General features: G+C 48.7%; 4 protein-coding genes across 7 annotated transcripts in view; 1 reads left to right on the top strand and 3 right to left on the bottom strand.

Moving 5' to 3' along the window:
- The first annotated feature begins 263 nt into the window (after positions 1-263).
- maptb (microtubule-associated protein tau b) lies at positions 264-7,339 on the top strand. The gene is made up of 9 exons (XM_075454614.1): positions 264-287; positions 1,208-1,248; positions 1,811-1,868; positions 1,963-2,042; positions 2,255-2,404; positions 2,878-2,959; positions 4,074-4,183; positions 5,146-5,316; positions 5,388-7,339. The coding sequence occupies exons 3-9, from the start codon at positions 1,847-1,849 to the stop codon at positions 5,418-5,420; spliced, it is 648 nt and encodes a 215-aa protein (XP_075310729.1). The 5' UTR covers positions 264-287; positions 1,208-1,248; positions 1,811-1,846; the 3' UTR covers positions 5,421-7,339.
- A 4,045-nt stretch (positions 7,340-11,384) lies between these two features.
- Positions 11,385-35,225, bottom strand: cdc27 (cell division cycle 27). Of its 2 annotated transcripts, XM_075454184.1 has the most exons (20): positions 35,056-35,225; positions 26,420-26,495; positions 26,177-26,324; positions 25,958-26,083; positions 25,784-25,881; positions 25,559-25,704; positions 24,420-24,640; positions 24,242-24,341; positions 22,136-22,245; positions 21,730-21,829; positions 21,135-21,315; positions 20,805-20,977; positions 17,848-18,000; positions 17,694-17,774; positions 17,011-17,138; positions 16,792-16,909; positions 16,265-16,393; positions 14,234-14,308; positions 12,394-12,523; positions 11,385-11,755 (listed from the first exon to the last, which is right to left on the bottom strand). In XM_075454184.1, the coding sequence occupies exons 1-20, from the start codon at positions 35,080-35,082 to the stop codon at positions 11,664-11,666; spliced, it is 2,412 nt and encodes an 803-aa protein (XP_075310299.1). In that variant the 5' UTR covers positions 35,083-35,225; the 3' UTR covers positions 11,385-11,663. The 2 variants fall into 2 exon arrangements, with proteins under 2 accessions (XP_075310299.1, XP_075310300.1); XM_075454185.1 differs by lacking the exons at positions 21,730-21,829; positions 22,136-22,245; positions 24,242-24,341; ... (5 more) ...; positions 26,420-26,495; positions 35,056-35,225 and adding an exon at positions 21,483-21,505.
- Positions 35,226-38,583: 3,358 nt separating this feature from the next.
- gh1 (growth hormone 1) lies at positions 38,584-44,861 on the bottom strand. The gene is made up of 6 exons (XM_075453583.1): positions 44,751-44,861; positions 42,748-42,881; positions 42,554-42,670; positions 40,974-41,117; positions 38,913-39,059; positions 38,584-38,824 (listed from the first exon to the last, which is right to left on the bottom strand). Exons 1-6 carry the CDS (start codon positions 44,758-44,760, stop codon positions 38,762-38,764), a joined length of 615 nt encoding a protein of 204 aa, XP_075309698.1. The 5' UTR covers positions 44,761-44,861; the 3' UTR covers positions 38,584-38,761.
- Positions 44,862-48,164: 3,303 nt separating this feature from the next.
- scn4ab (sodium channel, voltage-gated, type IV, alpha, b) overlaps positions 48,165-70,420 on the bottom strand; it is a 75,831-nt gene continuing 53,575 nt past the window's right edge. For 2 of the 3 annotated variants that reach the window (XM_075453580.1, XM_075453581.1), the window contains exons 11-31: positions 69,748-69,948; positions 69,581-69,674; positions 68,001-68,239; positions 67,345-67,416; positions 67,158-67,259; positions 66,719-67,075; positions 63,896-64,094; positions 63,547-63,827; positions 63,297-63,393; positions 58,325-58,479; positions 56,880-57,053; positions 55,244-55,366; positions 54,877-55,161; positions 54,525-54,578; positions 53,957-54,094; positions 53,770-53,874; positions 52,337-52,607; positions 51,520-52,141; positions 51,300-51,444; positions 50,483-50,560; positions 48,165-50,282 (exon numbers count right to left, since the gene is read on the bottom strand). In XM_075453580.1, coding sequence (XP_075309695.1) covers positions 49,812-50,282; positions 50,483-50,560; positions 51,300-51,444; positions 51,520-52,141; positions 52,337-52,607; positions 53,770-53,874; positions 53,957-54,094; positions 54,525-54,578; positions 54,877-55,161; positions 55,244-55,366; positions 56,880-57,053; positions 58,325-58,479; positions 63,297-63,393; positions 63,547-63,827; positions 63,896-64,094; positions 66,719-67,075; positions 67,158-67,259; positions 67,345-67,416; positions 68,001-68,239; positions 69,581-69,674; positions 69,748-69,948 — 4,263 coding nt within the window. In that variant the 3' untranslated portion in view covers positions 48,165-49,811. The remainder of the gene's footprint in view (positions 50,283-50,482; positions 50,561-51,299; positions 51,445-51,519; positions 52,142-52,336; positions 52,608-53,769; positions 53,875-53,956; positions 54,095-54,524; positions 54,579-54,876; positions 55,162-55,243; positions 55,367-56,879; positions 57,054-58,324; positions 58,480-63,296; positions 63,394-63,546; positions 63,828-63,895; positions 64,095-66,718; positions 67,076-67,157; positions 67,260-67,344; positions 67,417-68,000; positions 68,240-69,580; positions 69,675-69,747; positions 69,949-70,420) is intronic. The other variant, XM_075453582.1, reaches the window with a different exon arrangement.

Raw genomic sequence — 70,420 nt, forward strand, 5'->3', positions numbered from 1 at the left:
TCCACCTGTTCTCCTCCTCTCCCTCCACCTGTTCTCCTCTCCCTCCTCCACCTGTTCTCCTCCTCTTCCTCCACCTGTTCTCCTCCTCTCCATCCACCTGTTCTCCTCCTCCTCCTCCACATGTTCTCCTCCTCTTCCTCCACCTGTTCTCCTCCTCACCCTCCACCTGTTCTCCTTTTCCTCCACCTGTTCTCCACCCCCTCCCTTTAATGTAGGAGCCATGATGGATGGACACTCCGCACCTGTCAGAGATGACTCTGCCCAGGAGGAACAAAGGATTGTGGGAGGTTTGTTTGTCCTGTCAATCAATCCCTGATCTATGAAAAAGTCAATAATCAATCTGATGAAGGTTTGAAGAGAATCTGATCTGAACAGATTTCAGACTCCTCCCACTCAGACTCCTCCTCTCACCATGACTCCTCCCACTCAGACTCCTCCTCTCACCATGACTCCTCCCACTCAGACTCCTCCTCGCACTATGACTCCTCCCACTCAGACTCCTCCTCGCACTATGACTCCTCCCACTCAGACTCCTCCTCTCACTATGACTCCTCCCACTCAGACTCCTCCTCGCACTATGACTCCTCTCACTCAGACTCCTCCTCGCACTATGACTCCTCCCACTCAGACTCCTCCTCTCTCCATGACTCCTCCCACTCAGACTCCTCCTCTCACCATGACTCCTCCCACTCAGACTCCTCCTCTCACCATGACTCCTCCCACTCAGACTCCTCCTCTCACCATGACTCCTCTCACTCAAACTCCTCCTCGCACTATGACTCCTCTCACCATGACTCCTCCTTTCACCATGACTCCTCCCACTCAGACTCCTCCTCTCACCATGACTCCTCCCACTCAGACTCCTCCTCGCACCATGACTCCTCTCACCATGACTCCTCCTCCCACTATGACTCCTCTCACCATGACTCCTCCTCTCACCATGACTCCTCCTCTCACCATGACTCCTCCTCTCACCATGACTCCTCCTCCCACCATGACTCCTCCCACCATGACTCCTCCTCCCACCTTGACTCCTCCTCCACCTCCTGCTGAAAGTGACACAGATCAGACACTTCCTGCTTCACCTCCTGATTGTCGTGGAAACAGGCCATTGATCTGATCTCTAATGAATCAGAATCCCTGGCAGCTGTACTGTCTGTGATTGGTTATTAATCCTGATGTCATCAGTGTGCTCCTCCCCCCACAGATAAAGCAGCTGAGAGGGAGCCTGCTGTGGAACCCGTGAAGGTAAACATGATGAACAACCTCAGTTAGCATGTTAAAGGTTAAAGGTCACCCCAAGGTCAGAAACCCAAGAGCTACATCTCAGACTCTGCGGGCCTCAGTTAGCATGTTAAAGGTTAAAGGTCACCCCAAGGTCAGAAACCCAAGAGCTACATCTCAGACTCTGCGGGCCTCAGTTAGCATGTTAAAGGTTAAAGGTCACCCCAAGGTCAGAAACCCAAGAGCTACATCTTAGACTCTGCAGGCCTCAGTTAGCATGTTAAAGGTTAAAGGTCACCCCAAGATCAGAAACCCAAGAGCTACATCTCAGACTCTGCAGGCCTCAGTTAGCATGTTAAAGGTTAAAGGTCATGACAGCACAGTTAGAAACAGCCTCTTCTCCCTACAAAGAACATGGCAGTACAGCTTAGGTTCAAGCACGGTGGTGGAGGGCTGATGATCTGGGAGGGAGGGTCCTCTGATCACATGGTTGGAGTAAACACTGAACCTTGACCTGCTCCTGGTGGAAGCTCCGCCTCCACAGGTGTGACACCTGAAGCTAACATTGATCCACACCCTGTTTCAGGCCTCCAGGACAGCAGGAGGCGCCAGAGCTGCAAAGATGATCTCAGCCAAGAGTACAGGTACACCATTTCATAAAAACCCGATCCAGACCAGTACAGACCAGTTCCAACCGACTCCCCAGGTAACCCACCTTTATATCCGTCTGTCCATCAGAGTCAGTGGACGGCGTTGGCAGTCCAGGAAGTCGCTCACCTGCCAGCAGACCGTCCACTCCCAACAGAGATGTGAAGAAGGTCTGTAAAATGTTAAATTACTGAACCGGTTCTTAGTTTTAAGATCAGAACCAGTCGGCTCTATCAGTTTTTTTTACTGGATTTTCCATAGTTTGGTTCAGCATTCATGATGAACTGGTTTTACTGGAGCTGAATGATCTCTAAAAGTTTTAGTGGTTCTGTTTTTGTGGTCTGGTGCTGCTGGCGGTTTAACTGCTGGTGCGGTCCTCCAGGTGGCAGTGGTCCGGACCCCCCCCAGGTCTCCTAGTTCTGCCCGGGGACGGACACCGCCTCTTCCTTCCCACCCGATGCCTGACCTCAGTAATGTAAAGTCCAAGGTGGGATCTAACGAGAACCTCAAACACGCACCTGGAGGGGGCAAGGTAAGACCAGTCCGTCCCGTAGTCCAGTCTGTGGTCCAGTCCCGTGGTCCAGTCCCGTAGTCCGTCTTGTAGTCCGTCCAGTAGTCCAGTCTGTGGTCCAGTCCCGTAGTCCAGTCTGTGGTCCCGTCCCGTAGTCCGTCCTGTAGTCCAGTCCCGTAGTCCAGTCTGTGGTCCCGTCCCGTAGACCGTCCTGTGGTCCAGTCCCGTAGTCCGTCCTGTAGTCCGTCCCGTAGTCCATCTTGTAGTCCATCTTGTAGTCCATCCTGTAGTCCGTCCTGTAGTCCGTCTTGTAGTCCATCTTGTAGTCCGTCCTGTAGTCCATCTTGTAGTCCGTCCTGTAGTCCATCTTGTAGTCCGTCCTGTAGTCCGTCCTGTAGTACAGTCCTGTAGTCCAGTCTGTGGTCCAGTCCTGTAGTCCATCCTGTAGTCCAGAGGAATGTTACTGGAGGATCTGACCCTCTTTGCACCTGCAGGTTCAGATCGTTCACAAGAAGCTGGACCTTACCAATGTGACATCAAAGTGCGGCTCCAAAGACAACATCCACCACAAACCAGGTAAAGGCTGAGTTATACCTCTTTTAACTGCCCTTGCGCTTGCGTTAATGGCTCGAGATGTTTATGCTTCATTTTGCTTTGTCGGCGACGCTGCGTGGCGATTCACCACCAGGACAGTAGGTGGAGCAGCGGGGTTTTTCAATGACAAGCCTACTACGATGAAAGGAAATTCACCGCCAGGACCTCTTCGGCAAGTCTCTCTTCGAGTGGATTCATGCTTCTTCTTCGCTTTCTACCTTGGCGTTTGAAAACAGTTTATATGGGGATGAAACCGGAAGATGAACACGCCGCCGGATGTGATGTAGATAGTGGCTTGCGCTCGCATCTTGCGTGAAGTTTAGAAAATTGAGGTGACACACAACCGCGCAAGGGCTTGCGTTGCGTCTTGCGTCACCGACTATAAATCAGGCTTAACACGTCTGTTAGGGTGTGACCTGCCGGTTCTGTAAGAGAGCAACACGTTCTCCCAGGTTCTGTTTAGGTTCAGACTCCAGCTAAGACACTGAGTGGTCTGAAGACCAGTGAAGTGGTGTTTCTGTCCTGCAGGTCCTGGGGATCCTTGCTGCTTCAGTTCAGGGTAACTTGGCTGGTGCCCTGGTCCATCTGAAAGTGCTTATCAGAACTGACTGCTGTGGAGTTTCAGGTTTTTAAACTGTTGTTGGGTCACATGTGTTTCACTGACCCACCTTACCACCCATACCTGCCCAACCTGGTTCTGTTTGAAGTCTCAAACCATCTATGATGTGGACATCAAAAAGTGTCTCTTTGAGATGTAGGTAAACAGTAGGGTTCCCTCTCTGTGTTTGATACTCTAAACAGAGGACGTGGCCTCAGGTGTCGCCCACAGAACCCTTGAGCTTCTGAACCTGAAACTCACAACAGTCAGCGTCTTTGTTTCCCTGTGCAGTGACGGAGCTCCACCCACAGTGATGGAGCTCCACCCGCAGTAACGGAGCTCCACCCGCAGTGACGGAGCTCCACCCGCAGTGACGGAGCTCCACCTGCAGTGACGGAGCTCCACCCGCAGTGACAGAGCTCCACCTGCAGTAACGGAGCTCCAGGAGGGGAAATGACTGAATGTATGAGTAAATGTTGCCTTTGTTCCGCCCCTCAGGTGGAGGGAAGGTGGGGATCAAGTCTGAGAAGGTGGAGTTCAAAACCGTTCACTCAAAGATCGGTTCTCTGGAGAACGTCACTCATGTTGCAGGAGGAGGGAAGAAGAAGGTGCATACAAACACCGCCCTAACACCACCCTAATACTACACCAACACCACCCTAATACCTACAAACACAGCCATAAGACCACCCTAATACTACACAAACACGGCACTAACACCACCCTAATACTACACCAACGCCACCCTAATACCTACAAACACCCCCCTAACACCACCCTAATACCTACAAACACAACCCTAACACTACGCTAACACCACCCTAATACCTACAAACACAGCCCTAACACCACCCTAACACTACGCTAACACCACCCTAATAATACACTAACACCACCCTAACACTACGCTAACACCACCCTAATACCTACAAACACAGCCCTAACACCACCCTAACACTACGCTAACACCACCCTAATACTACGCCAACACCACCCTAACACTACGCTAACACCACCCTAATACTACACTAACACCACCTAACACTACGCTAACACCACCCTAAGACTACACTAACACCACCCTAATACCTACAAACACAGCCCTAACGTCGCCCTAACACCACCCTAACATCGCATTAACACCACCCTAACACAGCACTAACACCACCCTAACACAGCACTAACACCACCCTAACACAGCACTAACACCACCCGAACATCGCCCTAATACCACCCGAACATCGCCCTAATACCACCCTAACACCTCCCTAACACAGCACTAACACCACCCTAACACCACCCTAGCTGGATTAGATGCTGTGCAGGAACATTTAGTCTTCACCGCTCTGGTCCAGCACAGATCAGACACATTCATGTATTCATGACAGTTTGTGTTTTTATGTTTCGTAATATTCTGTTTTACATACAACCGAGTTCAGATTGATTTTGTTCACTTTCTGTTTTACGTAGTCGGGGCATAAAGGAGACTTTCTGGAGTCGGGACAGGAAGAAAGAAAACAACAAAAGTGTTAAAGTTAAAATAACTCCAACAACAAACATCTGTTCACAGATCGAGGCCCACAGGCTGACCTTCAGAGAGAACGCCAAAGCTAAAACCGACCACGGCGCTGACATCATTGTCCAGGCCGACTCGTCCCCGCCTCCTCGCCTCAGCAACGCTTCCTCCCACGGAAGCCTGGACGGTGCTGAGGCTCCGCCCCTCGACCTCCTGGCAGACCAGGTAATTCACCTGTTTGCCACAAAAACACACAAAATCAACACACTTCCATTAACGACCTCCTTTCCCGTCAGGTGTCGGCCTCCCTTGCCAAACAAGGCCTGTGATTGGACCAACCCTGTGCCTGTAGACCCCGCCCCTTCCGGTTACCAAGGAAACTACTGAAGGAAGAAAGAAAATAAAAGATAAAGATTCTGCCTTTTTCTTCATTACACTCATAAAATCCCACGATTGGAGAGATTTTATGATTCAAGGTGAACGCATCCACAGGTGAGATCCACAGGTGAGATCCACAGGTGAGAGCCACAGGTGAGTTTAACCTGCTGCATCACTACAGGAACTGGTGCTGGTTTCAGGTTAAACGTGCAAACAGGTTCTGGTTCTGTAACGGATGATAAAATGTGCTCAGAACCTCTGCCATCAGAGTTGTTCTAACCCAGGGTGTCCACATCCGGTCCTGGGGGGCCCCGGTCCTGCAGGTTTTAGATGTTGCCCTGATTCAGATCAGTGCATCATCAGCAGACTTGTGCAGAACGTAAAAATCTTTTTTATTTTTTGGGGCTTTTTTGCCTTCAATGGGCAGAACAGTTCAAGAGAGATAGGAAGCAGAGAGAGGGGGAAAGACATGCAGCAAAGGGCCGACCGATGCGGGACTCGAACCGGAGCCGACTGCAGCGTGGACTGTAGCCTCTGTACATGGGGCGCCTGCTCCACCCACTGCACCACCCTGTGAACGTAACCATTTAATCTGAGTCAGGTGTGCTGAAGCATCTTAAACCTGCAGCGGCCCTCCAGGAGCCACTTGGGACATCCCTGTTCTAACCAGAACTCAGCCACGTGGTTCATCATTTCATCTGTGAACCAGTTGGGAACCTGAACCAAGAATAAGAACTTTGGACCAGAACTCAGAGTTCTCCATGAAACCTAGGGGCTGAAGGTTCTGACCCCAAAGAATGTTCAAGTTCTGTATATCAGACAATATTCAGGAGTTTGTCTGATCTGATTTCCTGGTTATTCTGGGACAGAGTCAGAGCTGAGGCTCCCTCTGAGGGTGGAGTTAGGGTTTCAGACATGAACAGCAGCAGAACTCTCTGCTTCACACGTCTCCAACAGGCAGCTGATCGATGTGTCACACGATGCACAGAGCCTGAAAACCTGGGTTGACAAAGATCAGAACCAGTGTGGTAGATCCCGTTATCTCTGGGAGAAGCTTCAGGTTCTGATGCCCAGAGAACACAAAGAGAGTTACCCTAACCTGGGAATCTGAACACCTCTTTGGGTTCAACATGACAGTCACAGCCAGGTCGGTCCATAAGGCCTCAGACGGACTCTAGTTGTGGTGCCTCCTACTGGAGTCCTCTGGTATTAAGCGCTGGATGCGCAGTGGAACCAGTCAGAACCGGTCGGAACCAACCAGAACCAGCCAGAACCGTCCAGAACCGGCCAGAACCAGCTAGAACCGGTCAGAACCGGTCAGAACCAGCTAGAACCGGCCATAACCAGTCAGAACCGGTCAGAACCAGCCAGAACCAGTCAGAACCAGCCAGAACCGGTCATTCAGTGATGTTTGAACCTGGGTGTTTCTGGGTACTCTGTTCCCAGAATAAGAAGCTTGAGGGCCCAATCTGAAGTTCTTGGTGGATCCTTCTGAGACCTTCAGATGAATTCTTTGGGTTCAGATGAATCTTTAAGGAACTTTCAGGGTGATGGCAGACTGACAAGTGAGTGTCACATGACTCTGGAGGAAACTTTAGTGCTGACATCATATGCTAATTGATGCTAGCATGGATTAGCCTGTTCCCTTTGTTGATAAAATCCCTCCAATCACAGAAAGCATCTCTCTGATGCCATCCCCATCTCATCTTTCTCTGAATGCTGATGTGCTGTAGGCTCCTGTGAAGATCCCCACCCCTCCGACATAAAAAAATTACCCAGAATGCCATTGGATACCAGGTGCCAAACCCATGCTGTCTCTGCCTGTGGGCTGTGAAATGCTTTGTACCAATAAAGTTTCTCTTGGCTCAGACCTGTTGTTGTTTACTGACACATGCAGCATCAATCTTCGTCTCTTATACATGATAGGTCTTTGATTCAATTCAGTTTTATTTATGAAGTGCCAACCCACAACAAATAATAATAATAATAATAATAATAATAATAATAATAATGGTGATGAGAGGGCCCAGAGAGGTGGAGGGAGGGGGTACCGGTGATGATGGGGGCTGCAGAGTTTGGGACCAGTTGGAGCTGCTGGAGGACGGGGGTGATATGGTGGAAGGAGGGGGTACCGGGGGACCAACATTGCTCACAAGCTTTTACAATAATAAAAGCCTGTGAGCAACAGACTTTTACAATAATAAAAACTGCGTTAATGCGCGATAAAATATTTATCGGCATTAAATTATTAACAAGTTAACGCGATAATAACGAGTTAACTCGCCCAGCCCTATTATAAATATAAACAAAAAGCGCTGCTAAGCTGGAACACTGAAAAAAGTAACCACCAAACTAAGAAAATAACATAACCAGAATGAAATACTTACGGGAGCATAAACAAGGACTGACGAGGAAAAGCATGGAAACAACGATGGAAGAATCCCGGGAAGAAGAATGGGACAGTTTGTAAGATTGGGAATCTGACGGAGGATCTGAAAAGGAGTGGTGGAACTAGAATGATACATACACTGAGGAGGTAGATTACTGAACAAGGAACAGGTGGCTGATTACTGACAGGATGCAGGTGTGAGGGAAGAGGGCAGAAGACAGACTGAGGAGAGAAAGAGATGCACACCAACTAAGAAAATGGATCTAAGGCAAAGGGAAAACACACTAGAATCATAACGGAGAAACAGAGCTATGGTTAAACTAAACTAAGAGCACCGAATAAAACCAATAACTAAGAAAACTAAACAGATAAACACAAAAATACAACCTGGAACATGACACATATTAAATATTTCCATTGTAGACTCAATCATTCCAACGCATCATAGAAAAAATACAGACAAAAAGCGGATTACTTTCTTGGAGAAGTAATCAGTAATCAGTAACTAATTACTATTTCCAAGTAACTTGATCAACACTGGTGGCGAGGCATTAAATCAACCATTAAATGTCCTCTCAACTCCAGGCCTCACTGCACCCTGTCCTCCCAACTCCAGGCCTCACTGCACCCTGTCCTCCCAACTCCAGGCCTCACTGCACCCTGTCCTCCCAACTCCAGGCCTTACTGCACCCTGTCCTCCCAACTCCAGGCCTTGCTGCACCCTGTCCTCCCAACTCCAGGCCTCAGTGCACCCTGTCCTCCCAACTCCAGGCCTCGCTGCACCCTGTCCTCTCAACTCCAGGCCTTACTGCACCCTGTCCTCCCAACTCCAGGCCTCACTGCACCCTGTCCTCTCAACTCCAGGCCTCAGTGCAACCTGTCCTCCCAACTCCAGGCCTCTGTGCACCCTGTCCTCTCAACTCGAGGCCTCACTGCACCCTGTCCTCCCAACTCCAGGCCTCAGTGCACCCTGTCCTCCCAACTCCAGGCCTCAGTGCACCCTGTCCTCCCAACTCCAGGCCTCACTGCACCCTGTCCTCTCAACTCCAGGCCTTACTGCACCCTGTCCTCCCAACTCCAGGCCTTACTGCACCCTGTCCTCCCAACTCCAGGCCTCGCTGCACCCTGTCCTCCCAACTCCAGGCCTCGCTGCACCCTGTCCTCTCAACTCCAGGCCTTACTGCACCCTGTCCTCCCAACTCCAGGCCTCACTGCACCCTGTCCTCTCAACTCCAGGCCTCACTGCACCCTGTCCTCTCAACTCCAGGCCTCACTGCACCCTGTCCTCCCAACTCCAGGCCTCAGTGCAACCTGTCCTCCCAACTCCAGGCCTCACTGCACCCTGTCCTCCCAACTCCAGGCCTCACTGCACCCTGTCCTCCCAACTCCAGGCCTCACTGCACCCTGTCCTCCCAACTCCAGGCCTCACTGCACCCTGTCCTCCCAACTCCAGGCCTTACTGCACCCTGTCCTCCCAACTCCAGGCCTTACTGCACCCTGTCCTCCCAACTCCAGGCCTTACTGCACCCTGTCCTCTCAACTCCAGGCCTCAGTGCAACCTGTCCTCCCAACTCCAGGCCTCACTGCACCCTGTCCTCCCAACTCCAGGCCTCACTGCATCCTGTCCTCCCAACTCCTGGCCTTACTGCACCATGTCCTCTCAACTCCAGGCCTTACTGCACCCTGTCCTCTCAACTCCAGGCCTTACTGCACCCTGTCCTCTCAACTCCAGCCCTCACTGCACCCTGTCCTCTCAACTCCAGGCCTCACTGCACCCTGTCCTCTCAACTCCAGGCCTCAGTGCAATCTGTCCTCTCAACTCCCGGCCTCACTGCACCCTGTCCTCTCAACTCCAGGCCTTACTGCACCCTGTCCTCCCAACTCCAGGCCTCAGTGCAACCTGTCCTCTCAACTCCAGGCCTCAGTGCAACCTGTCCTCCCAACTCCAGGCCTCAGTGCAACCTGTCCTCCCAACTCCAGGCCTTAGTGCACCCTGTCCTCCCAACTCCAGGCCTTACTGCACCCTGTCCTCTCAACTCCAGGCCTTACTGCACCCTATCCTCCCAACTCCAGGCCTTACTGCACCCTGTCCTCTCAACTCCAGGCCTCAGTGCACCCTGTCCTCCCAACTCCAGGCCTCAGTGCACCCTGTCCTCCCAACTCCAGGCCTCAGTGCACCCTGTCCTCCCAACTCCAGGCCTTACTGCACCCTGTCCTCTCAACTCCAGGCCTTACTGCACCCTGTCCTCTCAACTCCAGGCCTTACTGCACCCTGTCCTCCCAACTCCAGGCCTCAGTGCACCCTGTCCTCCCAACTCCAGGCCTTAGTGCACCCTGTCCTCCCAACTCCAGGCCTTACTGCACCCTGTCCTCTCAACTCCAGGCCTTACTGCACCCTGTCCTCTCAACTCCAGGCCTTACTGCACCCTGTCCTCCCAACTCCAGGCCTCAGTGCACCCTGTCCTCCCAACTCCAGGCCTTACTGCACCCTGTCCTCCCAACTCCAGGCTTTACTGCACCCTGTCCTCTCAACTCCAGGCCTCAGTGCACCCTGTCCTCCCAACTCCAGGCCTTACTGCACCCTGTCCTCCCAACTCCAGGCCTTACTGCACCCTGTCCTCCCAACTCCTGGCCTTACTGCACCCTGTCCTCTCAACTCCAGGCCTCAGTGCACCCTGTCCTCCCAACTCCAGGCCTCAGTGCACCCTGTCCTCCCAACTCCAGGCCTTACTGCACCCTGTCCTCTCAACTCCAGGCCTTACTGCACCCTGTCCTCCCAACTCCAGGCCTTACTTCACCCTGTCCTCTCAACTCCAGGCCTCAGTGCACCCTGTCCTCCCAACTCCAGGCCTCAGTGCACCCTGTCCTCCCAACTCCAGGCCTTATTGCACCCTGTCCTCCCAACTCCAGGCTTTACTGCACCCTGTCCTCTCAACTCCAGGCCTCAGTGCACCCTGTCCTCCCAACTCCAGGCCTTACTGCACCCTGTCCTCCCAACTCCAGGCCTTACTGCACCCTGTCCTCCCAACTCCTGGCCTTACTGCACCCTGTCCTCTCAACTCCAGGCCTCAGTGCACCCTGTCCTCCCAACTCCAGGCCTTACTGCACCCTGTCCTCCCAACTCCAGGCCTTACTGCACCCTGTCCTCCCAACTCCAGGCCTTACTGCACCCTGTCCTCCCAACTCCTGGCCTTACTGCACCCTGTCCTCCCAACTCCAGGCCTTACTGCACCCTGTCCTCTCAACTCCAGGCCTTACTGCACCCTGTCCTCCCAACTCCAGGCCTTACTGCACCCTGTCCTCCCAACTCCAGGCCTTACTGCACCCTGTCCTCCCAACTCCTGGCCTTACTGCACCCTGTCCTCCCAACTCCAGGCCTTACTGCACCCTGTCCTCCCAACTCCTGGCCTTACTGCACCCTGTCCTCCCAACTCCAGGCCTTAGTGCACCCTGTCCTCCCAACTTCAGGCCTTACTGCACCCTGTCCTCCCAACTCAGAAACAGGAAGCAGACAGACAGTGGTGGGCGGGGTTTAAAGGTTTTTATTGGTTTATTTCCATCAGGATGATAAAAAGAACATAAAAAAACTGTGATGTCAAAGAACGAGCTCGATGACACGTGGGGGAGGTACAGGATGAAGGGGCGGGGCTTAGGGTCAGCAGCAGTCTGTTTCAGCCAGTGGACAGAAGGGAGGGCGGAGCTAAACCGAAGATCTGTCAGAACGTTGCCTAGCAACAGCGCTTCTCCAGCCAACCGAGGAGAGGGCAGGAACGAGCGAAGATGGGGGCAAATAGAAGAGGCGGGGTTAAAGAACGTCGTCACTTTCAGCTGTGTGGAGCTGCGTGTCATCGGCGTCCGTCATGATGCTGCTGTCCTGACTGTCGTCCACTTCCACGGCTGAGGAGAGAGAGGGGAGACAGGTGAGAGGGGTGAGACAGGTGAGACAAGGTGAGAGACAGACAGGTGAGAGGCAGAGACAAGGTGAGAGACAGACAGGTGAGACAGGTGAGAGGCAGAGACAAGGTGAGAGACAGACAGGTGAGACAGGTGAGAGGGGTTAGACAGGTGAGAGGCAGAGACAGGTGAGAGACAGACAGGTGAGACAGGTGAGAGGGGTTAGACAGGTGAGAGGCAGACAGGTGAGAGGCAGAGACAAGGTGAGAGACAGACAGGTGAGACAGGTGAGAGGGGTTAGACAGGTGAGAGGCAGACAGGTGAGAGGCAGAGACAGGTGAGAGACAGACAGGTGAGAGGCAGAGACAGGTGAGAGACAGACAGGTGAGAGGCAGACAGGTGAGAGGCAGAGACAGGTGAGAGACAGACAGGTGAGAGACAGACAGGTGAGAGACAGACAGGTGAGACACAGACAGGTGAGAGACAGACAAGTGAGAGGCAGACAGGTGAGAGGCAGACAGGTGAGAGGCAGACAGGTGAGACAGGTAGTTTAGATAAAAACTAAACTCGTTTCTAACCGAGTCCCAGTCAGAGTAAACATGTGACCTGCCACCATGGCTGTAATTGGTCGGCTGTAGTACCTTCGTCCTCTGGGAGGTAGCGCTTATCGATGGCTTCTTTGATCTGGTTGTTGGCTCCTTTGGGATCCAGATCCATCGCCCAGCTGAAGTTCATCAGAGCCAGGTGGGTCTGACCCAGCTTCTTATACACCTGGGGGAAGGTGGAGGAAAGGTAGAGGACAGGTGGAGGAGAGGGGGAGGAAAGATGGAGGATATGTGGAGGACAGGTGGCGGAAAGATGGACAGATGGATGACAGGTGGAGGAAGGGTGGAGGACAGGTGGAGGAAAGGGGGGACAGGTGGAAGATAGGTGGAGGAAAGATGAGGAGAGGTGGAGGAAAGGTGGAGGAGAGGTGGAGGAAAGATGAGGAGAGGTGGAGGAAATGTGGAGGACAAGTGGATGGAAGGGAGGATGGGTGGGTGACAGGTGGAGGAAAGATGGAGGATAGATGGAGGAGATATGGAGGACAGGTGGAGGAAATGTGGATGAGAGATGGAGGACAGGTGGATGAGAGATGGAGGACAGGTGGAGGGAAGGTGGAGGACAGGTGGAGGAAAGATGGAGGACAGGTGGAGGAAAGATGGGGGACAGATGGAGGAAAGATGGAGGAGATATGAAGGACAGGTGGAGGAAATGTGGATGAGAGATGGAGGACAGATGGAGGACAGGTGGATGAGAGGTGGAGGACAGGTGGATGAGAGGTGGAGGACAGGTGGATGAGATGGATGAGAGGTGGAGGACAGGTGGATGAGAGATGGAGGACAGGTGGAGGAAATGTGGATGAGAGATGGAGGACAGGTGGATGAGAGATGGAGGACAGATGGAGGAAAGGTGGAGGATAGATGGAGGATAGATGGATGAGAGGTGGAGGACAGGTGGAGGACAGGTGGATGAGAGATGGAGGACAGATGGAGGACAGGTGGATGAGAGGTGGAGGACAGATGGAGGACAGGTGGATGAGAGGTGGAGGACAGGTGGATGAGAGATGGAGGACAGGTGGAGGACAGGTGGAGGACAGATGGAGGACAGGTGGATGAGAGGTGGAGGACAGGTGGAGGACAGATGGAGGACAGGTGGATGAGAGATGGAGGACAGGTGGATGAGAGGTGGAGGACAGGTGGAGGACAGGTGGATGAGAGGTGGAGGACAGGTGGATGAGAGATGGAGGACAGGTGGATGAGAGGTGGAGGACAGATGGAGGACAGGTGGATGAGAGGTGGAGGACAGATGGAGGACAGGTGGATGAGAGGTGGAGGACAGGTGGATGAGAGATGGAGGACAGGTGGATGAGAGGTGGAGGACAGATGGAGGACAGGTGGATGAGAGGTGGAGGACAGGTGGATGAGAGATGGAGGACAGGTGGATGAGAGGTGGAGGACAGATGGAGGACAGGTGGATGAGAGATGGAGGACAGGTGGATGAGAGGTGGAGGACAGATGGAGGACAGGTGGATGAGAGGTGGAGGACAGGTGGATGAGAGGTGGAGGACAGATGGAGGACAGGTGGATGAGAGGTGGAGGACAGATGGAGGACAGGTGGATGAGAGATGGAGGACAGGTGGAGGACAGGTGGATGAGAGATGGAGGACAGATGGAGGACAGGTGGAGGACAGGTGGATGAGAGATGGAGGACAGATGGAGGACAGGTGGATGAGAGGTGGAGGACAGATGGAGGACAGGTGGATGAGAGATGGAGGACAGGTGGAGGACAGGTGGATGAGAGATGGAGGACAGATGGAGGACAGGTGGATGAGAGATGGAGGACAGATGGAGGACAGTTATTAGTGTCTCCCCTTAGATCTGATTGGCTGAATCTTCTTCACTCTGGAGCCACAGAGACACTTGATTGGATGATTGTTACCTTTCCTATGAGGAAGTAAACCAGAGACTCTTTAGGGACGATCTGCTTCAGCTCTTCCAGCTCCTGAAGGGCCGCCTGCACAGGCAGAGGGGTCAAAGGTTAAAGGTTAAAGGTGCTGGAACCAGAGGATATTCAGGCAGACAGAGGGGTCAAAGGTTAAAGGTTCTATAGCCAGTGGATATTCAGGCAGGCAGAGGGGTCAAAGGTCAAAGGTTCTATAGCCAGTGGATATTCAGGCAGACAGAGGGGTCAAAGGTCAAAGGTTCTATAGCCAGTGGATATTCAGGCAGGCAGAGGGGTCAAAGGTCAAAGGTTCTATAGAGCTTGAAAGTCCCGCCCCCTTTTTTGCTTCTTCTTCCTACTTCCGTCGTCCCCATGGGACCTCATGCCTGGATCTATTAACATGGGCAGGATGATGTCTTCTGTTCCCAGTCATTATATGCCTTTTTACAGTACACGCATGATGTTCTGGGGTTAAATATGGATGAGTTCATGCAAAAACATTGGCGATTTGTCGTAGGAGTGCCTGGTTAAACGTTGTAAAAAAAAGTTAGGGTAAAAAGACTACATTGCGTCGCATATGCTACGTCACTGATCATATTTCCCACCATGGACGAAGCCAGACATATCACCACCAGCATAGCAGAAGCTCTCCACGTGTCCCGACTGGTAGTGGTTCTCTCCTCGGCTCACAAGTTTTCGTTCGCCCTCGAAAAACTGAGTGAAACTGGCCAACGACAGCGCCATGATTGCTCTTCTTCTTCCACTCCTCCGCGCGCCCAAACGTGATGACGTTTATTTTCCGTGCCAAACGCTACATGCTGTAGTTCGAGAAATGCTCAGAAAAATAACTTAACAATGAAGCACTTATGCCCGCTAAACTGTTACGCTACTGGTATGAAAAAATATTAAAAAATGTCCTACACAACATATGTGAAATGCAAGACTCAATTCCATCAAGGGCAAAAAATAGTTTTATTCCGTCATGGCTCCGTCATTGACTTGAATGTCAAATTATTACACTTCCGAGGTCCCATGGGGAGGAAGTTGAATGACGTCAAGGAGGCGGGACTTTCAAGCTCTATAGCCAGTGGATATTCAGGCAGGCAGAGGGGTCAAAGGTCAAAGGTTAAAGGTTCTATAGCCAGTGGATATTCAGGCAGACAGAGGGGTCAAAGGTTAAAGGTTAAAGGTGCTGGAACCAGAGGATATTCAGGCAGGCAGAGGGGTCAAAGGTTAAAGGTTAAAGGTGCTGGAACCAGAGGATATTCAGGCAGGCAGAGGGGTCAAAGGTTAAAGGTTCTATAGCCAGTGGATATTCAGGCAGACAGAGGGGTCAAAGGTTAAAGGTTCTGGAACAATATTGATTACCTTGTACTTAAACTCCTACATATTGATTACCTTGTACTTAAACTCCTACATATTGATTACCTTGTACTTAAACTCCTACATATTGATTACCTTGTACTTATACTCCTACATATTGATTACCTTGTACTTAAACTCCTACATATTGATTACCTTGTACTTATACTCCTACATATTGATTACCTTGTACTTAAACTCCTACATATTGATTACCTTGTACTGATACGCCTACATATTGATTACCTTGTACTTATACTCCTACATATTGATTACCTTGTACTTATACGCCTACATATTGATTACCTTGTACTTATACGCCTACATATTGATTACCTTGTACTTATACGCCTACATATTGATTACCTTGTACTTATACGCCTACATATTGATTACCTTGTACTTATACGCCTACATATTGATTACCTTGTACTTATGCTCCTACATATTGATTACCTTGTACTTATGCTCCTACATATTGATTACCTTGTACTTATGCTCCTACATATTGATTACCTTGTACTTATGCTCCTACATATTGATTACCTTGTACTTATGCTCCTACATATTGATTACCTTGTACTTAAGCTCCTACATATTGATTACCTTGTACTTATACTCCTACATATTGATTACCTTGTACTTATACTCCTACATATTGATTACCTTGTACTTGTCGTTGGCGAACAGGATGGACGCTCGGTGGAACTTGCAGAGAGGATTTTTGGGGTCAATCCCAATCGCTCTGTTAAGAGTCTCTAAAGCAGCATCAGACTTCTTCAAGGCATGTTGCACCTGTGCACGTGCACACGCACACAAACAGAGTTAGTGCAGCACAACAGCAGAAGATCAATGCTACAAGTCAGCAAAGGTGCTGCAAAAGATAAAGGATGCTTTGAGACTGACATGAGACTGTGTTATAATGCTAACTGCTAACAGCTCCTGTGTTATGAATGGACAGTGCTAACTGCTAACGGCCCCTGTGTTATGAATGGACAGTGCTAACGGCTCCTGTGTTATGAATGGACAGTGCTAACTGCTAACGGCTCCTGTGTTATGAATGGACAGTGCTAACGGCCCCTGTGTTATTAATGGACAGTGCAAACTGCTAACGGCCCCTGTGTTATTAATGGACAGTGCAAACTGCTAACGGCCCCTGTGTTATTAATGGACAGTGCTAACGGCTAACATACCACTCCAATGTGGCAGAGCAGCACGGAGCTTTGAGGATTGATACTGAGAGCCTTCTTGAAGTGGATTTCTGCCAAGTTGAACTTCTCCTGTTTGTAGTAAATCATCCCAAGTCCATACCTGAGTGCACACACACACACACACACACACACAGTAACTACAACATGACCATTTATGTGTTTTATGAGCTGTACACACAGTGCACATGTTCCCATGGTTACCATGCGTTGTAGTGTCTGTTATTGACTCTGATGGCATTTCTGAAGCAGGCAAGAGCTCGGTCCAATTCCTCAGTCAGAACAAATTCATGACCCAACAGAGTGTAGGCATAGGCGAAGCCTGGATCCACCTGAGACAGACAGGTGAGCAGAGACAGGTAAAGAAGTGAGACAGGTGAGCAGAGACAGGTAAACAAGTGAGATAGGTGAGCAGAGACAGGTAAACAAGTGAGACAGACTGAAGCTGAACCAAGATAAGTTCAGACGGGTCTTGTGTGCTTTGATATTTATTGCTGAACTAGCATGAAAACAACAGACAGTCCTCTCTGTCTCAGCCTGTTTTTACAGTAAATAGTCTGTATGGAGGGGAGAGACATAATAGGTACTCAGCCCCCCCCACACTGCGCCCTTTGGCATCTCAGGCCAAATGGGAAATATAATCCCTCCAGCGAGTTCTAGGTCTATCTTGGGAATACCTCCCAGTTGGACGTGCCCGGAAAACCTCCAAAGGGAGGCGACCAGGAGGCATCCTGACCAGAGGAACCACCTCAGCAGACTCCTTTCTATGTGGAGGAGCAGCGGCTCTACTCCCAGCTCCCTCTGGATGGTGGGCTGAGCTACAAGCACCTCCTCAGTCAGCTTCCCTCCCCCCCAGTACCTCAGTAACCATGACAACAGGGCCCCACCTGGATGGCTCTCTGGAAGAACTTGATGGCGATGTCGTGCTCCCTCTGCAGACTGAAACAGTTCCCCGCTACACACCAGGCCTGCAGGGAGACACAGCTGATCAGACGGGGGCTCAGACGGTATTACCACCCAAGTCGATTCTGAGGCTCTCACCTCGGGGCAGTTCTTGTCCATGTCGGTGAGGTCTTTGGACAGGGCGGACAAGGCCACGTCTTTCTGCAGGTGCCAGAGTGTGGTGGAATAGATCTCCATTCCTTCCACTCTGTAGGACTCGATCCTGCGCACCTCGCCGAAGAGACGCTCCGCCTGCAAACACGACATCATGAGCACAGCGGACCAAACACACAGACTCCGCCCACAAACACGTCATCATGAGCACAGTGGACCAAACACACAGGCTCCGCCCACAAACACGTCATCATGAGCACAGCGGACCAAACACACAGGCTCCGCCCACAAACACGTCATCATGAGCACAGCGGACCAAACACACAGGCTCCGCCCACAAACACGTCATCATGAGCACAGCGGACCAAACACACAGGCTCCGCCCACAAACACGACATCATGAGCACAGCGGACCAAACACACAGGCTCCGCCCACAAACACGACATCATGAGCACAGCGGACCAAACACACAGGCTCCGCCCACAAACACGACATCATGAGCACAGCGGACCAAACACACAGGCTCCGCCCACAAACATGACATCATGACCACAGCCACACTCACCTGGTGGAAAAAAAGGCCCTACAGAATGGAGACGGGTCAGGTGACCCTACGGTCCCCTACAGAATGGAGACGGGTCAGGTGACCCTACGGTCCCCTACAGAATGGAGACGGGTCAGGTGATCCTACGGTCCCCAACGGAATGGAGACGGGTCAGGTGACCCTACCGTCCCCTACGGAATGGAGACGGGTCAGGTGACCCTACGGTCCCCTACGGAATGGAGATGGGTCAGGTGACCCTACCGTCACCTACGGAATGGAGACGGGTCAGGTGACCCTAGGGTCCCCTACGGAATGGAGACGGGTCAGGTGACCCTACAGAATGGAGACGGGTCAGATGACCCTACAGAATGGAGACGGGTCAGGTGACCCTACGGTCCCCTACAGAATGGAGACGGGTCAGGTGACCCTACGGTCCCCTACAGAATAGAGACGGGTCAGGTGACCCTACGGTCCCCTACGGAATGGAGACGGGTCAGGTGACCCTACGGAATGGAGACGGGTCAGGTGACCCTACGGTCCCCTACAGAATGGAGACGGGTCAGGTGACCCTACGGAATGGAGACGGGTCAGGTGACCCTACCGTCCTCTACGGAATGGAGATGGGTCAGGTGACCCTACGGTCCCCTACAGAATGGAGACGGGTCAGGTGACCCTACCGTCCCCTACAGAATGGAGACGGGTCAGGTGACCCTACCGTCCTCTACGGAATGGAGACGGGTCAGGTGACCCTACCGTCCCCTACGGAATGGAGACAGGTCAGGTGACCCTACAGAATGGAGACGGGACAGGTGACCCTACGGTCCCCTACAGAATGGAGACGGGACAGGTGACCCTACGGTCCCCTAGGGAATGGAGACGGGACAGGTGACCCTACGGTCCCCTACGGAATGGAGACGGGTCAGGTGACCCTACGGAATGGAGACGGGTCAGGTGACCCTACGGAATGGAGACGGGTCAGGTGACCCTACGGTCCCCTACGGAATGGAGACGGGTCAGGTGACCCTACGGTCCCCTACGGAATGGAGACGGGTCAGGTGACCCTACGGTCCCCTACGGAATGGAGACGGGTCAGGTGACCCTACCGTCCCCTACGGAATGGAGACGGGTCAGGTGACCCTACCGTCCCCTACAGAATGGAGACGGGTCAGGTGACCCTACGGTCCCCTACAGAATGGAGACGGGTCAGGTGACCCTACCGTCCCCTACAGAATGGAGACGGGTCAGGTGAGCCTACGGAATGGAGACGGGTCAGGTGACCCTACGGAATGGAGACGGGTCAGGTGACCCTACCGTCCTCTACGGAATGGAGACGGGTCAGGTGACCCTACGGAATGGAGACGGGTCAGGTGACCCTACCGTCCTCTACGGAATGGAGACGGGTCAGGTGACCCTACGGTCCCCTACAGAATGGAGACGGGTCAGGTGACCCTACCGTCCTCTACGGAATGGAGACGGGTCAGGTGACCCTACCGTCCCCTACGGAATGGAGACGGGTCAGGTGACCCTACCGTCCCCTACGGAATGGAGACAGGTCAGGTGACCCTACCGTCCCCTACAGAATGGAGACGGGTCAGGTGACCCTACGGAATGGAGACGGGTCAGGTGACCCTACCGTCCTCTACGGAATGGAGACGGGTCAGGTGACCCTACGGTCCCCTACGGAATGGAGACGGGTCAGGTGACCCTACGGAATGGAGACGGGTCAGGTGACCCTACCGTCCCCTACAGAATGGAGACAGGTCAGGTGACCCTACCGTCCCCTACAGAATGGAGACGGGTCAGGTGACCCTACGGAATGGAGACGGGTCAGGTGACCCTACCGTCCTCTACGGAATGGAGACGGGTCAGGTGACCCTACGGTCCCCTACAGAATGGAGACGGGTCAGGTGACCCTACCGTCCTCTACGGAATGGAGACGGGTCAGGTGACCCTACCGTCCCCTACGGAATGGAGACGGGTCAGGTGACCCTACCGTCCCCTACGGAATGGAGACGGGTCAGGTGACCCTACCGTCCCCTACAGAATGGAGACGGGTCAGGTGACCCTACCGTCCCCTACAGAATGGAGACGGGTCAGGTGAGCCTACGGAATGGAGACGGGTCAGGTGACCCTACGGAATGGAGACGGGTCAGGTGACCCTACCGTCCTCTACGGAATGGAGACGGGTCAGGTGACCCTACGGTCCCCTACAGAATGGAGACGGGTCAGGTGACCCTACCGTCCTCTACGGAATGGAGACGGGTCAGGTGACCCTACCGTCCCCTACGGAATGGAGACGGGTCAGGTGACCCTACCGTCCCCTACAGAATGGAGACGGGTCAGGTGACCCTATGGTCCCCATGGCCCACAGTTCCCTGAGTGACAGGTGAGTCTTACCTGCGTGTACTCGGCCAGCTCGAAGTAGGCCCTGCCGATGTGCGTGAGGACCCAGCCGGTGTTGTAGTGCTGGGGAGGCAGGGAGGTAAGGATGCTGATGGCTTCTCTGCAGCTGTACGAGCACAGCGCCTGGTAGCCCCGCCCCAGTTCCCGCAGCAGTGCCATCACGCTGTCTGAACACAGACGCCACATCATTAAACATTCGTTCTCCGATTTAAAACCAGCCCGACCCGTGGCTCTGGTTCTGGTTCTGGTTCTAATTGAGCTTCTGGGTTAACACTCAGTGGTTCTTGGTCCCTCTCTCACATGATGCAGAAGTATTATCCATACCTGCAGCAGCCCTCTGGTACTGGGGGATCCTGGTGTCTGGGAGGTTCAGACCGGGATCCAGTCTCAGGATGTCCAGACTCTCGTTCAGGTTGCTGCTGTTTGAAGTTTTTGCAGTTTTACATTTTGTTTTCCTGTTTGGGATCTTTGTGGGAAACTTCATCTTTAACTTCTTACTGTTCTCCTGCAGAGACAGAAGGGATGGGAGTGAGCTGAGGGGTTAAAACAGGGGCGCTCAGGTGAGACTACAGATGAGACTGCAGCTGAGACTGCAGTGTAGTACTACAGTAGTACTACGAGGCTAACCCATCCCTCCAACAGAACCGTTGGTACTCATGGGGCGTGCGGTACCTTGGCAGTGGAGCTGGCACTGGTAAACTGTAGTAGAGTAGTACTACAGTAGTACTAAAGTAGTATTACGAGGCTAACCCATCCCTCCAACAGAACCGGTGGTACTCATGGGGCGTGCGGTACCTTGGCAGTGGAGCTGGCACTGGTAAACTGTAGTAGAGTAGTACTACAGTAGTACTAAAGTAGTATTACGAGGCTAACCCATCCCTCCAACAGAACCGGTGGTACTCATGGGGCGGTGCAGTACCTTGGCAGTAGAGCTGGCACTGGTAAACAGCCTGGAGCTTCTTCTGGGCTGAACATTTGGAGGACCCGACATACTGGGACTGAGGACCTGTGGGGAGCCACTGAGAGAGAAACGAGTCAGAGAGACGCACCGACTGACAGAGTCACAGTTAGATCAACAGGTGGATCAACAAATCAACAGGTAGACCCACAGTCGGGCCGACAGTTAGATCGACATCCGCTGCTCAGTGAAACTGAAACTGAAACTCCCACAGATGAGGGATGGAACCTGTGGTAAAGTTCAAGTTTTCCACCATCTGTTGCCCTCAGAGTGATATGATTGGACAGCGGAACAATAAACAGGTGAACAGGTGGGAACAGACTGCAGGCACAGCCCGAGCTGCCTGCTGATTGGTTGTTGTAGTTACCTGGTGTGAGGCGCAGAGGTCTGTGATTGGTTGAAGGGGATGGGAAGAACATCTCTGCTGTTCCCACTCTGACTGAACACAGACTTTGATTGGCTGATCCTGGAGACAGACTGGCAGAGAGATGGACAAGTGAGAGATGGAAAGGTGAGAGATGGACAGGTGAGGGCGGCCAGCACCAGAAGACATGAAGCAAGAGGTGAAACTGTGGATTTCAAGGTTCCACAGGTATCCCTAAATATAACGTGTGTTATATGAATATGACGTGTTTGTCATGAATATAACGTGTGTGTTGAATATAACGTGTGTTATATGAATATAACGTGTGTGTTATGAATATAACGTGTGTATGTTGAATATAACGTGTGTGTGTTGAATATAACGTGTGTGTGTTGAATATAACGTGTGTGTGTTGAATATAACGTGTGTGTGTTGAATATAACGTGTGTGTTATGAATATAACGTGTTTGTTAAGAATATAACGTGTGTGTTATGAATATAACGTGTTTGTTATGAATATAACGTGTTTGTTATGAATATAACGTGTTTGTTAAGAATATAACGTGTGTGTTATGAATATAACGTGTTTGTTAAGAATATAACGTGTGTGTTATGAGTATAACGTGTTTGTTTTGAGTATAACGTGTTTGTTATGAATATAACGTGTTTGTTAAGAATATAACGTGTGTGTGTTGAATATAACGTGTGTGTGTTGAATATAACGTGTGTGTGTTGAATATAACGTGTGTGTGTTGAATATAACGTGTGTGTTATGAATATAACGTGTGTGTGTTGAATATAACGTGTGTGTTGAATATAACGTGTGTGTGTTGAATATAACGTGTGTGTTATGAATATGACGTGTTGGTTATGAATATAACGTGCGTGTTAGGAATATAACGTGTTTGTTTTGAATATAACGTGTTTGTTTTGAATATGACGTGTTTGTTATGAATATGACGTGTTTGTTTTGAATATGACGTGTTTGTTATGAATATGACGTGCGTGTTATGAATATGACGTGCGTGTTGTGAATATGACGTGCGTGTTGTGAATATAACATGCGTGTTATGAATATGACGTGTTGGTTATGAATATGACGTGTTTGTTATGAATATAACGTGTTTGTTTTGAATATAACGTGCGTGTTATGACTATGACGTGTTTGTTATGAATATAACGTGCGTGTTAGGAATATAACGTGTTTGTTTTGAATATGACGTGTGTGTTATGAATATAACGTGTGTGTTTTGAATATAACGTGTTTGTTTTGAATATAACGTGTTTGTTATGAATATAACGTGTTGGTTATGAATATAACGTGCGTGTTAGGAATATAACGTGTTTGTTTTGAATATAACGTGCGTGTTATGACTATGACGTGTTTGTTATGAATATAACGTGTTGGTTTTGAATATAACGTGCGTGTTAGGAATATAACGTGTTTGTTTTGAATATAACGTGTTTGTTATGAATATAACGTGCGTGTTAGGAATATAACGTGTTTGTTTTGAATATAACGTGCGTGTTATGACTATGACGTGTTTGTTATGAATATAACGTGCGTGTTAGGAATATAACGTGTTTGTTTTGAATATAACGTGTGTGTTATGACTATGACGTGTTTGTTATGAATATAACGTGTGTGTTATGAATATAACGTGTGTTTTGAATATAACGTGTTTGTTTTGAATATGACGTGTGTGTTATGAATATAACGTGTGTGTTATGAATATAACGTGTTTGTTATGAATATAACGTGTTTGTTTTGAATATAACGTGTTTGTTTTGAATATAACGTGTTTGTTTTGAATATAACGTGTGTGTTATGAATATAACGTGTGTGTTATGAATATAACGTGTTTGTTTTGAATATAACGTGCGTGTTATGAATATAACGTGTTTGTTTTGAATATAACGTGTTTGTTTTGAATATAACGTGTTTGTTTTGAATATAACGTGTTTGTTTTGAATGTAACGTGCGTGTTATGAATATAACGTGTTTGTTTTGAATATAACGTGTGTGTTATGAATATAACGTGTGTGTTATGAATATGACGTGTGTGTTATGAATGTGACGTGTTTGTTATGAATATGACGTGTGTGTACCTTCTTGTTGGCAGCTGTGGTTTGCGTTTCCATTGTAGCTGAATAGTTCTGTAGATATGTAGGGTCTCCTGGGCTGGGATCCAGGGGCAGGATGCCGAAACTACACACACAAGAGTCAGAGTTGTATGTTATTAGGAAGCTATGACATGCCAGATCCCTGTGCACAGGTGAGACTCACCTGGGTGTCAACGGGCTGAGGGCAGCAGGTCCGCCCAGTAGACTCCGCCCACTCTTAGGTTTATTTTGTTTGGCTAATAGAGAGCCAGCTGACGCCATGGAAACGGTGTTCCCCAACAATGAACCGGTCTCAGGGGAGATGAGGGAGGAGTCGATGTAGGCAACCGACAAATCAGATGTCAGCTTTCCATTAGAAGATTCTAGATTCAAACGATTCAGCTCCTGAGAAACAAGAAACACTGTCAGTAATCCGATTACTCCCAGCCCGACACATCAGTAATCTGATTACAGCAGGAGGAATGCCTCTCTTTTAGGCTAAAACCGGGTTCCTGAGGCCACACCTGGATAAAACGCCATGTGTGTCCACACCAGCGCCCTCTGTGCTGCAGCACTTTAACCGCCACATGTTCTCCAACACGCCACGTCTGGGTGCTGACCATGAGCGTAAAGGAGAGCATCGAAAGCAGCTGGTGTGGACGCCGTCATATGTGAACATAGACTGAAGCCGCAGGGCTCTGCCACGCCGCGCTCTCTGCCACGCCCTCTGCCACGCCCTCTGCCACGCCCTCTGCCGCACCCTGTTCCACTTCACGCTCTCTGCCACGCCCTCTGCCGCACCCTGTTCCACTTCACGCTCTCTGCCACGCCCTCTGCCGCACCCTGTTCCACTTCACGCGCTCTGCCACGCCGCACTCTCTGCCACGCCGCGCTCTCTGCCGCACCCTCTTCCACTTCACGCTCTCTGCCACTTCACGCTCTGTTTCACGCTCTCTGCCACGCCCTCTGCCACGCCGCGCTCTCTGCCGCACCCTCTTCCACTTCACGCTCTCTGCCACACCCTCTTCCACTTCACGCTCTCTGCCACTTTACGCTCTCTGCCACTTTACGCTCTCTGCCACGCCACGCTCTCTGCCACGCCACGCTCTCTGCCGCACCCTCTTCCACTTCACGCTCTGTTTCACGCTCTCTGCCACTTCACGCTCTGTTTCACGCTCTCTGCCACGCCGCGCTCTCTGCCACTTCACGCTCTGTTTCACGCTCTCTGCCGCGCCGCGCTCTCTGCCATGATGCGTCATGTGATCAGGAAGTGATGACAGTGCCGGTGAGAGAGGAACAGGTGAGTTGGTGTGTTTTGCGTACCAGTGTGTCCTGCGGTGTTTCCATGAGGGCGGTATCTAGGCGATGAGATGGGTTATGGGCGGGGCTTACAGATGGAGGAGGTGGGGCTACTGAGGAGTTCTGTAGAGCAGACAACCTGAAGACGTGATCTGGGTCTGGCTTCTCTCCTGGAATACAAACCAAAATGTTCCCATGAGTCACATGATCATGTGACATCATCATAGGGCATGTGTGTGCATGCGTTACCTAGGTGACAGAGGTTCTGGAACGGTGACCAGAGAAAAGGGTTGAGAGTTAAACTTCTCTGGAAACATTCAGCGCCTTTAGCAACACGATCCGTCTTACTGCTCAGAGACAGAAAGGGGAGGAGTCAGAAAGGGGAGGGATCAGAAAGGGGAGGGGTCAGTCGGCCATAATTACCAGTAAATGTGACCCAGTAACGACAGCGTGAAGGAGGCGGAGTCTCCAAACTCTGTGATGATGTCATCCTGACTCTTCTGCTTGTTCAGCACTCCACCAATCAGGACCTGTTCGCCCTCAGCCAGCCTGAAAGCCATAGGTGGGCGGAGTCACAGTACAGAGGTCAGGTCAGGGTTTCCACGGTGACAGATCAGAACACACTTGAGTGTGGGTTCTTACTTGCTGAGTTCCACGCAGCACTTTGCCAGCAGGAATCGAACCTGCGGCGTGGAGCAGCTGTGAGCCTTCAGCAGGCGGTAGGCTTTGTAGGGCTTCCCTGAGCGGTGGTAACAGGTGGCCAACAGGTAGAGCGCCTCCTCCGACCTCACTGAGAGACAAACACAGACAGGTTAACTCTGAGGCTCCGAGCCGGTTACAAATGCAGATAAAAATTGTTCAAAGATGGAGGGGAACAGGTGTTACCTTCAGCGTAGAGTCTCTCTGCCAGGAAAACAGCATCCAGGTAGGCATAGTGGTTCAGAGCCTGCCACACTGCAGCCTGAGAACAGGGAGACAGACGGGATCAGTGGACTTCTGAGAGTGGACGGGCTACAGGTCAAAACATACCGTATTTTCCGGACTATAAGTGGCACGTTTCTTTCATAGTTTGGCTGCTACTTATAGTCAGGTGCGACTTATATATCAAAATATCAATCATTGAAGAAGTTTTAGGAGTAAAGGAGTAAACATATATCTACAGCTGAGAGGGGACTCCACCTCCTGTACCACTGAAACTTAGAGACAAACAAATCCTATTCTGCAGATTACAAACTGCAGCTGGTAAAACATGCAGCAGAAAGAAGGTTTCGAGTGAAGGGCGGTTTATGGTCTGAAACCAGGTCGTCTGCGTGGGTGTCGCAGTTAACGCAGACATGCCCCCCCCCCCTTACGCAGACACTCTGGTGCACCTCTCCAAAATTGTAACTCACCGCAGACAGTGCCGCAAATATCGTCGCAGGGAGGAGAGAAAGGAGGCATCCGACTGGTCAACTGTAATGACCTCCGTAACCGGAAGAGGAACACGCCACCCACCACACCCACAATCCTAGCTTCTTCGTGATTGTCCCTCTTGCGTTGTGGCGTGGGATTAACATAGCGCAGACCGCGCTTCAAAATTGGGCATGAATCAAAAATAACTGCGTCATGTCTGCGACAAGCTCACTGCGACACACTGCTGCGAGAGTATACACGGCCCTTGAGAGAGATGCACAGGTGATACACAGCTGATACACAGCTGATGCACAGCTGATGCACAGCTGATGCACAGCTGATGCACAGCCGATACACAGCTGATGCACAGGTGATGCACAGCTGATGCACAGCCGATGCACAGGTGATGCACAGCCGATACACAGGTGATGCACAGCCGATACACAGCCGATACACAGGTGATGCACAGCCGATACACAGGTGATGCACAGGTGATGCACAGTTGATACACAGGTGATGCACAGCTGATGCACAGCCGATACACAGGTGATGCACAGCCGATACACAGGTGATGCACAGGTGATGCACAGCCGATACACAGCCGATACACAGGTGATGCACAGGTGATGCACAGCCGATACACAGGTGATGCACAGCCGATACACAGGTGATGCACAGCCGATACACAGGTGATGCACAGGTGATGCACAGCCGATACACAGGTGATGCACAGGTGATGCACAGTTGATACACAGGTGATGCACAGCTGATGCACAGCCGATACACAGGTGATGCACAGCCGATACACAGGTGATGCACAGCCGATACACAGGTGATGCACAGGTGATGCACAGCTGATGCACAGCCGATACACAGGTGATGCACAGGTGATGCACAGCCGATACACAGGTGATGCACAGCCGATACACAGGTGATGCACAGCCGATACACAGGTGATGCACAGGTGATGCACAGCCGATACACAGGTGATGCACAGCCGATACACAGCTGATACACAGGTGATGCACAGGTGATGCACAGCTGATACACAGGTGATGCACAGCCGATACACAGCTGATACACAGGTGATGCACAGCCGATACACAGGTGATACACAGGTGATGCACAGGTGATGCACAGCCGATACACAGGTGATGCACAGGTGATGCACAGCTGATACACAGGTGATGCACAGCCGATACACAGGTGATGCACAGGTGATGCACAGCTGATACACAGCTGATGCACAGGTGATGCACAGGTGATGCACAGCTGACACACAGCTGATACACAGGTGACGCACAGCCAATACACAGCCGATACACAGGTGATGCACAGCTGATATACAGCTGATGCACAGCTGATATACAGCTGACGCACAGGTGATATACAGCTGATATACAGGTGATATACAGCTGATATACAGCTGATATACAGCTGATGCACAGCTGATACACAGCTGATGCACAGCTGATGCACAGCTGATGCACAGCTGATGCACAGCTGATATACAGGTGATGCACAGGTGATGCACAGCTGATACACAGCTGATATACAGCTGATGCACAGGTGATGCACAGCTGATACACAGCTGATATACAGCTGATGCACAGCTGATGCACAGCTGATGCACAGGTGATGCACAGCTGATGCACAGGTGATGCACAGCTGATGCACAGCTGATATACAGCTGATGCACAGCTGATGCACAGCTGACACACAGGTGATGCACAGGTGATGCACAGGTGATGCACAGCTGATGCACAGGTGATGCACAGCTGATATACAGCTGACACACAGGTGATGCACAGCTGATGCACAGGTGATGCACAGGTGATGCACAGGTGATGCACAGGTGATGCACAGCTGATATACAGCTGACACACAGGTGATGCACAGCTGATATACAGCTGACACACAGGTGATGCACAGCTGATACACAGCTGATGCACAGGTGATACACAGCTGATGCACAGGTGATGCACAGCCGATACACAGCTGATGCACAGGTGATGCACAGCTGATGCACAGGTGATGCACAGCTGATGCACAGCTGATACACAGGTGATGCACAGGTGATGCACAGCTGATGCACAGGTGATGCACAGGTGATGCACAGCCGATACACAGCTGATGCACAGCTGATGCACAGGTGATGCACAGCTGATGCACAGCCGATACACAGCTGATGCACAGGTGATGCACAGCTGATGCACAGCCGATACACAGCTGATGCACAGGTGATGCACAGCTGATGCACAGGTGATGCACAGCTGATATACAGCTGACACACAGGTGATACACAGCTGATGCACAGGTGATGCACAGCTGATGCACAGGTGATGCACAGCTGATATACAGCTGACACACAGGTGATACACAGCTGATGCACAGCTGATGCACAGCTGATGCACAGGTGATGCACAGGTGATGCACAGGTGATGCACAGGTGATGCACAGGTGATACACAGCTGATGCACAGGTGATGCACAGCTGATGCACAGCCGATACACAGCTGATGCACAGCTGATGCACAGCTGATGCACAGGTGATGCACAGCTGATATACAGCTGACACACAGGTGATACACAGCTGATGCACAGGTGATACACAGCCGATACACAGCTGATGCACAGGTGATACACAGCTGATGCACAGCTGATGCACAGGTGATGCACAGGTGATGCACAGGTGATGCACAGCCGATACACAGCTGATGCACAGCTGATATACAGCTGATGCACAGGTGATACACAGCTGATGCACAGGTGATACACAGCTGATGCACAGGTGATACACAGCTGATGCACAGCTGACACACAGGTGATACACAGCTGATGCACAGGTGATACACAGCCGATACACAGCTGATGCACAGGTGATACACAGCTGATGCACAGCTGATGCACAGGTGATACACAGCTGATGCACAGGTGATACACAGCCGATACACAGCTGATGCACAGGTGATACACAGCTGATGCACAGCTGATGCACAGGTGATGCACAGGTGATACACAGGTGATGCACAGCCGATACACAGGTGATGCACAGCCGATACACAGGTGATGCACAGCCGATACACAGGTGATGCACAGCCGATACACAGGTGATGCACAGCCGATACACAGGTGATGCACAGGTGATGCACAGCTGATGCACAGCCGATACACAGGTGATGCACAGCTGATGCACAGCTGATGCACAGGTGATGCACAGGTGATGCACAGCCGATACACAGGTGATGCACAGGTGATGCACAGCTGATACACAGCTGATGCACAGGTGATACACAGGTGATGCACAGCTGATACACAGGTGATGCACAGGTGATGCACAGCTGATATACAGCTGACACACAGCTGATACACAGCTGATACACAGCTGATGCACAGCCGATACACAGCCGATACACAGCTGATACACAGCTGATGCACAGCTGATACACAGCTGATACACAGCTGATGCACAGCCGATACACAGCTGATACACAGCTGATACACAGCCGATACACAGGTGATGCACAGCCGATATACAGCTGATGCACAGCTGATGCACAGCCGATACACAGGTGATGCACAGCCGATATACAGCTGATGCACAGCTGATGCACAGCCGATACACAGGTGATGCACAGCTGATATACAGCTGATGCACAGCTGATATACAGCTGACGCACAGGTGATATACAGCTGATATACAGGTGATATACAGCTGACGCACAGGTGATATACAGCTGATATACAGGTGATATACAGCTGATATACAGCTGATATACAGGTGATACACAGCTGATATACAGGTGATACACAGCTGATGCACAGCTGATACACAGCTGATGCACAGCTGATGCACAGCTGATATACAGGTGATGCACAGCTGATACACAGCTGATATACAGCTGATGCACAGGTGATGCACAGCTGATGCACAGGTGATGCACAGCTGATACACAGCTGATATACAGCTGATGCACAGCTGATGCACAGCTGATGCACAGCTGATGCACAGGTGATGCACAGCTGATGCACAGCTGATGCACAGGTGATGAACAGCTGATATACAGCTGACACACAGGTGATGCACAGCTGATGCACAGGTGATGCACAGCTGATATACAGCTGACACACAGGTGATGCACAGGTGATGCACAGCTGATATACAGCTGACACACAGGTGATGCACAGGTGATGCACAGCTGATGCACAGGTGATGCACAGCTGATATACAGCTGATGCACAGGTGATGCACAGCTGATGCACAGGTGATGCACAGCTGATATACAGCTGACACACAGGTGATGCACAGCTGATGCACAGGTGATGCACAGCTGATGCACAGGTGATGCACAGGTGACACACAGGTGATGCACAGCTGATATACAGCTGACACACAGGTGATGCACAGGTGATGCACAGGTGATGCACAGGTGATGCACAGGTGATGCACAGGTGATGCACAGGTGACACACAGGTGATGCACAGCTGATATACAGCTGACACACAGGTGATGCACAGCTGATATACAGCTGATGCACAGGTGATACACAGCTGATGCACAGGTGATGCACAGGTGATGCACAGGTGATACACAGCTGATGCACAGCTGATGCACAGCTGATGCACAGCTGATGCACAGCTGATGCACAGCTGATGCACAGCTGATGCACAGCTGATGCACAGGTGATGCACAGCTGATGCACAGCTGATGCACAGGTGATACACAGCTGATGCACAGCTGATGCACAGCTGATGCACAGCTGATGCACAGGTGATGCACAGGTGATGCACAGCCGATACACAGCCGATGCACAGCTGATGCACAGCTGATGCACAGGTGATGCACAGCTGATGCACAGCCGATACACAGCTGATGCACAGGTGATGCACAGGTGATGCACAGCTGATGCACAGCCGATACACAGCTGATGCACAGGTGATGCACAGCCGATGCACAGCTGATACACAGCTGATGCACAGGTGATGCACAGCTGATGCACAGCTGATGCACAGCTGATGCACAGGTGATGCACAGCTGATGCACAGCTGATACACAGGTGATGCACAGCTGATGCACAGCCAATACACAGCTGATGCACAGGTGATGCACAGCTGATGCACAGGTGATGCACAGCTGATGCACAGGTGATGCACAACTGATGCACAGGTGATGCACAGCCGATACACAGCTGATGCACAGCTGATACACAGGTGATGCACAGCTGATGCACAGGTGATGCACAGCTGATGCACAGGTGATGCACAGCTGATGCACAGGTGATGCACAGGTGATGCACAGGTGATGCACAGGTGATGCACAGCTGATACACAGCTGATGCACAGGTGATGCACAGCTGATGCACAGCTGATACACAGCTGATGCACAGGTGATGCACAGCTGATGCACAGCCGATATACAGCTGACACACAGGTGATGCACAGCTGATGCACAGGTGATGCACAGCTGATATACAGCTGATGCACAGCTGATATACAGCTGATGCACAGCTGATGCACAGGTGATGCACAGGTGATGCACAGCTGATGCACAGGTGATACACAGCTGATGCACAGCTGATATACAGCTGATATACAGCTGACGCACAGCTGATATACAGCTGATATACAGCTGATGCACAGGTGATATACAGCTGATGCACAGGTGATATACAGGTGATGCACAGGTGATATACAGCTGATATACAGGTGATGCACAGCTGATACACAGCTGATACACAGAATGTTAACCCTCAGCTGGATGAACCAGTTAGTCAGAAAAACTAATAATAATGAACAGAAACCATAGGTCAGGTCTCTGCTGGTCAGGGGAAAACCTTTTCTCCCTGTTTCCCTTCCTTAAGAACGGCTTCTTGACAGCCACCCTTCCATGGAGCCCATTTCTGATGAGGCTTGGGCCAGCAGCAGATGGATCAGCTGAAGGTCCAGATGCATCTCTTAGCTCCTGTGTCAGGTCTTTGCTGGATTTTTTCCTCTTTCTTAAGGACATCACTTTCAGATCCTGTTCATCTGCTGTAGATAGTTCTTTAGGCCTGACACTTCTTTTGTCCTCCACTTGTCCAGTTTCCTCAAATGTTATAAGGACACACTGCACACCATGCTGAGATATGACAAGTTTTCAGCTAACAGCTCTTTGGGAATCACCTTGTTGCTGCAGAAATCCTGTTTTCTGTCTGTCACACTGTGTTATCTTTGCTGTTTTTCACACATGCAGCTAAAGAAATGGGAACAAATGATGTGTCTCTGAGCCAATCCAAACACGATAACTTCAAGTTCCTCAGGGCTCCATTCTGGGCCCTCGTCCTTTTCCCTTTAACTTTCTATCACCCGACGAAAAGCTTGTAAATGTAAAAGTTAATGAACTCGGTTAGTAAAGAGCACATTTTCCTGCAGTAAGTGACAGAGAATCAGCACAAAGCCTTGTTCGAGTCGTGAGCAAATCAGGAAGAACTGGAGAAAAACAACTTTCCCCATAAGTCTCAATGTGAAAATCTTTCTTTTCACTTTTTAATCTCAATCAATATCCTCGTTTTTCCCAGTAATAATGTAAAAAAAAAAATCACATAAATATGTTCTTTTTTCCTTCCAAACGTACAAATTTAACCTTTTTTTCTTGTAAAAATAATCTATTTGTTGCTCATTTTTGGCTTTTTTTTCACTAATCTGTACATTTTGCTGTTTTTCACAGATGCAGCTAAAGAAATGGGAACAAATGATGTGTCTCTGTGACAGGCTGCTGGGAACAAAGTGCCTAAAGATCCAGTTTAGGCAAGGCAAGGAAGGCATCTCTATTTATATAGCGCATTTCATACTACAGGCAACTCAATGTATTTAAAACGGCTTCTTTGCTAAGTTGGACACAACACTGGTTCATCCCTTGAGTTAGGAGCCTTTTTCCTGCCTGAATGGTTCATAGGTCAGAGTCAAAGAAAGAACACATTCCTCTGAAGATGCTCAGTGTTTCTGAAGACACACACCTGTTTACCTTCTGCCCTGCTCCAGCTCCTGTTAGAGCCATTCATCTGGGGCAGGTGTGCTGGGGCAGGTTGATGGAACCATCTAGGGCAGTGAGGACCAGGGCTGGGAACCACTGCCTTCAATCCCCCCATAAAGGTGCAGAAATGCTGCGTCACAAACCCACCTGAGACCGTTAAAGCAGAGAAGCTGAAGCAGCTTCTGGCTGTTTACCGGCAGCTAGCTGAGTTAGCTTGTGGAGTTACCCAGGAGCTAGCTAGTTAACTCGGCCCTGCTGCGGCTGGTCAGCGGCTGGTCTGGGGTCAGATTGTAACCTCACACCAAGCACAGCCTCCACAGAGCCGGTTATTTCCATCGGTGAACTTTAAAAGCTGAACTCCGGCGGACTGGAGCCGCTCACACAACCGTTAGCCGCGGCGCTAGCATGCTAACACCCCGTTAGCATGCTAGCTTTATCGGCGCTAACGTCACCGAACTCCGTTCGGAAAGTCACAGATTGAGAAAGTGTTGCTCCTCAGCGGGGACACACAGCTCAATATCAGACCTTAAAACAACACGTCCTGTCCGCTGATGCATTCGGCGTACAAACAGCCCAAATTAAAAGACTTGTTTGGTAGAGAGCAAACTTTCCACAATGTTTTCTGTCCCTCTGCAGCGATTTGTGACCTCAGCCAACCTGAAGGAAACGCTGGGGAAACATCCAGTTTTCTTACTACAAAAACCTCCTGCTTTTAAATCTGCGCTCAGGAAATGTTACCAATTAATGTGCCAACCGTGTTACAGCATTTCACCAGCATTTCATCAGCATTTCCAACCCAAGCACCGCTTAGCCAACATCAGCTGGAATCCGGCAGTTTGTTAAAGGAGTTTGGCATTAAGCATTTATTCTGTATTTATTCTGTAACCACCCCGCCGTTAGCAGGCTGTGTTAGTCCCGCTTCAGTCCTGGGCTGAGAGCCCCTCAACAGACCCGGACCCAGCCTAACTACCGGGGGGGAAGCTCCGGGCAGAGAGCGGCGGGCTGCGGGGCCTGCGGCCGGGCACCGCTCTCCCACCGCGGGCTGAAGTAGCCGCTCAGGCCGGCCTCGGACACTCGGCTCCCCGCTCATGACAACAATCTGACGGCATGTTTTGTACCTGGACGGGTTCCTGCAGCACCGTCATTCCGCTTCCAGGCTCCGTCTATCGGCTCCCGGCGTCTGTTTTTTCCTTTTCTTTTTGGCCCTTTCTTCACTTCGGTCTCCAGGAGGAGCTGAAGCCGAACATTTGAACGTTACCGACCGTTACCTGCCGAGCACAGCCGAAGAATCCCGAGGAGGCCGGCGACCGAAGGCGGAAACAAACGACTCTCAGGCAGCTGCGCCCCCCGCTGGTGGACCGGGGTAAAGCAGGTAAGAGTGAAGGTTTGTGGCTCCGCAGTGGTGAGTAAATAATGTTGAATGTTTATTGAAAGAACTTTGTGGAAGAGAGATGGCAAAAGTTATGGGAGGAAGAAAGAAAATGACGTTGGTTGTATAAAATACAAAGGAAAATAGGGAAAATGAGAAGATCAGAAAGAAGTAGGAGAGAGGAGACAATTATAACAAGACTTAGAATTGGACATAATGGATTAAATAAAAACCTATATATGATAGGAAAACATCAGTCAGGGAAATGTGAGTGTGGGGAAGATGAGACAATTGAACATGTTATTTCATATTGTAGGAATTATCAGGCTCAGAGAAATAATTTAATTAGAAATCTTAGTAGGGTGAAAATGAAATTGGATGTAGTAGATTTATTGCAAAAAGAATCAGGAAACAGAGGATATCAGGTTATTTTTTATTATTTAAAACAGTGTAGGTTGTATAATAGAATTTAGTATATATAAAGTATATAAATGAGTGTATATGAGTAGGGACTATGTAAAAGTGTAGGAATATGTAGATATAAGGGTGTATATGTGGATATGGGTGTATATATTAGTGTATTGGTGTATATATATATATATATATATATATATATATATATACATATATAAGTATATATAAATATAGGTATATATAATTGTCATGTGATCCACACTCTTTACCAGTTGGTGGCGGTAATACTTCTTTAAGTTGTTTGCCAACCGCCAATAAAAACACGAAATAGAGAGAGAGAGAGTGAGAGAACTTTGTAACCAGTTAGAGGCAGAGTTAAGTATGTCTACTGTAGAATGTTTCTGTTTTAATGCATTTTTAACTGATTAATTGCAGTTAAAAAGGTGGTGAGTCTGTCTAAAGGGAAATATGTTCGATCCGCTCAGGGAAATTAGGCCTCCTTTAACAAATTACACATCACTATGCGTGCCATGGTTTATTACTCAAGAATTCTGAATTCTATTTTTTATCTTTTTTACTACAAAGTAATGTGAAAATCTTCTAAATCTGATTGGATGACAAAGTATTGAAAGTGAGGGTAAAAGCTGCAGTCGGCAAGTTTTCAAAATTGCGAGTCTAAAGTCGGAAAATTCGAACTGATCCAACTTTCAGGTCCCTCCCCCTCTGTGGACGAGGTTGTGCACGTGAGTTCACACCAGTGTGAGCGCACACAAGCTGGGGCAGACTCACGCTCAGCAGCGTGTGCACAAGCTGTGATTGACAGGTAGGATTCCTCCACCCTAACTTGATTGGTTAAAAACAGCCGGGAGCGCTCGGTTTTTGTAAGCATGATTACAGGCTTCAGAGGGAGCTACAGATTTCGTTATTTTTCCTAAACAGCCTATTTAATATTCTACTTCCAGAATCCCATGACAGTTCAAGCTAATATGACTAAAAAAAAGTTGCCTACTGCCGCTTTAACCCTAAACCATAAGTCGGGGGTACAAGCCACATGTTGATAAATGAATTTTGAATTAATATTTTTTTAATAAATTCATAATCCCATTAATTATCATGTATATAACCTTTCCCTTTCTCTAAACTCTAAGGTAACAGGTCTAGGCTGTGTCACAGGACTGCACGCCTAACCATGACCGGGACTCACATTCCACATTTTGAAAAATTAACATTAATCTTTAATATTTTTAATCAAATTGAATAATTCCTCTTCTGCTCTCCCTTCTTTTGCAGCACATAACACACACCGATATGGATCCTGTGTCTATTGCACCCACTTGAAACAAAACTCAAAATCAAAACTCAAAAGTTTCCCATGGCCTCCCGATGTCACGCCATGGAACTTATGTTTCAAGTTTTATGTTTTGGGTCACATTTTGGTTTTTAGCCCATGTTTAGTTTTTAGTTTTGCCATGTTTTAGTTTCCCTTCACTCATTAATTAGTTCATTCCCCTCACCTGTCTGTCATTTTCACCAGCTGCACCTTGTCTCCAATCACTTCCAGCCCTCTATTTAGTTTCCTGTCTCCCCTGTCTTGTCGTCGGATCTTTGTTTGTCTACCAACCTGACCTGCCTGTCTACTTACCTGCCATGTTTCCTGCGCTCCCCCATGTTCTTCGTCACCTACCTTAAGTTACGTATTTATTTATGCCAGGCCAAGTTCTTTGTTTATTTTGTCACTGTTAGTTTTTTTAAATCCGGCTAACTTTAACCTTTCGTTTGAACTTTGTTTGTTTTTGTATAATAAATCCAGTTTTCCTTTTGGAAAAAGTCAGCATCCGTGTCCTACATCACCATCCCAACCCTGACACCTGAGTTACTCCAAGACCATTCCAGTACACGCAGCAACCACCAGCCGGGTCCTGAGTCGACAGTGCACCCCCCCCGGCACCTATACAAAACTCCATGGTGATCGAACAGGAGTCTGAACTGAGACGTTACGTAGGAGGGGAGCCACTGAGTATAAACTCCTAATACCTAACCCTAACCCTATTGTTATTTTTTAACCCTAACCCTAACCTAACCTAACCCTATTGTTGTTTTTTAACCCTAACCTAACCTAACCCTATTGTTGTTTTTTAACCCTAACCTAACCTAACCCTATTGTTGTTTTTTAACCCTAACCTAACCTAACCCTATTGTTGTTTTTTAACCCTAACCTAACCTAACCCTATTGTTGTTTTTTTGAACTCACTAACTTTCGTCATTATTTTATCTCGTGTTTTTTCTCTATCTGTTACCCTTGGCCGGTCTTCCTTTAAGTTGATGTTTTATTGTGCACCCTTTGGTCATTGTTGTTGTTTTTAAAGTGTTTTATAAATAAAGTGGTATCAGGAAAATAATTATGGAAATATATAAAGTCATGCAAATTACTCATGGCAAGAAATTGTCTGAACACTGTCAGTGCTGCCGTCTTTATGTTTTCTGTTACTCTGATAGATAATCAGCCATTACATTAACACCACTCAGTAGTGAAACCTACATCTTGGCATCAACATGGAGGTCAGTTTCACACCTGTAAGCTACTTAAACCTCCCTGTGTGAACCCCCCCCCAGGCTCAGTTGGCTCAGGTGATTCCAACCCACGGATCCTAAAAACATCTACCACTATTTACCACTGTTTACCATTATTTACCACTTTTTACAACTGTTTACCATTGTTTACAACTATTTACCACTGTTTACCATTATTTACCTTTTTTTTTTTTACCACTGTTTACCACTTTTTACCATTGTTTTCCATTGTTTACCACTTTTTACCATTGTTTACCACTTTCAGGCCCACAGAAGAAGAGACGAGTCACACTTCGATGCAACAAAGCACATTTATTTATAACACTTTATTTTACACACGGCTGGTGTGACATCAGAAATGTGATGTCACCGTCACAACTTGATCTGCTGGAGAAATAAAGCTACGCTAATGCTACTTCTAACCCATGTCATGTGACATCATCAGCATGGGGCGGGGCTTCAGCTGGAGATCATAGAGTGCAGTTTGCCTCTGGAGAGAGTCGACATTTAGCCACCGTCAGGTAGGTCTCCACCTGCAAGTACAGTCATCATCTTCATCATGCCCCCATCATGACACCATCAGCCCCCCCATCATGACCTTGTGCCCCCCCCCATCCTCACCTTGTGCATGTCCTTCTTGAAGCAAGCCAACAGCTCATAGGTTCGTCTCAGGGACTCATCGGCTCCCAGACTTTGATAATAATTCCCATACGAAGGCACCTGGGGGGCTGAGGGGTCTGAGAAGATCTCTGCTGGGTCCTGATTGGCCTAAAGGATCAGGTGGTCAGTCACACAGGTAACATGGATGCTCATAAAGAGGATGTGTGTGTGGTTTTAACTTCTGGAGGGACTGTGAACTTGATTCATCCAGAATAAGTAAGTAACATTTGTCTTGTGTACCAGGCTGCTTTTTGCTATACTTTGGCTGCTAAGTAGGCTTGCTGCTGGTTTAGTTTCACTGTGTGATAACAGCCCCATTGAGACTAGTTTCAGCCAAGAGTGGCCAACTGTTAATCTGTGGGAGGGGCCTGCACTCCTGCAGACAATCAGCAGTTAGTGAAGCGGTACAAAGTAACTTCTGTTGTTGGAAGCGTCAGTCTTAAACACTAAAGCCCTATTCGGACGGGACTAGTTCAATAGGGGGACCTGGGGCAAAGTAATAATAACCGGGAAATCTAGTCCCGTCCGAACACGCCATGTCAGTAAAGATAGCGGAGTATGTCGGTAAACTTTGCCGAGAATTCTACCTCCTGTGAAACGGTCCGGAGTATCTACCATAGGTAATACTAAGCCCGTGCGAATGCGACCTTCGGTAATAAGTACGGAATATGTCGTCACATCCTTTTAAAGAGAGAAACAATTAGGTGTGTCTGTTTGCAAACATGGAGGTTCTGGATGAAGCGCTGCTTGCTTCGACCTGGTCGGCGCCATGTCTGTTTACAGATGGGGTTTACGGAAGTGAAATGAAGACGTGCATGGCATCCAGGATGTGACGGTTGTGCGTAACCAACAACTCCTCCCATGTTAGATGAATATTACAGGGATTTCTTGTCCCGTCCGAATTGGTCATTTCTTCTCCCTGGCGTCGTCTGGTTAACCAACATTACCATACGTCCCCCCCATTGAACTAGTCCCGTCCGAATAGGGCTTAAGACTGTAGAACAAAGGCACTCGACTTTTTCATGTCCGACTTCTTCTGGACGATCTTCTTCTGGGCGATCTTCTTTAAGGACGATCTTCTTCTGGACGATCAGTTCCACCTGCCCCTTGGCTGTCGGACTCAGTTCCCTTGACCCAGTCCCTTCCCCTCTCCTTCATTCTGCTGCCCCTGATCTTCTTCCCTACCTGACCCACCTCATTAACACGTCTTTGACATCAGGCTCTTTTCCTTCTGCTTTCTGCCAGAGTCACTCCTCTTCTAAAGAAACCAGCTCTTGACCCTTCAGAGATCAGGAACTACAGACCGGTATCCCTCCTACCCTTCCTGTCCAAAACTCTTGAACGTGCTGTCTTTAAACAACTGTCCTCTTGCCTCCACCAGAACAACCTCTTGGATCCCCACCAGTTTGGGTTCAAGGTGGATGGCCCCTCACCTGAGACGGCCCTCCTAGCAGTAACTGAGTCACTCCAAACTGCTGGAGCTAACTCTCTCTCCTCTGTCCTGATTCTTCTGGACCCTAACCCTGGACCTGTCTGCAGCATTTGACACAGTGAACCACCACATCCTTCTCTCTACCCTGGAGGGAATGGGGGTTTCTGGCTCTGCACTCTCCATGTTGTCATCCTACCTGACAGATCGCTCCTACCAGGTAACACTGAGAGGGTCTGTGTCGAAGCCACATAGGCTCACCCCTGGGGTTCCACAAGGTTCGGTCTTGGGTCCTCTTCTTTTCTCCTTCTACACATCATCTCTTGGTTCTTTGTCTTTTTTTCCTAAATTGTCTTCCCATGTGTCTCGGTACCTAACTTACTGCACTTACTCTGCACTAGTTATGCTCTTGGCTGTTTGGTTTTGGAAGGAAATGCACTTATGGTTTCTTGTTACCTGAAGTTCTTTTGCCTCCCGATGTGGAACACACTGATTGTAAGTCGCTTTGGATAAAAGCGTCTGCAGAATGACTGTGTGATGTGATGTGATGTGATGTGATGTAATGCATGGCTGTGATTCATCTGTGTTCTCACCCTGATCAGCAGCAGTATTCCTGTCTTCAGCTCGGACAGTTTGGGTGAAATCTGGGTCCTGGGGGCTGAACCTCCGGATAGGAAACGACTGGGAAACTCCCAGGACTCCACCAGGCCGTAGGAGATGGACAGCAGCTTCAGCACCTGCACCAATCAACAGATAACTTAGAGTTCTGATCCACGGGGAACATGGTCTACAGAAGGCACTTCCTGTTTTGCTGATTTTTTTTTTTCTTTTTCTTTTTTATTTATTTATTTATTTATTTATTTTTTATGGGGATGTGATCTGAAGCCCAAGCAGCCTCAGCTGTGTTTGGACTGTTTTACAGACTCTAGGAGTGGAGCCGGCCTTTCACAGCTCATCCCAACATGTTTCCATTAACTCCACATCACAGTTGGTCAATCTAAACTTACACAATCTTATATTCCTCACATATACAGACTTAGACTTAGACTTTCTTTTATTGTCATTGCACAAAATCACACGTGAGTTTTGACAACGAAATGTCGTTCCTCGACATCCGGTCAACATTGCTAGATTGCTAGATAAACTATACAGATATAAGCTATACAGACTGTACAATATAAAACGGTATGGAAGTGCTATGTGCCACCACTCGGAATAAAGAATATAAAATATAAAAAAAATAAATAAATAGAATGCACTTAGTGCAAAAGTGTTGCTAGAATATTGCACACAACCTGAGGGAAATTGCACAAACAGAAGTGTGTAAAGTACAGATGTGCGAGGAATTGTCCATGTCAATGAAGGGGGGGGGGGTTGTTGTTATGTGGTCTTAAAGGGACAGTTCGCCTCTTCTGACATGAAGCTGTATGACATCCGAGATCAGCAACATCATTTATGAACATTTCAAACTCAGACCTCACAATCTCTTGGCCTTATTTTCTCTCCCTTCATATCACTGCCTGCTGCCACCGGCCGGTCGGTCTGTGAGGTCTGACTTTTTCCTGGAGAACCATTTTGTGATGCAAATGTATTACTCTGTTGAACGCATATTGTTCTGAGAAGCAAGACACTTTTTAAAACCCCAGCCAACTAGCCGGACTACCTTCATCAACACCAAAACGAGGCTGGAACTCTGCTCACAGGACGCAGCAGGGGGTAAGAAGATGTTCAGAAATGATGCTGCTGATATGGGATGTTACACAGCTTCATGTCAAAAGAAGCGAACTGTCCCTTTAATGACCAAGCTCCTTTTACTTGGTTTACTTGAGGTTCCCAGAGTTTCTAAAAGTAGAATGGGAGGCAGAGCCTTCAGTTATCAGGCCCCTCTCTGTGGAACCAGCTGCCAGTTTAGGAGGCAGAGCCTTCAGTTATCAGGCCCCTCTCTGTGGAACCAGCTGCCAGTTTAGGAGGCAGAGCCTTCAGTTATCAGGCCCCTCTCTGTGGAACCAGCTGCCAGTTTAGGAGCCAGAGCCTTCAGTTATCAGGCCCCTCTCTGTGGAACCAGCTGCCAGTTTAGGAGGCAGAGCCTTCAGTTATCAGGCCCCTCTCTGTGGAACCAGCTGCCAGTTTAGGAGGCACAGAGTACAGAGTATAGTACAGAGTGTGTACTGACCGAGCTGCGTTGGGTCTCATGCTTGTCGATGGGGCTGATGATGTAATCCGAGTTGCAGAAGTCCTGCAGGAAGATCTTGTTGAGCTGACGCTGCTCCTCCGTCTGCAGAGAGCTTTCCTATCACACACAATCACAGCAGTTAGAAACTCCGTGTTGGTCCAGCTTTTTGTCCCTGAGGGCTGCCGTAGACTCACAAAGTCTGAGAAGAGTCTCTGGGCGAGCAGGTGGAGGTGTTGAACTCTGCTGACGGCGATGGAGAACAGACGCTGGCTGTCTGCGATTGGCTGAGAGGAAACCACCAGACACACGACCGACAGCAGGAGGATGGCTGAAAGACACACGGGGGAGAGAAGTGAGACGGGTGAGAGGCAGACAGGTGAGACAAGTGAGTAGGGATGGGAATTGATAAGATTTTTACGATTCTAATTCCATTTTCGATTCTGCTTAACGATTCGGTTCTTTGTTGGTTCCCTTATCGATTCTCATTTGGAGAAAAAGGACAACAAACCGGTCGATCAGCATCAACTTTGTTTAGTTTAGAAGTAACACGAGTCATGACCTCACAAACCCAACAACGGTGAGGTCCACATTGGTCTATCCTGGCCTGGGTAATTTAACTCTTCCTGCTCTAGTGAAAGGAGAAGCTGGAGGTAGAGGTGAACTGGGGGTAGCACCACCAGCCTCTGGCTCTGAGCCAGTCAGGCTCTGTCTCTCATGATTTCATCTAAATGTAATGCCTGAGAAGGCATTCATTTAACCTTAACCGTTACTAACAGCAGGTTTTACAATGAGGCAAATGGTGCTAACATGATAGGCAGTGTTAGTTAGTTAGTTAGTTACCTGCAGTGTTAGCCGAGGACATGCTAACGTTGCTAACGTTGCTGGGTTCAGATTCACCAACGTTAGTCCAGAGCGGATCGAAAACGCGACATTCATTCATAGTTATTGCATGTTGGTAGTATTTCCTCCCTTAGGTGAAATATTCACTTTGCAAGTTGCCCTGTTGTCGTCTTTTTTAGGGATGTGTAACCAAACTTTCGAGCGTTTGTACCGCTTGGGCGCCATGTTTACTGTTGACTGCTGGCTGCGCTGGACTCGCCACGCAACGTTGTGTGGTGACGTCATTCTCGCCCACTGGAATCGATAAGGGAATCGTTTGCAAAGTCGCCAAACGATTCCAAGGAATTGAAACACTGGGAACCGGTTCTCAACAAGAACCACACCAACCGCTGGCCTTAGTACTGAGTTAAGCTTCAAACAGTAACTGTTTTCACACTGAGATCCGCTACCATCGCGGGTCCAAATTGCCACTTCGTCCCGCGTCGAGCAATGTGAAAGCTTGGTGTATGAGGTTGCCCGTGTCGCCTGAAGCCGAGTTCAGGGGGCGTTGCCTAGTGGCAGAGTGTCACACGAAACACATAAAATGCTGGGCGTGTACAATGACGTAGGCACAACCCATGCGTCGGAGGTAGGCCTAAATACACCTGTCTGTATCAAATTTTTCAAACCAACGATGGCGGGACACCTTGAGGACTTGTTTTTGCAATTGTATATGCAGTTCATGGAGATGTTGATTTACGGGGTGTGGATGGTCACAACGTAGGATGCCGCCGAAGTACATATGCAGAGAATACAAGAGCACTGAAATCTCCAAGTTGAGGAAATCCATCGACAATTTGAAGCAGAAGAACGCGAACAGCGTCGACGCAATCAACGAAGACGTTGAGCTGTCATGGCTCTGAACACACATGTGTCTGCAAGAAGAGTGTGGAAGATGGCAAGACCACCAGGGTTGGTGTTTTGGTCCAATGCTCTGAACAGTTTTGACGACGACGAATGGAGAAAGCATTTTCGGATGTCGCGGCAAACCTTCGACTTTGTTGTGGAACTTGCTGAGCCACATGTGAGGCGCAAGGTAACAAACTTTCGACAACCACTGGAACCACGTCTCAACCTTGCAATTGCTTTGTGGTGGTCACGCCACGCCCACGTCCATCCCGCGTCAATTGCTTTCACATCAAATTCGGCTCGGCAAAAAGACTAGGGTCCGACGGGGGTCGAATGGCAAATCGAGTTGACACGCCAGCCCGGACCGTCAGTGTGAAAGGAACAGCGGACACACTAAATTTGCGAATTAAACGCGGCTTCTTCCTCAGTGTGAAAGGGGCTAGTAACAGCAGCGATCCGAAGGCCTTACCTCTGTTCATGGCTGGTCTGGAATAGGTTCAGGTTCTGGTTAAGCTTCTGGTTCTGGTTTTGGTTCAGGTTCTGTTTAAGCTTCAGGTTTTGGTTCTGGTGAATCGGATCTGAGTTGTGATCGTTTCCGCTCATTTTTGTGGTTTTATAGCTGAAAACTCGATGATTAAATTCATCGACGGAAACATGAAACCAACAAACAAGCGTGTGCTCATTAACATGGAAGAACTTCTGAATTATATTCATGCAGCATTAAAAACAGACTGTTGATGATGGAGTCGTCTCACAGGACATGTTGGAAGGGAAAAACTCATCAGTCATTGAAACACATTAATATGAGTGGGAATAATAAAGGAGCCTATAAACAACATATGGCCAAAAAAACAAATAAATATATTCATTGAAAGCAGAAAACAGGATCAAAATGTTCCCTTTGAAAGGTATTTTTCATCAGAGGTGTCTCCTACAGTCACTATAGACAATAACACCGTGTTTAGTGCATTATATTACAGAAGATCACAGAAAAATATAACAGATTACCACCACCAGATCATAAACCCTGCCTTTTCCGAACATTTTCTGATAACCCTTGAGTTTACTTAACTAAACAGCTTCTGAGAAGAAGTTTACATATAGAAGGTGTCTATCAGAGGAGGCTGTAGCCAGATTTAAAGAGTTAATTCCATCATCCTTTTCTTCACTGTGAAGATATGACAGAAGACGACTTCTTAAACTTTACTCCAGTAACACTTGACTCCAAGGGCGTAATAATGGTGTTGACATTGGTGGGGACATAATTTGCCACTCCACCACCACCTAAGGTTGAGGGACACCTCATTTGTGTGGGGGGTCTGGGGGTCCTCCCCCAGAAAATTTTGTATTTCTTAGATGCAATTTCCTGCATTTTAACCAATTCTGGGGTGAATAATGGCAAATCCCATCTGATTCACAGCCCTCTGATTTTTTTTTTTTTAATGTAAACCGTAATGGCAAGATTGAGAATTGATTTTTTTATGCAAGTCACTCAAGTTTCTGGTGACTTCAACATTATCACAGGCCCAGGCAGACATTGCCACAGTAAGATGTTTTATTACTACATGTGTTTCTGAAAGTTTGGGTGCTGCAGTTGTAGTGCATTTTGTATAAAATATTAACTGATGAAGTTTTGAAAGTGTGAAAAGTGTGAACAATAAAAGTGGAAATGTACAATTTTTTTAAAAATGTAGGCGGATGACTACTTAGCATTACCAACGAGCATTTATTAGCTCTGCACAGTTCCCACAAAAATAAAACACCAGTAGTCAAAAGATTAAGGTCCAGCAAACATTTCTTAAAAATAAAGACATAAACCGTCACATGAAAAAAACTTTTCCACGGCTCACTTTTTCCTGAAACACTTTTAAGTTTGTAGCTTTGAGCCTATTAACTAGCCAAATCTTGTATGAATGAGCCAAATGCACGGCGCCGCCGGTCATTGACGCAGACAAACTGCTGGCATATTTGTTTTATGTTAATAAAACCTGTCCTGGTGGATATGGCAAACTATCTATCCATCCATCCATCCATCCATCCATTAATCCATAATCTATCTATCTATCTATCTATCTATGGTTCAACCGTTCCTGCATCATTGTTGTCCTGAGCCATGTTTTCAACCTCCTCAGAGCACTGAAACTTTGCTCAGCCTCTGTTGACGACCTGTTTTCCCGCTATCACCGCTTAGCAACCAACCTAGCAACAACAAGCCAGGCATAGCGCTACAGAAGGTGAGCCAATCACAGATAGCGAGGCTGTCCCCACCAATGACACGCCGTCTTTGAGAGAAGGAACTGCGGAAGGGGAAAATTAACCCTTTGTTTCCCAAACGCTGTGACATTTCCCATTCAAAATTGGTATGGACACGTTCATAGCGTCCATACGCAATTTTACGCCCGTAAATTCTTCCTGGTTCTGGTTCAGATGGCCACCCTTCCTGGTTCTGGTTCTGGTCGCCTCAGGCATGCTCAGGACGGGAGATTGGACCGAAAACAAAGTTTCAGCTCAATTTGTTGGTTTCCTTAGCTAGGAAACTGTTTTTGAATGGGCTCGATATGAATGAATTGGACTAATTTTGCGTTTTTAATTGAATTTGATTGGATTAGGATAGCAATGAATTGGCTTCTAATTGGCTTGAATTGGACTGTATTATTGAAGTGCTATGAGATGACGTTTGTTGTGATTTGGCGCTTTATAAATAAAACTGAATTGATAGGAGCTCAGCCAATAGGAGCTCAGCCAACGGGAGCTCAGCCAACGGGAGCTCAGCCAACAGGAGCTCAGCCAACAGGAGGCCAGCCAATAGGAGCTCAGCCAACAGGAGCTCAGCCAATAGGAGCTCAGCCAATACGAGCTCAGCCAATAGGAGCCGGGTTGATGGAGGCCTTTGAAACTGCATCAACCTGCTGTTATGAAACATGTTTATCGTCAGCGTCTCTGTTGATTATTAACAGGCTGTTGGTGTGAAACCGGTCGCTCATATTTATGATGTGCGGCCTTAATCTCAGCCTGAATATTCACACTGTGACACAGAGCCATCGTCCCGTCTCCATGGTGACGCTGAGCAGCTTACCTGTGCAGGTGAGGCTGGTTTCTGCTCTTTGACCACCTGTTCATGTCTGAGGCCGGTCAGCTGACTTTGGTGCCCCAGAACGTCAAAGCAAATATAAATATAAGAAGTAATCTCAGTCATTTAAACCTGAAGTTTTATTCTGACATAAAAGTGATTTTTATCTTTTGATTTTTCTGTCCTTTGGTCTTTTTCCTGCTTTATTAGTTCTCAGTTCTTTGGTTTCCATGTTTTTGGTAAGTATTCTGTTGGAGCTGATACCTTCTATTCTGTCCTCAGTCCTTTGATTCCTGGTTCTGGTTCTGGTCCTTTCCCCGAGTCCTCTTCAGTTCCCTGTTTGGGCCAACATTTTCACATCTGTCTCTGATCAATCATCTCATTATATATTTATTTCATTTAATTTATCTGTCATTTATTCTTCTCTACAGCTCACTTCCTTTCCTTTATTTAGTCTCTTATTTTCCTACTTTAGTTCATGTTTTACCCGGGAGGGTCTTCCTACCAGCAGCAGACTAATAACTGTACCTTTTAGGACTCATAACTGTTTTGATGCAAAATAACTTCCCTTTTTCAGGACCGATAAAGAATTGTTCAATGACTGTTTTTCCCAATATGATGAACATATTGGGGTTACTGGGGATTGAACCGGCAGCCTTCTGACTGAGGGACCCCTCTATGTGAACTGTTGTACATTTGAATCATTTACAGGTGAATTAAACTGAATAATGAAGCTAACAAAGATCCACCTCTGTAGTTAAAGGGCTCAGATCACATGTTTCTGTGTTATGGTGCAAACATCAGGAGATCACGTTCAGCAATTCTTTCATTTTAATCATTCAGCTTTCAGCACAACAATCGCTGACCACCTTTAAACATTTAAAACAGGTCAATCAGCAGATTAATAATACAGCAACATTTCCTTAAAGACAAACTTTACAAAGAGAGGAGAATGAGCTCTATGACATTTTTAACTTTTCGCTGCTTCTTCTGTGGTGTTAAACCTCAGCGGCAGGTCATGTGATCTGTTTCCTGTTTGCACCTGTGCTGGCATCACCTGTGGGACCCCCTGGGAGGGCTCACCTCACCATGGCACCAACATCCTCCAATCAGAGATTAGACGTCAGCTCATGGATGTATTGTATTAACTAGATAACGGACCGCAAAATGGCCGCCGCAAAATGGCCGCCGTGGCTCGCCTGGTGCACACGCCGAAAAAGTTTCTGACTTCTGGGTTTACCTCCGCGTTCTGCGGCCCACAGAGCGTGCGCAGCAGAGTCACCCCCCATGATGCTTTGGGCCTCCCATCATGCCCCAGGGTGTTGAGGACGTGCACGGATGCACTTTTTGACGGATAAAAAGTCCATGATTAAAAATATAGAATCCAAAGGTTAGTAAATAACAGCTGGAGGCGTCCTGGGAACAGTTTTACAGTTTTATCTCTTTCACTGTTGCGCTCTGTGGGAAAAAATGAATAAATAAATAAATGCTTTTTGTGTTGTAATACCACGAGTGACCACTGGGCGGCGCCACATCCACTTATAATACATCCATGTGTCAGCTCCTCTGAAGGAAACAATGTTTCATTTAAAGAGTTCAACCACATCTGCTCCGTGTGTTCAGACGCTGTTTTCTCATTGGATGCCTTCTCCATCAGTCACCACTGAGGCTCCTCTGATTGGCTGCTGCTTTTAAAATCAGAAAACAAACCTCTTCCAACAGGTCAGACTGGAAAACGTTGTTCTTACTGCTCTTAAAGCTGAATTATTCTCTGTGCAGATGCAGATTTAATGTCTGGAACAGGATGAGACAGCATACAGTTCAGGTGTAGAAGTGGGACCAACACATTACAGGTAAAATACCAACAGGAATCTGCTCATTATGTTAGTAGGTTAATTAGGTACTGAGAGTCTGAAAAGCCTCTGTTAGAAGGTTATAAGCTGAACACAAATGCAGTGACACAACAATTTCTGAGTGAAGAATGGGCTGAGCTGGGGAACTGGAAGGTGTTGGGCTGGCAAGTCTTGGCTGCTCAGAGTCTGCAGACATCTTTGTGAGAAGCTAAAGCTAATTGATAAAGCTAACTCAAAAAGCTAACTCATAAAGCTAACTCAAAAAGCTAACTCATAAAGCTAACTCAAAAAGCTAACTCATAAAGCTAACCCATAAAGCTAACTCATAAAGCTAACTCAAAAAGCTAACTCATAAAGCTAACCCATAAAGCTAACTCATAAAGCTAACTCATAAAGCTAGCCCATAAAGCTAACTCATAAAGCTAGCCCATAAAGCTAACTCATAAAGCTAACCCATAAAGCTAACTCATAAAGCTAACTCATAAAGCTAACCCATAAAGCTAACCCATAAAGCTAACTCATAAAGCTAACCCATAAAGCTAACCCATAAAGCTAACTCATAAAGCTAACTCATAAAGCTAACGCCATGGAAGCAGCTGGTCTGGCATCATACGACCGACTCCCTCAGACTCTCATCCTGCAGGAAGTTGTGGCCGTACAGAGGAGGAGCAGCTTGGAGGAGAAACTCGCTCTGGAGCTCCACCTGGACCCGAGGAGGCTCCACCCGGGGATGCTCCACCCGAGGATGCTCCACCTGAGGATGCTCCACCCGAGGATGCTCCACCTGAGGATGCTCCACCTGAGGATGCTCCACCCGAGGATGCTCCACCCGAGGATGCTCCACCCCCCCTGGATCCGTCTGCTGGTCTCCGTACAGCTGGCTGATCCTTTTGTACAGGAGTCCCTCGGTCTCCGGGGGCGACAGCTGGTCTGGCCGGCCCGTCTTCTCTCGGTACTTGTATGAGGCCAGCTTGACGGTCCTCTGCAGGAGGTGCTTCCTGAACGCTCTCTGGATCACCGCTGCTGCCACCTCCTCCTGCTTCCTTTTCAGGGTGCTGCTGATTGGTTCATATGACACCTGGAAGGCAGAATACTCATTATATATATATATTACATTATATAAAATAATGTCTCATGTGAGATAAGAGTGACAAAGAATCAATGAATACTTCTACTGAACACCCAAAGTTAATAAAAAACATCATCTGGAATATTCTTTATGTTTACTTTTCACATTAAAATTGTTGTTTGGGTCCAGAAAACAAACAAAAATTAAACCTTGGATGGGTTGTTGGCCATGAACTTCTCCTCCATGCTGGCCTTCAGGGCATCCATCGATCCTGAGTCACCCAAAACCTGCAAATATGATAATATAATGTGATATGATATGATATGATATGACATGACATGATACCAGCAAAGACTTCAAGGCAGGCGGGAAAAAATTAAGAGTGCCTGACCCAAGCAATTTTTGTTATCTCAATCTGGCTCCCCTGTGCTGGCCTTGGCTGCCAGCTGCAGCTTCTCCTGGATGCTATGTAAATAAGACACTCTGCCCCATGTGCTCCCTCCCTTCCTGAGGACTCCTGTGGAAACTGTTTAGGCTGGCTGATAAACTTTCCATCGCATTATCAAGGACAATGGCATCTGAGACAGTGCTTCATGGACTTATTTTCACACACTCACACGCACACACACATATGCTCAATGATTAACATATTTGCATATGCCAACACCTCCTCACCGGTCCCAACGCTTGATGTTGTGTGTACATGTTGCTTTTTCTTTTGCAATCTTAAACTGTATCCTGGTAAGGGTAAAGTGTGAAATAGGATTTTTTTTTCTCCTCCTCTCACCTTTTCTCCTATCTGGCAGCGCTCATCACTGAGCTGCATGACCACGGTCACCCGTCTCCCCTGTTTGTTTTTATGGGGTCTGTCTGGATGGGTGTACTGGAACTTACTTTTCGTTATGCTATATGTGTAATGATGATATGATATGATATGATATGATATGATAATATAATATAATATAATATAATATAATATAATATAATATAATATAACATAATGTAATAGGCGTAATTTGCCGTGACCTCTGCAGTGAGTGCCAGCAGGATGTCCAGACAGTGGATCTTGTCTCCTGGAACCAGAGGCAGATCCATGTTTATCAGCTTGACGGTGTTGGGTTTGGGAATCCTCAGAGGATCCTGCAGAGTGTCGCAGAAGTCCGACAGCTCACTGTGACACACATCAGAGTCAGGAGTCAGATCAGTTTTCTGTTAGCTGTTAGCTGAAGCAGTAGGTGGGGCTCACCTGTACTGAATGAACTGGGACGCATCATGGTCGAATTTCTCCCAAGTTTCATAGAACATTTCAAAGTCGTCCTCACACAGCGGGTCGGAGCTCTCCTCCGTGGCCACGTTAAAGTTCTCTAGGATGATGGCGATGTACATGTTGACCACCACCAGGAAGGACATGATGATGTAGGAGGTGAAGAAGACGATGCCCATGGCCGGGCTGCCGCAGTTCCCTCGGACCGCCGACCCCGGGTTCTCCACGTCCGGGTCGCAGTCCGGCGGCGTGTTCATGATGGGGTTCAGCAGACCGTCCCACCCGGCCGAGGTCGTGATCATGAACAGGCAGATCATACTGTTCCCAAAGTTCTCAAAGTTAAACATGTCATCGATCATGGCTTCCTTCTTCACATAAGCAAAGTTAGACATGCCGAAGATGGAGAAGATGAACATGATGAGGAAGAGGAGGAGGCCGATGTTGAAGAGGGCGGGAAGGGACATCATTAGGGCGAACAGCAGCGTTCGGATTCCCTTTGCTCCACGGATGAGACGAAGAACTCTGCCGATGCGGGCGAGCCGGATCACACGGAAGAGGGTGGGCGAGACAAAATACTTTTCTATGATGTCAGCTAGAAGAAGGCCTGAGGGAAACAAGGAAGGAACAGTTAACAGGTTAGGGTTGGGAACAGTTGGGTTAAACCAAAGTACAGGTTAGGGTTGGGAACAGTTGGGTTAGGGTTGGGTTAAACCAAAGTACAGGTTAGGGTGTGGAACAGTTGAGTTAGGGTTGGGTTAAACCAAAGTACACCAGTAACCCTTTATGGGTAGAGACTTACCTGTGATGGACAGTATGACCACCACAAAGTCGAAGATGTTCCACCCCACAGAGAAGTAGTGCTGCCGCAGGGCGATGATCTTCAGGCTGCACTCGGCGGTGAAGACGATGATGAAGACCAGGTTGACCCAGTACAAGATGGCCTCCTTCTCAGGGCTCTGCTCGTCCGTCTCCACCATCATGGTCACCATGTTGAGGCAGATCAGCACCATGATGAAGATGTCAAACAGCTGCTTGGTGACCAGGTCAAAGACCAGAGCCTGAAACTTGTTCTGATCAAAACAGAAGAAGAAGGAACTCCATCAGATGCTGGTTCAAACCCAGATTCACCAAAGCTTCACATGTTCAAACCCAGATTTACCAAAGCTTTTCATGTTCAAACCCAGATTTACCAAAGCTTTACATGTTCAAACCCAGATTTACCAAAGCTTTTCATGTTCAAACCCAGATTTACCAAAGCTTTTCATGTTCAAACCCAGATTTACCAAAGCTTTGCATGTTCAAACCTAGATTTACCAAAGCTTTTCATGTTCAAACCCAGATTTACCAAAGCTTTGCATGTTCAAACCTAGATTTACCAAAGCTTTTCATGTTCAAACCCAGATTTACCAAAGCTTTGCATGTTCAAACCTAGATTTACCAAAGCTTTTCATGTTCAAACCCAGATTTACCAAAGCTTTGCATGTTCAAACCTAGATTTACCAAAGCTTTTCATGTTCAAACCCAGATTTACCAAAGCTTTTCATGTTCAAACCCAGATTTACCAAAGCTTTTCATGTTCAAACCCAGATTTACCAAAGCTTTGCATGTTCAAACCTAGATTTACCAAAGCTTTTCATGTTCAAACCCAGATTTACCAAAGCTTTGCATGTTCAAACCTAGATTTACCAAAGCTTTTCATGTTCAAACCCAGATTTACCAAAGCTTTTCATGTTCAAACCCAGATTTACCAAAGCTTTTCATGTTCAAACCCAGATTTACCAAAGCTTTTCATGTTCAAACCCAGATTTACCAAAGCTTTTCATGTTCAAACCCAGATTTACCAAAGCTTTTCATGTTCAAACCCAGATTTACCAAAGCTTTGCATGTTCAAACCTAGATTTACCAAAGCTTTTCATGTTCAAACCCAGATTTACCAAAGCTTTTCATGTTCAAACCCAGATTTACCAAAGCTTTGCATGTTCAAACCTAGATTTACCAAAGCTTTTCATGTTCAAACCCAGATTTACCAAAGCTTTACATGTTCAAACCCAGATTTACCAAAGCTTTGCATGTTCAAACCTAGATTTACCAAAGCTTTTCATGTTCAAACCCAGATTTACCAAAGCTTTACATGTTCAAACCCAGATTTACCAAAGCTTTGCATGTTCAAACCTAGATTTACCAAAGCTTTTCATGTTCAAACCCAGATTTACCAAAGCTTCTCACACTGACCTCAGGCCGGGGAACAGGTTTCTGAGGCTTCTTGGAGCCCAGTTTCTTCATGGCGTTGTAATACTTCTTCTGCTCTTCTGTCATAAACAGGTCGGTTCCTCCCAGGTGAACACAGATAATAACTTAAGTTAAATAACTGTCAGAGTCTGAGTGACGGCGGCAGAAGGGGCAGAAGTGTGAAACTTATCTTGGTTTTCTGCTGGTTGAAGTTGTCGATGATGACTCCGATGAAGAGGTTGAGGGTGAAGAAGGAGCCGAAGATGATGAAGATAACAAAGTAGATGTACATGTACAAGTTCTCCTCGTACATCGGCTGGGACTCCACCTACAACGCAGTAACCACAGTAACAACAGACAAGTCAGAGTCCTGATGTTTCAATGAGAACACCAGGACCAGCACCAGCACCAGCACCAGCGCCAGCACCAGCACCAGGACCAGCACCAGCACCAGCACCAGCACCAGGACCAGCACCAGCACCAGGACCAGCACCAGCACCAGCACCAGGACCAGGACCAGGACCAGCACCAGCACCAGGACCAGCACCAGGACCAGCACCAGGACCAGCACCAGCACCAGCACCAGCACCAGCACCAGGACCAGCACCAGCACCAGCACCAGGACCAGCACCAGCACCAGCACCAGGACCAGCACCAGGACCAGCACCAGCACCAGGACCAGGACCAGCACCAGCACCAGGACCAGCACCAGCACCAGGACCAGCACCAGCACCAGGACCAGTATGAACAGTACTGACCTCTCTGGAGTCCACCGCTGCGTACATGATGTCCATCCAGCCTTTAAACGTGGCCTGAAACAAGCAAAATCAGAACAGGGGTCAACAACGGTCGGGTCCAGGTCCCTGAAACCAGACAGCGGTCGGGTCCGGAAACCAGACAACGGTCGGGCCCTGAAACCAGACAGCGGTCGGGTCCTGAAACCAGACTGCGGTCGGGTCCGGGTCCTGAAACCAGACAGCGGTCGGGTCTGGGCCCTGAAACCAGACAGCGGTCGGGTCCTGAAACCAGAATGCGGTCGGGTCCGGGTCCTGAAACCAGACAGCAGTCGGATCCAGGTCCTGAAACCAGACCAAAGGGGGGCAGACTCACCACTTGCAGCAGGGACAGGTAGCCCATCCCTACGTTGTCGTAGTTGACCTTGATGTTCTTCCACCGGACCTCGGTGTGGTTCTCCTGAACCAGAGAGAGGCACTCCGTCTTGTTGTTGACTACGTCAGGGTGGAACACCTCCTCCGAGGTCTCGTTGAAGCAGTAATAAAACTTCCCGGCGAACAGGTTGACGCCCATGATGCCGAAGATCAGCCAGAAGATGAGACACACCAGCAGCACGTTGAAGATGGAGGGGATCGCTCCAACCAGTGCGTTGACCACCACCTGCAGACCCTCAGGTGTAGTCAGACCACATGACCACAGGTAACTCCCTGACACACCAGTCTTTCAGAAGTTAAAGACTTACCCTCATGCCCTCAAAGCGGGACAGGGCCCTCAGGGGCCGCAGCGCTCGCAGAGTCCTCAGAGACTTTATGGCTCCCAGCTCAGAATATCCCAGGATATTTGCCGTGAGCGACACGAGCGACACCTGGAAAAGAAAACACACCTTGTTTACACTGAAGTGACCACCTGAAGCCCACTGAGAACTCTTTCTGTTTTCTCAAAAGCCACATTCCCACTGTAGGAGCCTTTTACAGTTCCTAGGACTGAGGGAACTAGGGACCACGGCCCTCATTAACTAGGGACCACGGCCCTCTGGAACAAGGGACCACGGCCCTCATTAACTAGGGACCACGGCCCTCTGGAACTAGTGACCACGGCCCTCATTAACTAGGGACCACGGCCCTCTGGAACTAGTGACCACGGCCCTCTGGAACTAGTGACCACGGCCCTCGGGAACTAGGGGCCACGGCCCTCGGGAACTAGGGACCACGGCCCTCATGAACTAGGGACCACTGCCCTCTGCAACTAGGGACCACGGCCCTCATGAACTAGGGACCACTGCCCTCGGGAACTAGGGACCATGGCCCTCATTAACTAGGGACCATGGCCCTCTGGAACAAGGGACCACGGCCCTCGGGAACTAGGGACCACTGCCCTCTGGAACAAGGGACCACGGCCCTCTGGAACTAGGGACCACTGCCCTCTGGAACTAGGGACCACAGCCCTCGGGAACTAGGGACCACGGCCCTCATGAACTAGGGACCACGGCCCTCTGGAACTAGGGACCACAGCCCTCGGGAACTAGGGACCACAGCCCTCATGAACTAGGGACAACTGCCCTCGGGAACTAGGGACGACGGCCCTCGGGAACTAGGGACCACGGCCCTCGGGAACTAGGGCCCACGGCCCTCGGGAACTAGGGACCATGGCCCTCGGGAACTTGGGACCATGGCCCTCAGTTCCTAGAACCATTTCAGCTCCTTCTCCTCAGCTGGGTCTGTTCTGGGTTCCATAGGAACACATCTGACGGAGCTGTTTGGTAGCTCCGCCCCTTGGTGGTTGGTAGCTCCGCTCCTTGTCATGCTGTCAGGCTGAAATGTTTCCTCATACGACACAGACACAACCTTGGCGTGTTTAATAAGTTAAACCTCCACGTGGTCTCCTTTGTCTGCGGCGCTCTGCTCTCCTTCCTTCATGAAACCAAGAAGTATGGCCTGCGCTCCATCCTTCGTCTCCTGACTCTCTCTGTGAGCTCTTCCAGCCTCCATGTTAGACGCCCCATGTGATCGTCCATGATTAATATCACCATCATGCAGACCATGAACACGGTGGCCTCCCCGCTTAAAAGGTTCTCAGCAGATGTGTTAATGTTCTGAGGGTTTCTGCTATAGATTAAACCGTCAGTAATCACTGATCCATCAAACCTCGGAGGCGTCACAACCTGAAGGTGGTGCCCAGGAGAAAGAAGCCTGTAACTTTCTTTCAGCTGAGTCATTAAAACAGCACAAAGTTCTACATGGTTCTTGAGCTGATCACATCCATGAAGATGAGGAACATGTAATTATCCCAGTTTCTCAGCTGGTGAGGACAACATTGGGCAGTAAATGTGTAACAAAGGGCAGAATTATCTTAATCCCTGTTATTGATCATGTTCTTACATCCACGATCAGGAAGTCGAGCCAGCACCAAGCATTGGTGAAGTAGGTCTTGAATCCATAGGCCACCCACTTCAGCAACATCTCCACCACGAACACGTAGGTGAACACCTGATCCGCGTACTCCAGGATCGTCTTGATGACCCGACGCTGCTCCATGTAGATGTCCTCAAAGGCCTGTTCACAGGAGGGTAGCTGTTAGCATCTGTGTTAGCACCTGTTCAGCTGTTAGCACCTATTCACAGGAGGGTAGCTGTTAGCATCTGTGTTAGCAGCTGTTCAGCTGTTAGCACCTGTTCACAGGAGGGTAGCTGTTAGCATCCGTGTTAGCACCTGTTCAGCTGTTAGCACCTATTCACAGGAGGGTAGCTGTCAGCATCTGTGTTAGCATCTGTTCAGGTTTTAGCACCTGTGTTAGCACCTGTTCAGGTGTTAGCACCTGTGTTAACACCTGTGTTAGCATCTGTTCAGGTGTTAGCACCTGTGTTAGCACCTGTGTTAGCATCTGTTCAGGTGTTAGCACCTGTTCAGGTATTAGCACCTGTGTTAGCATTTGTTCAGGTGTTAGCATCTGTTCAGCTGTTAGCACCTCTTAAGGTGTTAGCACCTGTGTTAGCATCTGTTCAGGTGTTAGCACCTGTGTTAGCACCTGTTCAGGTTTCAGAAACTGGATTTCAGACAAACATGTTGACACGGAGTCAGACTTTGGTCAGACTAACTCTCTGATACCGTGTTCTCTGGTGTCCCAGCAACAGAACCAAGAGGCCCAGTTGGTCTGTACCAGTGAAGGTTAGCATGGGTTAGCATGGGTAATGGGTTAGCATGGGTTAGCATGGCCCGGACCATCAGAGTCTACAACAACAGGCATTAAACATTAAACTGAACGTCAGGGTCGCTCAGGCCTTGTTCTGCCTTATTAATCTGTTTAGTTTTCACCTGAAACATCACAGAAAGATCTCAAACTATCTTGACTTCTGAGATCACACCACTTCCTGTTCTCTACAGTCATCCTATTGGTTGTTTTGGTTCTGAATAAACTTCTGAAACCATTTTTTACCATTTGGAAATACAGATTGTAAACAGATGGCGTGTAGCTTCCATTATTCCTTCTGTTATTCTGGTCTCTGGTTATCAGACTGAACACAGACCAGAAGTCTCCCATTGGAATGTGCAGCAGCCATTTTAGTAGTCACCCTGTCAGGCTTTTTGTAGTCCACAGTTAGCCAGTCAGGCATACTGTGTAAAGATTAGTACTCACATTTCTGGAGCCAGTTAGTGCTCAGTCACATGATCACAGGTAACCAACCAGCAGCCACGTCAGACTTTGGGAGTGCGAGTTATACGACATGCTTTAAAGAAAAAAATCAAAACAAAACTAAGATGTTAAAAAAGAGATTTAAGCAAGTTTAGAGCTCAAACTCATCCCAATGAAATGAAAAATCTGTTACCAGAGCTCCGCTGCTCAGCAGGATCATGAAGATGATGAACGTCTCAAAGTAGTTGTGCTCCACGATGGTAAAGCAAGTTTTCCTCAAGTTAAACCAGACCTTCCCTCTTCCCTGGGACGTGTCTATGTCCAGGCATGGACAGCGACTGTAGCACTCTGAAATAGAAACACACACAAATGAGAAGCATATGAATGCTAATGCAGCTAATGCTAATGAAGCAGCTAATGCTCAGTTAGCTACTTAGATAATCTCAGATTATCCACAGCTGATCAGCTCTGCCCTAGGAAAGGTCTAAGCGGTTCATGGTGAGGCTGCCCTAGGAAAGGTCTAAGCGGTTCATGGTGAGGCTGCCCTAGGAAAAGTCTAAGCGGTTCATGGTGAGGCTGCCCTAGGAAAGGTCTAAGCGGTTCGAGATGAGGCTTTCCCAGGAAAGGTCATGGCGGTTCATGGTGAGGCTGCCCTAGGAAAGGTCTAAGCGGTTCGAGGTGACGCTGCCCTAGGAAAGGTCTAAGCGGTTCATAGTGAGGCTGTCCTAGGAAAGGTCTAAGCGGTTCGAGATGAGGCTTTCCTAGGAAAGGTCTGGGCGGTTCATGGTGAGGCTGCCCTAGGAAAGGTCTAAGCGGTTCATAATGAGGCTGTCCTAGGAAAGGTCTAAGCGGTTCATGGTGAGGCTGCCCTAGGAAAGGTCTAAGCGGTTCGAGATGAGGCTGCCCTAGGAAAGGTCTGGGCGGTTCATGGTGAGGCTGCCCTAGGAAAGGTCTAAGCGGTTCATAATGAGGCTGTCCTAGGAAAGGTCTAAGCGGTTCATGGTGAGGGTGCCCTAGGAAAGGTCTAAGCGGTTCATGGTGAGGCTGCCCTAGGAAAAGTTTAAGCTGTTCATGGTGAGGCTGCCCTAGGAAACGTCTAAGCTGTTCATAGTGAGGCTCCCCTAAGAAAGGTCTAAACTGTTCATAGTGAGGCTCCCCTAAGAAAGGTCTAAACTGTTCATGGTGAGGCTGCCCTAGGAAAGGTCTAAGCTGTTCATAGTGAGGCTGCCCTAGGAAAAGTCTAAGCTGTTCATGGTGAGGCTGCCCTAAGAAAGGTCTAAGCTGTTCATGGTGAGGCTGCCCTAGGAAAGGTCTAAGCTGTTCATGCTGGGGCTGCCCTAGGAAAGGTCTAAGCTGTTCGTGGTGAGGCTGCCCTAGAAAAGGTCTAAGCTGTTCATGGTGAGGCTGCCCTAGGAAAGGTCTAAAGTGTTCATGCTGAGGCTGCCCTAGGAAAGGTCTAAGCGGTTCATGGTGAGGCTGCCCTAGGAAAGGTCTAAGCGGTTCGAGATGAGGCTTTCCTAGGAAAGGTCTGGGCGGTTCATGGTGAGGCTGCCCTAGGAAAGGTCTAAGCGGTTCATAGTGAGGCTGTCCTAGGAAAGGTCTAAGCGGTTCATGGTGAGGCTGCCCTAGGAAAGGTCTAAGCGGTTCATGGTGAGGCTGCCCTAGGAAAGGTATAAGCGGTTCATGGTGAGGCTGTCCTTGGAAAGGTCTAAGCTGTTCATGGTGAGGCTGCCCTAGGAAAGGTCTAAGCGGTTCATGGTGAGGCTGCCCTAGGAAAGGTGTAAGCTGTTCATGGTGAGGCTGCCCTAGGAAAGGTCTAAGCTGTTCATGGTGAGGCTGCCCTAGGAAAGGTCTAAGCGGTTCATGGTGAGGCTGCCCTAGGAAAGGTCTAAGCTGTTCGAGATGAGGCTGCCCTAGGAAAGGTCTAAGCTGTTCATGGTGAGGCTACCCTAGGAAAGGTCTAAGCTGTTCGAGGTGAGGGTGCCCTAGGAAAGGTCTAAGCTGTTCATGGTGACGCTGCCCTAGGAAAGGTCTAAGCTGTTCATGGTGACGCTGCCCTAGGAAAGGTCTAAGCGGTTCATGGTGAGGCTGCCCTAGGAAAGGTCTGGGCGGTTCATGGTGAGGCTGCCCTAGGAAAGGTCTAAGCGGTTCATGGTGAGGCTTTCCTAGAAAAGGTCTGGGCGGTTCATGGTGAGGCTGCCCTAGGAAAGGTCTAAGCGGTTCATAATGAGGCTGTCCTAGGAAAGGTCTAAGCGGTTCATGGTGAGGCTGCCCTAGGAAAGGTCTAAGCTGTTCATGGTGAGGCTGCCCTAGGAAAGGTCTAAGCGGTTCATGGTGAGGCTGCCCTAGGAAAGGTCTAAGCGGTTCATAGTGAGGCTGTCCTAGGAAAGGTCTAAGCGGTTCATGGTGAGGCTGCCCTAGGAAAGGTCTAAGCGGTTCATGGTGAGGCTGCCCTAGGAAAGGTCTAAGCGGTTCATGGTGAGGCTGTCCTTGGAAAGGTCTAAGCTGTTCATGGTGAGGCTGCCCTAGGAAAGGTCTAAGCGGTTCATGGTAAGGCTGCCCTAGGAAAGGTGTAAGCTGTTCATGGTGAGGCTGCCCTAGGAAAGGTCTAAGCTGTTCATGGTGAGGCTGCCCTAGGAAAGGTCTAAGCGGTTCATGGTGAGGCTGCCCTAGGAAAGGTCTAAGCTGTTCGAGATGAGGCTGCCCTAGGAAAGGTCTAAGCTGTTCGTGGTGAGGCTGCCCTAGGAAAGGTCTAAGCGGTTCATAGGGAGGCTGTCCTAGGAAAGGTCTAAGCGGTTCATGGTGAGGCTGCCCTAGGAAAGATCTAAGCGGTTCATGGTGAGGCTGCCCTAGGAAAGGTCTGGGCGGTTCATGGTGAGGCTTTCCTAGGAAAGGTCTGGGCGGTTCATGGTGAGGCTGCCCTAGGAAAGGTCTAAGCGGTTCATAGTGAGGCTGTCCTAGGAAAGGTCTAAGCGGTTCATAGTGAGGCTGTCCTAGGAAAGGTCTAAGCGGTTCATGGTAAGGCTGCCCTAGGAAAGGTCTAAGCGGTTCATGGTGAGGCTGCCCTAGGAAAGGTCTAAGCGGTTCATGGTGAGGCTTTCCTAGGAAAGGTCTGGGCGGTTCATGGTGAGGCTGCCCTAGGAAAGGTCTAAGCGGTTCATAATGAGGCTGTCCTAGGAAAGGTCTAAGCGGTTCATGGTGAGGCTGCCCTAGGAAAGGTCTAAGCTGTTCATGGTGAGGCTGCCCTAGGAAAGGTCTAAGCGGTTCATGGTGAGGCTGCCCTAGGAAAGGTCTAAGCGGTTCATAGTGAGGCTGTCCTAGGAAAGGTCTAAGCGGTTCATGGTGAGGCTGCCCTAGGAAAGGTCTAAGCGGTTCATGGTGAGGCTGCCCTAGGAAAGGTCTAAGCGGTTCATGGTGAGGCTGTCCTTGGAAAGGTCTAAGCTGTTCATGGTGAGGCTGCCCTAGGAAAGGTCTAAGCGGTTCATGGTAAGGCTGCCCTAGGAAAGGTGTAAGCTGTTCATGGTGAGGCTGCCCTAGGAAAGGTCTAAGCTGTTCATGGTGAGGCTGCCCTAGGAAAGGTCTAAGCGGTTCATGGTGAGGCTGCCCTAGGAAAGGTCTAAGCTGTTCGAGATGAGGCTGCCCTAGGAAAGGTCTAAGCTGTTCGTGGTGAGGCTGCCCTAGGAAAGGTCTAAGCTGTTCATGGTGAGGCTGCCCTAGGAAAGGTCTAAGCTGTTCATGGTGAGGCTGCCCTAGGAAAGGTCTAAGCGGTTCATGGTGAGGCTGCCCTAGGAAAGGTCTAAGGTGTTCATGGTGAGGCTGCCCTAGGAAAGGTCTAAGGTGTTCATGGTGAGGCTGCCCTAGGAAAGGTCTAAGCTGTTCATAGTGAGGCTCCCCTAGGAAAGGTCTAAGGTGTTCATGGTGAAGCTGCCCTAGGAAAGGTCTAAGGTGTTCATGGTGAGGCTGCCCTAGGAAAGGTCTAAGCTCTTCATGGTGAGGCTGCCCTAGGAAAGGTCTAAGCTGTTCATAGTGAGGCTCCCCTAGGAAAGGTCTAAGTGGTTCATGGTGAGGCTGCCCTAGGAAAGGTCTAAGCTGTTCATGGTGAGGCTGCCCTAGGAAAGGTCTAAGCTGTTCATAGTGAGGCTCCCCTAGGAAAGGTCTAAGCGGTTCATGGTGAGGCTGCCCTAGGAAAGGTCTAAGCGGTTCAAGGTGAGGCTGCCCTAGGAAAGGTCTAAGCGGTTCATGGTGAGGCTGCCCTAGGAAAGGTCTAAGGTGTTCATGGTGAGGCTGCCCTAGGAAAGGTCTAAGGTGTTCATGGTGAGGCTGCCCTAGGAAAGGTCTAAGCTGTTCGAGGTGAGGCTGCCCTAGGAAAGGTCTAAGCTGTTCATGGTGAGGCTGCCCTAGGAAAGGTCTAAGCTTTTCATGGTGAGGCTACCCTAGGAAAGGTCTAAGCTGTTCAAGGTGAGGCTGCCCTAGGAAAGGTGTAAGCTGTTCGAGGTGAGGCTGTCCTAGGAAAGGTCTAAGGTGTTCATGGTGAGGCTGCCCTAGGAAAGGTCTAAGCAGTTCGAGGTGAGGCTGCCCTAGGAAAGGTCTAAGCGGTTCGAGGTGACGCTGCCCTAGGAAAGGTCTAAGTGGTTCGTGGTGAGGCTGCCCTAGGAAAGGTCTAAGCGGTTCGTGGTGAGGCTGCCCTAGGAAAGGTCTAAGCGGTTCATGGTGAGGCTGCCCTAGGAAAGGTCTAAGGTGTTCATGGTGAGGCTGCCCTTGGAAAGGTCTAAGCTGTTCATGGTGAGGCTGCCCTAGGAAAGGTCTAAGCTGTTCATGGTGAGGCTGCCCTAGGAAAGGTCTAAGCTGTTCATAGTGAGGCTGCCCTAGGAAAGGTCTAAGCTGTTCGAGGTGAGGCTGCCCTAGGAAAGTTCTAAGCTGTTCGAGGTGACGCTGCCCTAGGAAAGTTTTAAGCTGTTCGAGGTGACGCTGCCCTAGGAAAGGTCTAAGGTGTTCATGGTGAGGTCTAAGGTGTTCATGGTGAGGCTGCCCTAGGAAAGGTCTAAGGTGTTCGTGGTGAGGCTGCCCTAGGAAAGGTCTAAGCTGTTCGTGGTGAGGCTGCCCTAGGAAAGGTCTAAGCTGTTCTTGGTGAGGCTGCCCTAGGAAAGGTCCAGGTGGGTACATACTGTCGGTGCAGCAGTCTTCAGAGGTGCTCTCCTCTTCTTCCTCCTCGTGGACTTCGGGCAGGTTCTGGACGGTGCTGCAGACGGACGACTCGTCATCCTGAACATTCACAGCAAATCTTACTCTGAAGTTCTGAATATTGATCATATTAATAATCAATAGCTGATATAGGCTCACAGTTCAGATGTAGAGAAACCACCAACACTAGAAAAGATTTAGCTGAATGTTGCTGGAAAATAGAAAAGATTTTACTTTGGAGACTTGCTCTTTCTGCTCTTCCTCTTCTTCTTCTTCTTCTTCTTCTTCTTCTTCTTCCTCCTCTTCCTCTTCTTCTTCTTCTTCTTCTTCTTCCTCCTCATTTTCAGGCAACTCAAAGTCAGACTCGGCCTCGGCGATAGGAACCTTCAAACAGGTGATGTTGTGGTAGCTGCTGGTCTGGTTCCCATGGTTACCGCCTGGGACTGGGACTGGTGGCTGGTCAAAGGTCAGAGCTAAAACCTCCATGTTTTTGTTGTCTTCTTCAGGGTTTACTGCTGGAATCAAACATAAAGGTGTGTAACAAACAACAACAAATAAACAAACAGATTAAATCTGATCCCACCTGAGTGGTCCAGGTTTATGACGGGCTTCTTTCCCAGCAGAGTCCGGATATGCTCCAGGATCCAGGCCTTGGTCCAGGCAACAGCTCTGCTGATCCTGTTTATGGCGATCTGCAGGTTGTTTTCTCCCTCATCATCTGGGGCCGCGAGGTTATCCCCACTGAAGGAACTGAGCAACAAGGCCAGGAACAGGTTCAGGACCTGAAACCAGACCAGAACAGATTCAGGACCTGAAGTAAGGAACAGGTTCAGGACCTGAAACCAGACCAGAACAGGCTCAGGACCTGAAACAAGGAACAGATTCAGGACCTGAAACCAGACCAGAACAGATTCAGGACCTGAAACAAGACCAGAACAGATGCAGGACCTGAAACCAGACCGGAACAGATTCAGGACCAGAAACCAGACCAGAACAGTTTCAGGATCTGAAACAAGGAACAGATTCAGGACCAGAAACCAGACCAGAACAGGTTCAGGACCTGAAACAAGGAACATATTCAGGACCTGAAACAAGGAACAGGTTCAGGACCTGAAACCAGACCAGAACAGATTCAGGACCTGAAACCAGACCAGAACAGATTCAGGACCAGAAACAAGGAACAGGTTCAGGACCTGAAACCAGACCAGAACAGGTTCAGGACCTGAAACAAGAAACAGGTTCAGGACCTGAAACCAGACCAGAACAGATTCAGGACCTGAAACAAGACCAGAATAGACTCAGGACCTGAAACCAGACCAGAACAGGCTCAGGACCTGAAACGAGGAACAGATTCAGGACCTGAAACAAGACCAGAACAGATGCAGGACCTGAAACCAGACCAGAACAGGTTCAGGACCTGAAACAAGGAACAGATTCAGAACCAGAAACCAGACCAGAACAGGTTCAGGACCTGAAACAAGGAACATATTCATGACCTGAAACAAGGAACAGGTTCAGGACCTGAAACCAGACCAGAACAGATTCAGGACCAGAAACTAGGAACAGATTCAGGACATGAAACCAGACCAGAACAGATTCAGGACCTGAAACAAGGAACAGGTTCAGGACCTGAAACCAGACCAGAACAGGTTCAGGACCTGAAACAAGACCAGAATAGACTCAGGACCTGAAATCAGACCAGAACAGGTTCAGGACCTGAAACAAGACCAGAATAGACTCAGGACCTGAAACCAGACCAGAACAGACTCAGGACCAGAAACTAGGAACAGATCCAGGACCTGAATTCTGTTCTTGCTCTCGGTGAAGGAGGATGCATTTCTCTCTGTCTCCCCACCCTCCTTTTTTAACCTGCTTCAGTCTGAGTTTTGTCTTTTGGAGACTCTCTTTACACATCGTACAAATTCAAGAATGATGGATCTGGTCAGCTGATCTCTCAACGCAATTGATCAAATTTTCTCTAATGCAAAATTGGGAGAAGGAGAACCCTCATGCCCTGGCGGGACATTCTTTGCTGGATACTCAATGGACTCCTGGGGGAAGTGGAGGATTGTGTGCCTATCGATGTTGTCAGTCGAGGATGTTGAAGATTTATACACATTTGGATTTATGATTACTAGTTTTCTGCTGTTTGGAGTTGGAGGATACCTGGCATATCAAGAAAATGTGGGCAGCGTTTGAGGGGGTCGGCAGAGCAATCAACACTCAGACTGAGATGTTACGTGAGCAGAATGGGAAGCTGGATGCGACCCTTACACAGGTTCGCAGGCCGGCTGAGGTTCCTGGACTCAGAAGAGAAATGGAATAAATCTGGGAGGAAGCTGATCGCTCGGACCGGGCGGAAAGGTCCTGGAATTTGGCTGTTTGGATTCGCCATTGAGACACACCAGCAAAGACTTCAAGGCAGGCGAAAAAATTAAGAGTCTGCCTGACCCAAACAATTTTTGTTATCTCAATCTGGCTCCCCTGTGCTGGCCTTGGCTGCCAGCTGCAACTTCTCCTGGATGTTATGTAAACAGACGCTCTGCCCCATGTGCTCCCTCCCCTTCCGGAGGACTCCAGTGTAAACTGTTTAGGCTGGCTGATAAACTTTCCATCGCATCAAGGGCAATGGCCTCTGAGACAGTGCTTCATGGACTTACTTTCACACACTCACACGCACACACACACACACTCAATGATTAACATACGCAATTCCCACACCTCCTCACCTGCTTGATGTGGTGTGTATGTGTTGCTTTTTCTTTTTTTCTTTTGCAATCTAAAACTGTATCCTGGTAAGGGTAAAGTGTGAAACATGATTTTTCTCCTCCTCTCACCTTTTCTTCTATCTGGCAGCGCTCATCACTGAGCTGCATGACCACGGACACCCGTCTCCCTCGTTTGTTTTTTATGTTGTCTGTCTGGATGGGTCGTACTGGAACTGCTTGTAATTTCCCCCTCGGGGATTAATAAAGTATTTTTGAAGAATTGAATTGAATTGAATTGAATTGAATTGAATTGAAACAAGGAACATATTCAGGACCTGAAACTAGGAACAGATTCAGGACCTGAAACAAGGAACAGAACATATTCAGAACCTGAAACAAGGAACATATTCAGGACCTGAAACTAGGAACAGATTCAGAACCAGAAACTAGGAACAGATTCAGGACCTGAAACTAGGAACAGATTCAGGACCTGAAACAAGGAACAGAACAGATTCAGAACCTGAAACAAGGAACATATTCAGGACCTGAAACTAGGAACAGATTCAGAACCAGAAACTAGGAACAGATTCAGGGCCTGAAACAAGGAACAGATTTGTGACATGGAATAGGGAAGGTTACCCACCCAGGACCTTGTCAGGTAAACTTGACCCCGGTCTAACTGTCCAACAGAGACTCACCACCAGGTTCCCAATGACCATGACCATCATGAAGACGATCAGACACATGGTCTGATCCGCCACCTCCATGCAGTCCCACATGGTCTCGATCCACTCGCCACACAGGATCCTGAAGATGATGAGGAAGGCGTGGAAGAAGTCGTACATGTGCCACCGAGGAAGCTCGCAGTCCTCTGAGATGCGACAGACGCAGTCTTTGTAGTTCTTCCCAAAGAGCTGCATGCCGACGACCGCAAAGATGAAGACAATGATGGCGAGAACCAGAGTCAGGTTCCCTAGAGCTCCCACCGAGTTCCCGATGATCTTTATCAGCATGTTGAGGGTTGGCCACGATTTGGCCAGCTTAAACACTCGCATCTGGACAGAGAGAAAGCGGGAGGATCCCGGTGAGGTGGCCGATCAGCTTCTGGTCACATGATGAGAAAGATGTAGCACTGACCAATCGGAAGGAGCGCAGCACAGACAGCCCCTGAACATCGGCCAGTCCCAGCTCCACCAGACTCATGGTGACGATGATGCTGTCAAAGATGTTCCAGCCCACCTGTAACCATGACATCAGCAACACCTCGTTACCGTGGGAACGGCTGTCCTCTGCAAGCTGTTGTCTAACAGACAGGAAGTCTGACCTGAAAGTAGTAATATGGGTCCATAGCCAGAAGTTTGAGGACCATCTCAGCAGTAAAGATTCCTGTGAAGACCTGGGGGCCAGAAACCAGAGGTTAGGGGTCATATGAGTACAACATTAAGAAAAGAAGAAGAAGAAGGAGAAGCTAACTGAATGCTGAGAAGAAGCTAACTGAATGCTGAGAAGAAGCTAACTGAATGCTGAGAAGAAGCTAACTGAATGTTGAGAAGAAGCTAACTGAATGCTGAGAAGAAGCTAACTGAATGCTGAGAAGAAGCTAACTGAATGCTGAGAAGAAGCTAACTGAATGCTGAGAAGAAGCTAACTGAATGCTGAGAAGAAGCTAACTGAATGTAACCAGGACTTCATCCCTTATTCATATGTAAACACTTCATAATGACATTTGCCCCGTTTGCTAATAGTGTTTAATGGTGTTTAATGGGGCCGGCTGCTGTGTTGGTGCTCTGACACAACAGAACTCAGCTTTTGATGTCCTGGGAATGAGGAAAGTTTGGATGATGGCAACCTGGAGGCATCTTCCATAAACACCTTCAAAATTAAACTGACATCAAACTGACTGGATAAAATTTAAAATTGAAGTATTAGAACGTCTTGACTGACTTGAAAATGATTGTGTACCAGATCCTCATCACTAACCAGATTTCCAGCACTCAGCAGCCCCTCGAACTCCTCCGTCATTGGGTAATGCTCCATGGCCATAAAGACAGTGTTGAGGACAATGCAGATGGTGATGGCGAGGTCGACGAATGGGTCCATGACGATGGTGTAGAGCAGCTGTTTCAGCCTCCGCCAGCAGCCACAGCAGTTCCACTTCAGGAAGATGTCAGCAAACACATACCAACATGGAGGACACGGTCTCTGGATGTCCTCAAAGCCTGAAACAGAAACTTCTGCGTGATACAGTGTTTTCTGTGAGGGTAGGGCTTAACCTAACACTAACTAACCCTAACTAACCTAACCCTAACTAACATAACTCTAATTAACATAACCCTAACTAACCTAACCCTAACTAACATAACCCTAACTAACATAACCCTAACTAACCTAACTCTAACTAACCTAACCCTTACTAACCTAACCCTAACTAACCTAACTCTAACAAACCTAACCCTAACTAACTTAACTCTAACTAACCTAACCCTAACTAACCTAACCCTAACCCTAAAAGTCATGCCCTTAAAATCCTTCATCGTATTCATCATATTGGTCAAGTGTAACCCACAGCAGAAATACTGCTTTAAAAAAATAAAAACTTCCCTAAAACTATAAAAATCACATCAATATGTGGTGGAAATAATAGAATGTTTAAATAATGTCAAAATTATAAAATATATTTCATTTTACTCAAAATGGAGCACTGACTGAAAGTAGTTTGTCCATGAGTGTTGTAAGCTTGGCATGAGTCAGCTAGCCGTTAAGCTAAGTCGTACAATTGTAAATCCCATTGACTTATGCTAAAAGTACTTGCATACCCGAAGGCTGAATAAATAGCTCAGGGAAACAGTGGGAATTTTCATGTTTTCCTAAAATTATTCTACGTCATAGTTTTGTTATGTTAAATGTGTCAAAAGCTGCACATGAGACATTTTGAAATATGTAATGTTTTTGTGTTGAAATTGAACTGGTTTAATTGTGATGATTGACAAAACTGAACAATAAAAGTCAACTGATAAGTTATACAAAAGAATAATTAGGCATTGGCAAAGGTCAACAGTTTGTAGTGGGACCGGTCGGAGGTCGGTCACCACCGGGGGGACCGGACCCCTGAGTTACAAGCAGAAGCAGCTGGGGGGATTTTTGGCTTTTTGTAACGGTTAATTGATTTTATTTCATTAGGTTTGATTATTGTTTTATTTTTTTAATTATTTTTTAATTGTTAATGGTGCTTTATTTGTTTAATATTTTCTTTTTAATGATCTTTTTTAAATATTTTTTTGTTAGCTTTTTAAATCCCTGATTAGTGAAATTCGGGGGGGATGTGTGGGAGAGAGCATGGCCGTAGCACATATTGTTTAGGGCCAGGGTGTTCTCTGGTAAGGTTAACAATAGCAGGTGTTTGTGGATATCTCACACATCTGTGTGCTGCCATGTGGCCGGTGTGTCTTATAAAGACATTATTATTATAACATTATTACATTATTATAAATCCCCCCATCAATCTGACCCCTCTGGTCTGTTGTGCGGCGAACACCTGAGGGCATGTTGTGTGTGAGTACCGTCCATGGCTGTGGGTTCTTGCTCGTGGCTGTTTGTGTCTGCAGATGAGTTCTTCTTCTGTGTGTCGCCTGCCGCCGCCCTGCTGGCCGCCTGCTGTAAAGACAGGAAACCCAGTTCAGCTGAGAGAGTCAGGTGCTCAGACGGAGCTTCGGCTGTCACCTCGCACCTCCTCCTCCCGCCTCTTCAGCGCCTCCAGGATCTGAGCGTACTCCTCCTCCTTCTGCTTGGCCTCAGCGATGGTCGCCTCATTCTGCTCAGCGTACGCCATGGCAACCACCGCCAGGATCAGGTTTATCAGGTAGAAGGACCCGAGGAAGATGACGACCACAAAGAAGATCATGTAGGTTTTCCCTGCAGCTCGCAGTGTCTGCAGGGAAAGGTCAAAGTTCACACCAAGAGCTCTTACTGTCACTTTGAACTGTTTTTATGTTGCTGTTGAATTTGAAAACCTTTACTTTCAGTAGTTAACCCACTGAGTTAGGTTTGAATCTTATCTGGATGACCCCCCTGCCCCAGTTAAAATGGGGGGCCAAAGGAAATGCATCAAGGACACCCCTCATCCAAGGACACCCCTCATGCAAGGACACCCTTCACCCAGGGACACCCCTCATCCAAGGACACCCCTCATGCAAGGACACCCCTCATCCAAGGACACCCCTCATCCAGGGACACCCCTCATCCAGGGACACCCCTCATCCAAGGACACCCCTCATGCAAGGACACCCCTCATCCCAGGACACCCCTCATCCAAGGACATCCCTCATCCAGGGACATCCCTCATCCCAGGACACCCCTCATCCAAGGACATCCCTCATCCAGGGACATCCCTCATCCAGGGA

Source organism: Odontesthes bonariensis, chromosome 21 (assembly GCF_027942865.1).
Source record: "Odontesthes bonariensis isolate fOdoBon6 chromosome 21, fOdoBon6.hap1, whole genome shotgun sequence".
NCBI lineage: Eukaryota > Metazoa > Chordata > Actinopteri > Atheriniformes > Atherinopsidae > Odontesthes > Odontesthes bonariensis.

Bases quoted from the DNA above. Each gene is read 5' to 3' on its own strand.
- cdc27 (XM_075454184.1), bottom strand. From the start codon at position 35,082: ATGACGGTGCTGCAGGAACCCGTCCAG. The intron at 17,139-17,693 runs GTGGGGCCCTGT...TGTCTGTCTCAG, and splicing joins TCTTCCAGAGAGCCATCCAG to GTGGATCCAGGCTTCGCCTA. The intron at 14,309-16,264 runs GTAATCAATATG...CTGCCTGTGCAG, and splicing joins TCGCCAACGACAAGTACAAG to GCGGCCCTTCAGGAGCTGGA.
- gh1 (XM_075453583.1), bottom strand. The intron at 42,671-42,747 runs GTGAGTCTACGG...TGTGTGTGATAG, and splicing joins AGAGACTCTTCTCAGACTTT to GAAAGCTCTCTGCAGACGGA. The intron at 39,060-40,973 runs GTGAGAACACAG...CTGATCCTTTAG, and splicing joins GAATACTGCTGCTGATCAGG to GCCAATCAGGACCCAGCAGA.
- maptb (XM_075454614.1), top strand. From the start codon at position 1,847: ATGATCTCAGCCAAGAGTACAG. The intron at 1,869-1,962 runs GTACACCATTTC...TCTGTCCATCAG, and splicing joins GATCTCAGCCAAGAGTACAG to AGTCAGTGGACGGCGTTGGC. The intron at 4,184-5,145 runs GTGCATACAAAC...ATCTGTTCACAG, and splicing joins CAGGAGGAGGGAAGAAGAAG to ATCGAGGCCCACAGGCTGAC.